This window comes from Quercus suber, unplaced genomic scaffold, assembly GCF_002906115.3.
Source record: "Quercus suber isolate HL8 unplaced genomic scaffold, Cork oak 2.0 scaffold_551, whole genome shotgun sequence".
Lineage (NCBI taxonomy): Eukaryota > Viridiplantae > Streptophyta > Magnoliopsida > Fagales > Fagaceae > Quercus > Quercus suber.
The window spans coordinates 108,416-171,885 of NW_027069999.1; the positions used below are offsets into that span (position 1 = coordinate 108,416).

The window sequence follows — 63,470 nt, forward strand, 5'->3', positions numbered from 1 at the left end:
ACGCACATAACCACACTCATTCATACATAAAATTATACACTACGTGTTTACTTAACCAATCAAATGCTTGGACAAACACTAACTTTACAATTTTTTTTTCTTAAATTTTACTAACTTTATAACAAAAAGTTATTATAATATGATAACAATACACACACATGTAACAAACCATTTCTATTTCCTAATTATTAAATTATATAAATTTATATTATATTTATATTGTACACACAAACATCTACACACATCATAATTTACACAAATAACACTATAATAAAAATTAATGCACACAATCAATATTAGACACACTCACACACATAATATAAATTTATAAAAAAGAGTGGCACAATTCACAAACACTTACTTTTTATTCTTAGACTTTGAAATACTTGTAATAAAGATGTGCAAAATTTAATTCAAAGTGTGCAAAAATATTTTAAAAAATAAATTAAAGTATTAAACTAACAAAGAAAAAATATTATACACACACACACACATACACACACACACACACACGCACACATTATATATATATATATATTTTGAAGTTAGGGGGTCCCCAGAATATAGACTAGCGCCGCCCTTGCGTTAAATAAGAGATACGAAGTTCGAACTTCCTCTATATCAAATACTAATTGGTGTCTTAGTCTGATAACAAGAGTAAACGTTATAGATTGAAAGCCATAGCTTGAAATTCTATAATAATAAAAAAATTGTTTTTCAGCTTCATATATGGGATTATGTGTGACTATGAATGATGGGAGGAACTAGGAATTTAATTGGGTTCCCTGTTTTACTAAAATTGTGAATTTGGTTGTCTAAGAATTATGATAGTGCATTAATCATATGTAGGTAACGTTTGGATATAGCGTCTCACTCTCATGTCTGCGTTTCTACGTTTGTCCATCCTTACTGGGACCCACGTGTACTGTGCAGTTTGTCCATTCGCATAGTTCAACCACTGTGCACTGTGCACGTCTCAACATTTAGTTGCGTAAACAGTTTGTCCATCTTTGTTGGGACCCATGTGTGCACTGTTTAGTCTTATTTTAAAATTATTTGTTACAATCAGTTTTCAACAAAATAAGAGATATTTAAATAGACCTATAGTAGAACCTGGACCTAAGATTTCGCAAAGAACTCAACTTGTCCACTAACATCTAAACGAGGCAAGTCCTTACAATTTGAATTATTGAAAACTCAAACAATATATATCTTTACTGAAAAGGATATCACATGTACAAGCTTGACATATATATATTGCCTGCAACTTGATTTTGATAAGGCACTGTGACAGTGATGATATCTAGCCAAGAAATCAAGAACACTTTCCAATTTTCAAACGTACAAAAAGATGCAAAAATTTATCCAAAGTGACAAAATTGTCTGTTTCTTTTAACCCAAGACATTATCAAAGGCACAGTTTTTATCAAAAAAGACATGAACTCGTACTTACATAAAAAACTGTATCACCAAGTACTGCGAGCTCTTGCGTTTGCTTTGCCATATTTTATGGCTGCAATGTTTTGAGAAAACGAGCAGTACTGTTTATTGCACGGAAATATTTGTTTCTTTCTTTCCCCACGTACAAAATTTCATACACAATTATTACGCAGGTCTGTATATATATATATATAGTACCACGTACTACGTACTATATATATATATATATAATTAAATTAGGAACTGTGTTTACGCGTTTAAAAAAGAAACCGCGTATGATTTTTTTTTTTTCCTATTTGATTGATGATGATTTCAATATAAATTGACCTTGTTCTTGTTCAAGTTCTTTGTGGATGCATATATGTGAGCAACTTCGTGGAAATGCTATATATCTGTTTACACTTCTAGTGTTAACTTCATAGTTCTTTGGGGAAATTACGTAAGAAAAGTCCAATCTTACTCATGCCGATTTGATAGAGTTTAATAAGGTCTAAATCAAATGATATTATATGTGAAGAATTTTTCATATTTAAATTTCTATATATGAAAACTCAAAACCATATATTCATCAAAATGCAGCATTTTTAATTAATTTTCTTTAAAGGGAATTATTGATTGAATTTTTGTATATAAATTTTGTTAACATCTCTTTTTTCAAATCGTAATCATTAATTTTTTAATTTTTTAAATTTGAGGATTTAATATGTTAGTTTTCAAAATAGAGGAAATAAATAGCTACGATTGATAGAGTCTTTAAACTGAAAAAATTTCATGAATTTGGAATTTTAGTTGAAAAAATAAAAAAGACTTAGGGTCTATTTGAGAACTTATTTAGCTGAAACTGAAAACTTTTTGTTGAATGTACTATAGCTGAAATAGTACAGTGAGATTCAAAAATAGTACCAAAAAGTGCAATGAGACTCATGAATAATAGCAAAAATAAACTAAATAGTAAAAAAAGCTGGTCTTTTAAGCCAATGCCAAACGCACATTGGCTTCAAATTAAAAAGCCAGCCTATTTTGCTATTTAGCTTATTTTTGCTAATATTTATGGGCTTCACTGTACTTTTTGATACTATTCATAGACTCCACTGTACTATTTCAACTACATTTTAGTTTTATTTACAGTATTTTCAGTAAAAAAATTTAGTTTCAGCTAAATAAGTTATTTCTAAATAGACACTTTAACATAATATAAACGTTCGTTGGGTTTTTTTTTTTTTTAAATATCCTAATTGTTTTTTTCTCACCTTATAATTTGCCTTGTATCAACATCAATTTATCAATCTATAACGTTCATTCCATCGTAATTATTAAAACAATACATCTTCTCATTATATATGCCTAATTAACGGAAATATATATAGTTTCTTCCCATGTTTTTCCCCTTAAACTCAAAACATTTATAATAGGGCACCAGATATAATTAGGTTTACACACTAAACTGTCGGTTGATTATCTTAATACAAACAACACCCCATATAAACAGTCCACAAAACAAAAATCTGGTGCCGCAATTTAGAGGGGCCACATTGTGAGGAATCTAATAACACTCCAAATCAACTTATATTATAGATATATTTGCTTCATGGGGACCATATCTGTCTATTTTGAAATACATGAATGCACGGTGGTTAAGTAATCTTCTAATAATCATATTGCTATGATTAACGACACAAACTTGCTATCAACGGTACTCTTGTCTTACTTAATGAAATTGATAAGGTCACGTTCACTATATTTTCGAAGGGGGTGTCCTAAATTTGTTTGATATTGTTGCTGTTCAATCCATTTCAGAAAGATTGAGTGTACTCTTTGTTTCTTAGTAGGGAGTAGTCGGTAAGAGAGTATATTATTTTGTTAGAGATTTAGCCCAGCAAGCTTATCTACTTAAGCTTTCAATATAGATAATTTGGTTCTTGACAATTTATATACACAAGTAGTGCATGTGGCTCACAATTGCCTGGACAATAAGAAAACGCATTGGTGTGATGTCAAAAATACTATAAATTTCATTATATAACTGTATATATCACTAATCACAAAAAAGTATGTAATTCAAACATTGATTCATTATGTTATTGAAGTAGTATTTTGTATTAATGAGTCATTTTAGTATTTTCCTTCTGCATTTTGCTTGAACTTCTTGTTTCCTATGAATTATTGATATTTTGTACCAATTTCAAGTAATTAACCAAAGTTGCCACTCTCGAAATCTTTCTAACTGTAGGGACTTTTGGGAATACAGCCTCGTCAGAATTGATGAAACAATTATATACCTAGTCTAGATAGGAGGACAGAAACACACATTAAGGCAGCCATGTCACCAAAAAAACGTGAAGTCTTATATATATATATATATATGTATATTATACACCAAAATGGAAATTTCTCATTCAACATTCTTGCTATGTGCATGTCCATTAGTTTTAGGCCAACATGTTAGCTAGAGATGGCACTGATATATGATGAGGGATCCAAAGCTAGCTTCCAGGAGATTCATGCATTCCATAAGCCCCAATTGAAGGATATAATAATAATATGACCCTTTCAAAGGGTCTGTTTGGATACCGCTTATTTTGCTGAAAACTGAAAATACTGTAGCAAATAATTTTAAAATAAGGCTAAACATTGCACATGTGGGTCCTAGCAAAGATGGACAAACTGTTTATGTAACTAAATGTTGAGACATGCACAGTGCACAATGGCTAAACTGCGTGAATGGACAAACACGTGCATAGTACACAGTGGCTAAACTGCGTGAATGGATAAACTGCACAATGCACAGTGGAAGCGGGTCCCACTTCAAACGCAAAAACGCAGACGTAAGGGTGAGACGCTGTATCCAAACATTACCTAAGTCTAACATAAATTTATACATCTACCAATTGTGTACTAGAATGTAAAAGAGATATGAAGCAAAGATGAAAACGCAGAACATTAGACATACATAAAATACTTTCTACGCTAAAACATGAGAAATTCTATTTCTCTAAGAGAGCGTTTGGTTTGTCGTGATGTTATATTACACCGTAATATTATATTACTGTAATTTTACATTAATATAATTTCAATATAAGAATACAACATTATATTATTTAGGAATATGATAAGATTAAAGTAATGCGATATATTTTGTAATTTTAAATTATGGTAATATTTGAAAAAAATAAAATAAACTAAAAATTTTAATATCACATCATTGTAAATGCTGTATCATCTGTTAGTAAGTCGGTTAAGCATTATATTGATAAGAATAGGTGTAATTATATAGCTGAATTGATCACAGTCCTTTGTCGGGAGAAATAGCCAAAATTCAATACAGAAACACAGGGACTACATGGTCCCATCACCAAAATCAAGACAACAAACAACCCACATCTAACACGCGTGGCCAACTTGTCAAACTCGAAAGATTTACGGTCCACAAAAACTTAAGGAGCTCAAATTGATTACTCATTTCATCTACTATATTATTTTGTATTGTAGTGTCAACGGCTAAAATGGACATTTGTCCCTTTCACCTAAAAAATGTAGTAAAGTGTTTTTATTTTAAAACTATTTAGAAAAATACTTTTGTTTTGAAACTTGACTTTTTAAAAATCGAGTTTTTCTCAATTTGATAAAAATCAAGTAATGTGAGAAATTTTATATGGAACTCAATTTTTTTTTTTTTTTTTTTAAGTTTGATTTCACATAACTCGATTTTTTAAAAATCAAGTTTTTCATTGAAACTTAATTTTTAGAAAATCAAGATTAAAACAGGAGTATTTTGCTAGATAGTTTCAAAACATAAATATTTTATTAGAAAGTTTTGGTGAAAAGGGCAAATGCCCATTTTGGCCGTAGTGCCAACCAATTACCCTTTTGAAATCTACAAGAACTCTACGCATTTATGATCTGGGTATCTTAGAAGCCAATCTTCTGGGGCCTTTGATTAGGCTTTACCTTTCACATGAAACCATGAGAACGAGAAGAAGATAAAAACGAAAAACCTATTGAAAATGTGATGAATGCCAAGTTTATTCCTGCTATAGCTAGCAATGACAAAGAAAGGTACAATAATATTTCAATTGGTCGGTGTTAAATGTTTTTGCACTTTTGCTAGCTGGTGCTGATCATTTACTGTTGTTTATTAATGAGAATCGGTGGTTGGCCGCTACATGATCAGAAACAAAAATTAGATAATTCTGGATAGTAACATAGATCCTAGCTACATAAATTTTTCTATTTTTCTTTTTTAATAGACAGAAACAAGTTCTTCTATCTTTCACAATTAATGCTCATTATTTGCTGCATATATATTATATATATATATAGAGTAATGCTTTTCTGATTGAAACTCCTAAGGGGCATTTGGTTAATTTTGATGTGTCTTTGATATGATGTACATTACGATGATGTGATATTAAAGTTTTTGGTTTATTTCATTTTTTCTAATATTACTATAAATTAAAATTACAAAATATATCAAATCACTTTAATCTCATCACATTCATAAACAATATAATATTGTATTATTCTATTGAGATTATATTAATGTAAGATTACAATAACATAATATTATAGTATAATGTAATATCACGGTGAACCAAATGCCCCCTAAGATTAATGTTAAATCACTTTCGAAATGCTTTTGATGAAATTCAAGTGGATAATCCTATTATCCTAGCTGAGGTTTTAAGTTTTTTCATACAATAAGATTGTGCGAGGACTGCATGTTATTTTGTCCTGAAATCAATATCAATCCGATTCGACTAAATAATATGATACTACATTCAACTTTAAATTTGTGAATTAATAAAATTTTAATATGCAATGTTAAAGATATTTTGGTCTTAGAGGTCTAAAACCTATTGTAAGTTGATGTATGACATTGTACATATATAACAAGCACACTAACTTTAACTTAGTCTTTGGTTAGTCATCTAGGGTTAACCTAGTATGTAAACCATTCGTTAGGTTTATTATAAGAAATAAACTTAAACAATAAATATGTAGCCATCAAGAACTTTTGTTATAGGCCTAATCACATTAAATTCTCTCTCTCTCTCTCTCTCTCTCTCTCTCTCTCTCTCTCTCTCTCATATCACAACAAAAACATGTAAGAAATAAGTCATTTCTCTCATATAGCAAATTTAACATGTAAGAAATAGACCATCTCATTTTAAATGAAAAAAAAAAATAGTATATATCCACATTGTATATATTAGTATATATTCGAATTGTATATACTATATTGGGAGTATAGTGAAAAGGTTGAGTAAAAGATAATTTTTTTAAAAAAGAAAAAAAAAATTGAAGAAAAATGATGATACGGACTCATCCAAATCCATAACATATATATATTTAAATGTCATCTTCTGTTGGTGCACCTAAGTTTTTTTTTCTATCAAGTGCCTATAGACTTCTATGTGTATAAGTCCTAAAATCCAATCAAAAAGTGACATCCGTAGGCAAATTGTGAAAGAGGATAGGGTCCTAGACTCATAGGGACGAATTCACAACAATAACAACCCTTTGAAAAGTCTAAATCCTTGTAGGTTGTGCTTTTCAAGGCACACCCAGAGTCACAGAGACTGCAGAGTCCTGAGAACCTGAAAGATACCTCAATGCTATTAGTGATTGAATGAGTGAATGATTTACCAGGGGGGGGGGAATTAGTCTCTTGCTAGGTTTTGTAAAATGGTTTTGTGGTGTGCATAGGCGTAAAATTTTTTTCTTGCTGGGTTTTGTGATGGTCAAGGTAGATCAATAAAATGAAAGTAGAAGAGAGAGAATGTCACACGCGGGTACACATGTGACTATTTTGTGTAGGGACAGTGGGTGGGCTCCATCATTTTGCCAAAAATTGGAGTTAAAGAGTGAGAGATATAACTTAGATTTGGAACCAAACACAAATTTTAGAGATATTTGAGTTAAAGTGGAAATAGAGATATGAGTTATGGGATATGAGTTTGAGTTAGAGTTTTGAGATATGAGTTTTGAGATACAGGTTATGAGCAAACCAAACATGGCCTAAGCTTTTGGTTAGTTTAGTGTTGTTCCAAGATAACTTGTACAATAAATATAAAATTTACATATTAAATGGGGGGACTTGAGTTACTGATTTATTTTTTGGGTATAAGAGTAAAAACTAGTACAAAACAGATACATTAAAAAAACCAGATACATCAGCAAGCAAACAAAAGGATAAAGGATATAAGTTAGGGATTTTACTATTCTTTGACTAAGAAATTTTTGTTGTCAATATTCATTAAAGTAGAAGAATAGTAACAAAAAACAAAAAAGGTTATGTAATATTATCTGACACCTATAGTATTGTATGATTGTATCAGCTTTAATTATGTGTGAGTGGCAACTCTTGCTCCTTCCAATTGCCAGGCCACTTATGCAACCGACTTAAAAATTAATTATGTGGCAAACCGACTTAAAAATTAATTATGCAGATAAAATTAAAAACTAATTATATCCTTAAATAATATTGGTAAAATAAAGAGCAACTTATGTTCCATTTGATTAGGTGTTTTGAGATATTAAAATAGCATTTTTAAAACCTAAAACTCTATTTTGTAATTACAATTCATAACATTTTTATAAACACTTATTTTAAACTCAAAACACAAATTTCTAACCGCCTATAAAAATGCACCCTTAATGAATATCTATAAATTCCTTGGAAAGTAGTGAGACAAGAGAGAGTTCTGTGCTTCATTATTATAATTATTCTTATTATCATTGGAGCCTTTTATTATTATAACATATGAACTGAAAAAGTAAATGATTTATGTATAATTTAGAGTGTCCAATGCATGCCATCTTATAAAAGTTACTGGATACAAAAGATGGGAATCGATCACAAAGAAAGTATACATATTTGTAAGTTGTGCTGCAATGGAAAATGACAGTCCATGTGTTTTTTGTAATATTCCACCCCTTTTTCACGTTTGACCCACATGTTGCAACGTTCTGACTAATAAATTGGACCATGTGTCCTCCAGTTAGAGAAAAATATATATATATATATATATATATATTTGGTTTTTTTCGGATTTTTTTTTTTTAAATCTGGTCAGTCCTCCAGTTAGAGAAAAATATATATATATATATATATATATATTTGGTTTTTTTCGGATTTTTTTTTTTTAAATCTGGTCCAATAAGAAAATTATATATATGTGTGTATGTGTGTGTGTTTTATATATATAATTTTTTTGGTTTTTTTTTTTTTTCAAATCTGGTCCAATAAGAAAATTCAATCTTTGCTTGGCAACGTCCCTTCCCATTTCTTCCGAAGGTTGAAAAGATTGTCAACTCTTAATAAAACTTGTTCATTTTGATTCAATCTTCAGTTCTTCATCCATTTTTGTCTTCCAAGAGCTTTTAGTAATGCTGCCGACTTAGTTGAACTGTTTTAAAAAAAAAACTCATATTGATGATAATGACTAATCGATGAGAGAGTTGGGCCACTAAACTCTTGTTATGTTCCATCAATAAACCATTTCCCATTTACCACTTGGCCTAAAACTTGATTGCAAGAGAACACATCTTCGAAAAGAAGTTCAAAATTCTTAGCAAGCAATTAAAGAACAATCGATAAACTAAAAGTTTTAGCAAGCAAATTCTTAAATGTGTAACCCTGTTTGTAGCTTACCAACTCATCAATTTGTTCTTTGTGGTCCGCCGTGTTTTTCTCTTTCAAAATTAAAAATTTTTATGGGTACCCCACTGTGATCGGTCACATAATGGCATTGTCTCCATTACATGGATTCGACTAAATTTATTACCATCTTCTAGTCTTCTATCTGCTTTCATTACTCTAGATTACACTTTCGAGTATTGGAGAGAGCTAGCTTCTTCACTCACTACACTATTGCTAACTTTGTGATATCAAAAATTGCTTATTTGCAATGTCCTCATTGGAGCACCTTAATCATATATACCTCATTACATACAAATACCAATATTGTGTACAATTACTTGTGTGAGCCTAAAATGTTCAATAAAGTGTATAATCATTTTGGGATAAGATCATCTCCCATTTGAAGAACTTTTTTTTCTCCTTCTCGCATAAATGGAAGATTTGGTGCCAACAACCCTAACATTAATTCGCACTTCCTAGTGTCCCCAGTGTCCTAGGTTCAACCACCCTCTCCTATCCACAAAATAATTTCATAACTGAAAGACTAAATCACAATTTTGTTGTTCTTTCTTCATGTTTTCATCAAAGTCAGAAGGAGTTAATTAACAACTAAAGAACTTAATTTGGTCCTAGGTTACCAGTGTTTGTCCCTTTCCGACAACACCGGGAAGTCAACAACCAAACTTACAACCAAGCATCAGTGTGGAATCTGTAAACTTTCCCCTGAGATTTTACTTTCACCGCATTCTATAACCAGGATTTAGTTTTCACATATTTTCTAATGGATGGCCTTTTGACATGTTTTTGTTATACACAAGATAAAATTCTATTCTAACCTAATTTAAGTGTATATGTATGTGAAGGTTTTTCATGAAAACTTAAAACCGACTCTTGCTCCCTCCATCCCATAACAACTTTATACTTGTGGAGTGACCATCACGCTAAAGATACATGATGGCGGCCCACTTAGCACTCCAACTCTTTGTCCCTTTGTTATAATAATTATCCTATTCATCTAGCTAGCATATACATTATTTTTCTCACAATATGTGGAGCTAATAAACAATGGCGGAGCCAGGAGTTTAGTCTAGATGGGGCAAAATTAAAAAATAATATTAAAAGTAAAATTAATCTAAAAAATATTAATCAATAATAATAACAAAATAAATAAACAATTGCAAGAAAATATGAATATATTTCATTGTATTAAAATAAATAAACAAAAATAACCAATTCATAGTCATAGCTACTACAAATTTTACAAACTGATGTGGTAAAAATGTGATTAGTGTTACTTAAACAATATAATGAATATATGTTTGAAATTATTTTTTGTTGTTGGTGAGATGCCAATTTGTAAGACATAAGTAGTAAATTTTTTAATATATATAGCATCACTCAATAATAAAATGCCGTGAAAGATATCATGGTGAAAATTGTGAAAATAATGATATTAAATCAAAAAGAAAAAAAATAGTGAAATATGTGGGGGACAGACAAAAATTGCTTATAAGAATAGTGAAATTTGTGAAAAGGTACATGGTTTGGTCTTTAAGAGTAACTTCTTTTTCCCTTCTTTTCCCTGTGTCACTTTCATGTGGGAGTTCTTTTTCTTTTTTCTTTTTTCTTTTTCTTTTTTTCTCTATGTCAGGGAGTAACTAGAGTAGACTACATATGCAAGGATATTTTATGAGTCAGGGGGGCAGGTGCCCCCCCTCGCCCCCCTCTAGCTCCGCCCCTGGTAATAAGATACCTACTCCCTTAATTTATGGGGGGTTAATAATTTTTAATCTTTACATACCAATGTAACTACAGGCATATTGATGTTATTGCCAATTGTTGGGGAATTTAGACTCCGATTAATAGAATTAACAAGTTTTAAATATAAGTTGTTAATTAGATTTATTATGAATAAAACTTGTTAAAATAAACAAATATCAATATCATGTCAAAATCATACAACGGAAAAATAAATAAGACAAAATATGATGACCTAGGAAAACTAATGAAACAAACTAGTTTCACAGTAAAAAACATGAGGGGAAATCTTCTCGAAAAGCAATCCACTGCAGTAAATAGAAGTTTTAGATCTAGTACAAAACCTTTGTCCCTAGACTTTACAATCTCCGTAGATTAACTCACAGCAGAAACCTTCTACTGCTTCAGAACCTTTGAATTCTTCAATATATGAATGCCACCATTTGATGCACGAATCCCGGTACGTGACTAACCAATTGTGCGGATCCCAGTACGCGACTTAATCACTAAATAGAAGAAGATGTTGGCTGCAAAGTTATTCACTTCATCAACAATGAAGAGCAAGAAGCATTTGGTTACAAAACCCTAAGGCGCAAAAGATACAGTAACTTCTTTTAGAGAGAATAAGGCATCGGTCACCTTTTGCACATGTTCTCATTGTATTCTCTTATGTGACAGCCTCTAAAATAAGTTTTATATAAGTTTAAGATTGTGAGAAAAGAAACCCTACACATACATGTCAACATAGGCCGAAAATCAGATCTAAAAATCTGAATTCTCGTAATCTCGATTGATTGAAAGGTGTCGAGTTATAAATTTCGACAAACACAGCTATCGAGGAGCTGTCGAGGGGACAAAAGATTTCTCGATCGATCCACCAGCTGTCGAGAAGGTATCGAGATTGCGATAAGAAGAAGTTGAAAATCTCAATAGATAGTCTAGCTGTCGAGAGGTGTCGAGCATCTATCGAGCTATCTGTCCGCAGGTGTTGAGCTATCTGTTCAGCTTTATTGAACAGCTTTTCTTCACTTGTTTTTTGGTCCAATCTTCATGGTTTTAATACTAGACTTGAACAATATGTTTCTTAAAGGGTAAACTTCTTGGGTATCTCATCATCAGAAGAATCCTCACTGTCATTAGCACTCTTCACAATCACCTTATCAGTTGAAGCAGCAAAGGCCATAATGTGACGACATTCATCCATATATTCATCGGAAGAGTCATTCTTAGTATCACTCCAAGTCGTAACCAACCCTTTATCTTTTGACTCCTTAGTCTTTTTCTTTATAAAGTAGTTTGAACATTCTATCCTCATATGACCAAAACCTTTGCATTCATGGCATTGGATGAGGGGTTTCTCATTCTTACCATTCCTAGAGAATTTAGGTTTCCTAGGAGATTTACCCTTATCATTTTTCCTAAACTGAAGAAGCTTGATAATCTCATTAGTTATGAAGGTTAGATCCTTATCCTCATCTTCACTTTCATCTTCATCTTCAAAGTCCTCAATCTCTTCCTTTATACCCTTGAGAGCCAAGTTTCTACTCTTTCCACATTTTCCCATTAAATCTAATCTCATCTCATAGGTTTGAAGGTTCCTTACAAGCTTAGTCAAAAAAATTTGATCAATGTCCTTCACTTCTTCAATAACAGTGATCTTGGCATGGAATTTTTTAGGTAAGGACCTATGGATTTTCCTAACAATTTTGGATTCTGCTATAGATTCTCCAAGGTTGAATGCCAAATTCATAATATTCTTAAGTTTAGCATAGAACTCATCAAAGGTCTCATCCTCCTTCATCCTTATTTTTTCAAAACTATTAGTGAGTTTTTGAAACTTCACAATCTTTACTGCCTTGGTATCTTCATAGGTGGTCTCAAAAATGATCCATGCTTCCTTGGCAGCTTCTGTGAATGATATTTTCTTGAATTCTTCATTGGTCACCCCACAAAATAAAGCATTCAAGGCCATACTGTTGAAATTTACTGCTATGATTGTTGCATCATCCCAATCCATTGATGTTTTCTTTGGCTTAATCCTTCCAACTTCAACAGTTTGCCATACCTGTTCACTTAGAGCTTGCAAAAAAACTTTCATATGAACTTTCCAAAACGCATATTTAGTTCCATCAAATAAATGTGGAATCAAAAAAGATTGTCCACGATCCATAACAACAGGGGTTAAGGATCACACTCAGGAAATTAATCCAATCAGAGTGTACCCGCTCTGAGACCACTTGTTGAGAAATTTAGACTCCGATTGATAGAATTAACAAGTTTTAAACCCAAGTTGTTAATTAAATTTATTATGAATAAAATTTGTTAAAACAAATAAACAACAATATCATGTCAAAATCATGCAGCGAAAAAATAAATAAGACAAAATATGATGACCCAGGAAAACCAATGAAACAAACTATTTTCACAGTAAAAAACCTGAGGGGAAACCTTCCTGAAAAACAATCCACTATAGTAAAAAGAAGTTTCAGATCTAGTACAAAACTTTTGTCCCTAGACTCTACAATTCTCGTAGATGAACTCACAGCAGAAACCTTTTACCGCTTCAGAGCCTCTGAACTCTTCAATATATGAATGCCACCCTTTGATGCACGAATTCTAATACGTGACTAATCAATTGTGCGGATCTCAGTACGTGACTTAATCACCAACTAGAAGAAGTTGTTGGCTGCAAAGTTCTTCACTTCATCAACAATGAAGATTAAAAAGCACTTGGTTACAAAATCCTAAGGTGCAAAAGATGCAATAGCTTTTTTTAGAGAGAATAAGACATCGGTCACATTCTTTGAAATAAGTTTTATATAGGTCTAGGGTTGTGAGAAAAGAAACCATACACATACATGTCAGCATGGGCCGAAAATCAGATTTGAAAATCTGAATTCTTGTAACCTCGATCGATCGAGAGGTGTCGAGGAGGTATCGAGCTTTAAACTTCAACAGATACAGCTATCAAGAAGCTATCGAAGAGCTATCGAAGGGACAGAAAATTTCTCGATCGATCCACTAGCTGTTGAGAAGGTATCGAGATTGCGATAAGAAGAAGTTGAAAATCTCGATAGATAGCCTAGCTGTCGAGAGGTGTCAAGTAACTATTGAGTTATCTGTCCGCAGGTGTCCAGCTATCTGTCCAGCTTTATTGAACAACTTTTTTTCACTTGTTTCTTCGTCCAATCTTTATGACTTTAATACTAGACTTGAACAACATATTTCTTGAAGTATTAAACACATCCTAGATCTATCCAATTACAAGTAAAATGCGTTTTGTCAAAGGATTGGCCAACTACATATATATTGACATATGTTCCTAACATGAATCACATATGTCCTAACACCAATGTATCGATGATCTTACTTTAGCTTTGGTGACATTTTTTAAGATCTTGGTTTTGTTATTTGACTTCATGTTCAATAGGATATGATTCTGTGATGATTCAATCAAGAAGATTTTTTTGTCTATCGATGCCAATGTTGTTTATTATGCTATGTCGATTATTGGAGAGAATGCTAAGTAACAGCTATAGATGAAAATTTTAATTATATATTGCAAGTTGAGAGAGCTAGCAACTACAAGTTTGCAAAAAAGCTAAAAGGAATTGAGGACTTATCCAGTTACAATAATATCGGGCTATGTCAATGGGAATCAATAAATTAAGATTTAACTCAAGACTTTTAAGATCTTTCGAACAACTTCAAACTTGTCATGAATCTAACAAAGCTTCATAACACATGGAACAGTAATGATTACAAGCAGACTACTTGCTTGCATTGAAAGCTAATACAATAACAAGAGATAAGTCTCCATTGAGTAGTTTGCAATTTGAGTTGAGGGTAAATTCCTTGAAAAAAGATACCTCTAGTTGTATTTAACTTTTAATTGATCTAAGAATACTGTATCACATAATCTTTTGAGAATCCACAATTTTACGCATCATTTTATTTTTGTGGAAAACACATTATTATTTTAATTAAATTTAAATTATATTATATATTTAACTCGTCTATTAGAATTTTGGTGTACCATATTTTCGTCAAATAATGAAATATATAATTTAATATACAAACATCATCATAATTTAATAATAACAAAAATAAATACCAAATTTCATATTGAAAAAAAAAATATTATGTTAAAGTTATCCACGCAATATTGCACGGCTTACCAATTAATCAATTGTACGGCTTACCAATTAAATAACATGTTCAAAAGAAAATGCTAAAATCACAATTTTTGCCACAACTTGCTATGTGATAAGTTGTGAGTATCAAAGTAAAAGTAGTGGGTTCATAACTACTCATATTCAAATCGTGTTTCCTGCCGTCACTTTACACATGTTACATCCCCACACTGCCATATGTATACAGCAGGCTGATTTTTAATTTTAGTTATTATCCAACAGATATCCCAAATTTGATCCCTTCTATCTTTTTTATTTAGTTATTATTTTGATAAGACCCTCCTATCTTTTTAGGCTTAGCAAAAACATAACATAGGAATAATGCTTGTGCCACTTTATGTGGCAAGTTGTGCCACAACTCTTCTATGTGCTACAATTTGTGTCACAACTCGCCTATGTGGGAGTTGTGAGTGATAGAGAAGTGACCTCACATGGACCAACTATCACCTCTCTATCACTTACAACTTGCCACGTGAGTGAGTTGTGATAGGAGTTGTACCACTAGCACAATTCTGAGAGCTTTTGTTCTTTCTACACAAACTTTGATAGGACTATATCGTAAATTTGGGGTTGCCACGCAAGCATACATCCCTACAGATTTCTAGCTTTTCACGGATGTATCATGTTTCTTATCATGACACAGCCATATGATACATCAAAAACCCCTTTAAAAAAAAAAAAAAAAAAAAACATCAAAAACCCTTTGAAATGGACATTTTTGATAATCGCCCTTTGAAATGGACATCGTTTTTTGTAATATACGACTCCCACACCCATCATGTTTTGTTTGTCAATGTTGCTTGGCCTCATGGCCATATTCCAATTTACCACTTCTATTTTCGGAGGGTATGGTGCACCCAATTATCTATCATGGTGTTTTGTCTCTTGTCACCATCTCATGTTAATGTGCGATGTGTTATGGGTTGGTTTTGGAAAAAGCTAGCTACATGTTATGGGGAACATACATGTATACACATTAAATTTTTGCTTGCCTACGTGTCCATTTTAGCTATCCGACATCCATGTATGGTCATTATACCAAATAATATGAATGCTTTGACTTGAATTCAATATCTCTCCCTTTCTCTAAATAGTTGATATGATGGAATATAATTACACTGGAAAAAAATTTAAGTACAGTATTTTAGGTACTGTTCCTTAGGTTTCCTCTTAAAATTCAGCCATTTGACTACTTAATTAAAAAATACACTTTCATCTCATAAGTAAAAATTCACATGACATAAATCTTAAAAGGAGAATCTAAGAAACAGTACTTAAATATTGTATCTAAGTTTTGCCCAATTACACCTCTAATGACAAGTTATGCTAATATTAATCATAGATAATCATTATTATAGATGTTAATGATTACTTGAATAGATGTTACACGATTTTCTTTCTTTAATCGAACATTTTGTTCTCTCTGTTTATATGGCACTTTAGTAGACTAGGACTAGGTACATATATCTAATTCTAGAGTTACGATTTGTCCCCGGTAATATCAAATTATTTGAAAGGATTTAATTGATTATAAATGGTTTGAGAAGAGTACAATTATTGGCCCAATTGAGTAGAACTTTAATAAGAAAACATCCATGAAATTTTCCCTAAATTACATATTTGGAAATGACATTTTACTATCACACGTTTCTCTTTAAAGACACTAATTAAGTGGTAATGTGTTTTACTTGCAATGCAAAATATCATATGGACAAAGTGTTACTTTAAATGTCTACGTCAACTCACAATGTGTTTTACATGTAATTATTCATGTATACTTTTTAACAACATAATTATTGATAATTATTATTATTTTTTACATTGTCATAATATTATTTAAAATATGTTGGGTAATTAAAAATACATGTAAATAATCATTTCAATTACCAACTAGTGGATTTGAGAGGAAGTGTCCTTCAAACCACTTTAACAATGTGTTTGGAAGTTTGGAGAGTGAGGAGAGTAGTCAAGAGCATTGTGGTCAATTGGTTATCCTTTCCTCTTATTTGAATGTTTGAAAAATCAAGTAAGGGGGGTGGGGGAATATATATATCCATCTCATTTATTTAAATGTTAAAAAAAGAAAAATTAAAACTAGAAGGAGAGGAAATAATAAGACATCATATAAAATGAAAAAATATATAATTATTTTTTTCAATATAAAATACTAAAGGAATAGATTAAAAAATTGATATATAGGAATAAAATTGATAATTTAAGAAATTAATATGAAGCAACCTGGCCTCTCTTCCTCTAAATTCCTCCAATTTGGAGGAATTATAAATGAGGGGTTTGAAAGAATATCTCACCCTTTTAAATCCTCTCAAACCTTTTCATGTCCTTTAAAAGAAATCAAATATGGTGAAATAAACCCCCTCCCTCGCCCTCTCTTTTCTTCTACTCTCCTCTCCCTACAAATCCCCACAAACTCCTTTCCCTCTACTTCCCTTATCTAATGATATAGTTAATGACATAATGTTTCAAATACCTCTATAAGAAATTGCTGTCAAACACCTATTTAAGCTATTAATTTTCTAAAAAATAGGATATAGTATACAGATTCACAATATGTTGTCAAATAAAGGGGGAGGAGTGAGGGAGATGGCGTGGGAGGTAAAACACACACACACACACACATATAAAGTCTTACAATTTCTTTTTACGAATTTTCTTATTTTTAAATTTTTACATGATAGTCGCATTATCAATGTTGCAAGCTACCTCTTTTCAAAATTTTAGTTAAATAATTTTTTTCTTGGAATTTCTTTTTGTTTGTAGGGACCTAGTATATTGTCAAGAGGACCAAAGTTTAAGGACAATGTTTCTCTATAAACTTACTTATAGCCTAAGGCTACAAGTCTCATTAAACAAATTAAGATTACTATATATTTTGAAATTTTAACCGTTGAATTGCATGTTCTCTATATTTCTAAAACACATATCAAATTTCATGTCAATTAAATGTTATTTACTAATCAATTCATAAACTTATATTTTTTTTATGTATAATTTCAGATTACAAAAATAAATTTAAACATTTGATTGATAAAATAGTTATTGATCTTGATCTTCTTAAAATTTTGCAAGTATGGAGGATATAAGAAGAGAATGAAATTAAATGGTGGATTTGTCAAAACTCATATCCAATAAAAAAAATATTGCATGGAGTTGTAACTTTAATCTACAACCAAATATGTTGCCAAATTTTGTCCAAAGTTTAATTATATTGGATCTAAAAAAAATTAGAGTTGTCATAAAGTTTTTTTAAGGAAAAAAAAATCATAAATTTTTTAAATTTATACATAATAATAATAATTTTTTTCGGACCAGGGTGGTCTAGTGACCACCCTGAACTCTATGTGGAGCTTCTAGTGGGTAGGGTTCGGGGCTATCACTCAAACTCAAAACCCACAATATTTTGTTAAAGTTATTACTTACCACTAGGTAGATCTATATTTGAGCTTTCCTATTTAAAAAAAAAATGTTATTGGCTTTCTATGTCATTTTTAGTTGTGAAATGTACCTTTATTGCCAATTGGAATCCTATATTGGTATCTTTAGCAAGTATATATTAGGGCAATGACATTTTAGTCTAAAAGTTGTAGTTATCTTTTGTATATATTGATATCTTAAGCAAGTATATATTAAGGCAATGACATTTTAGTCTAAAGTTTGTATTTATCTTTTATAAAAGCAGTGCGATTATGACTACTTCATTGTTTTGGAATGATCCTTCATTATCACTTCTTGATGATGCCTCTATATAGCGTGATTAGCTATTTACTAGTACAAGTTATTCGATGATCATAGAAAGTCAAGCACTTAGCACTTTAGCATCATAACTCCCATAGGTATACCTCTTGAAGCAATTTCCAAGAAAAATGACTTTCGATCAATTTCATTACTTCCGTGCTATACTTTTTTGTTATTTTTAATTTCTGTTATTATGGAGTCTCTTTTTTTTTTTTTTTATTATAGGGAGAAGGGGGTTGATTTGGACATGATTTTTCTTTTACAGGAAAATATTATTTTCATTTGAAACTGATCTATTTCATGCTTTAGATTAAATTTAGAAATTTAAAAGTGTGTTAACTATAATATCATTTGAAATTTTAAATGACATGACAATCTTTACACTATTAGATCTAAATAATAAAATCTTAATTGAGAAATAAATGAAATGGAAATAATCTTATTCCTCTTTAATAATTTGATCACATTCTTTTAGCTTTTCATTTTCTTTCAAAAAGAACTAGTTGAGGAATTTTAATTATAGATAATAGGATTTGAACTTGCAACATTTGTTTCATAATTATTATTATTATTATCATTAGGGTCAAGACCCCCCTTTTATTTGTCTAGAGTCTAGACAAGATTTAATGCAAGGGTGGAGTACATGCAGCTCTGTCCCCCCTCCCATCACCCCCGGCCACCCCACCTTTTTTTTTTTTCTATAGATTAAGCATATTAAATACTTTTCCTAAAAAATAGGAGTTTGACCACTCTCAAAATTTGAGTCAATTCAATAGTCCTCTTAAAAAGTAAGAATTGCCTAATTGGACCAGTGGTTATAGAAATAGGGAACTTTTTTTTTTCTTGGTTTCATTTTTTAGAGTAAAACTTGTTATTGTATGAGTTGAAGTTTTAGATCAATCATGGTTTTCAAGACTCTTTCTTAAAATATTTTTGTTCACTTTTATAGACAACATGGTATATTATATTGTAAATAAAATTTTTAATAACTAAATAGATGATAATATCTTTCTCAAAAAAAAAAAAAAAAGATGATAATATATGAATTTTATTTTATGAAAGATCATAATTGAGCATAATTTTGATTTGAGACATTAAGTTATTTATTTGCTTAGTTTATATGTCTAATATCAAACTAGACAACATTCATTACTCGTTAGAGTTTAAAAAATGATAAATCTCTTCACATTTTACTCACGCACATACACATATATATAGCGTGCGAATATGTATGAGATTTCAATACCATGACTTATCTCCCCAAACAAAAAATCCTAGTTTGATCCTCAAGTCTCAAAGATAAATATATATCGTATATATACTCATATATACATACGTAACATCATATAAAATGTAGCCATATATCACCCACTCCTTCCCGGAAGCATCACAAAGACGACAGAAAACACTCGGGGTTCATGTTTCCGGCTGTTTCGACTAAGCTTACACTAGAAAACAATATAGAGCTAAGTTGCTATCTAACAATTAGTGCATTTACTACAAAATCTCTCTACTTGTATACTCTCCTTGTTCTTTTAGCTAAAAGATAAGGAAGTATAGGATTATGATATCTTCATCATCATCGATCATATAGTCCGATGCAAAGATCCTTAAGGGAGGGACCATCCCTTGATGAGGGCAATGGTTGGGTGCATGCCATGGTTGAGGCCAATGGGACTAGGGGTCCACCATGGTCCACTTGGCTTATGAAGGTGCAAGAGACCGCATGGCACCACCCCCCCAACCCTTTGCCATTGAATTGCCTTGTCCCTTTTGTCTTGTAGAAAGAGAGATAGAGAAAGAAAGTTGATGGATTAAAGAGATAGAAGGCGACACTGATTTAATATGGTGCTGTCCATATCTCTTTTCAGCATGGGCTGTCCCAAAAATGGACTAGGCCAGGGTCTATGTTCTCCCTTTGTTTTTATATGTTTTTTGTTCTTTACATAAATCTCAAGCTATAACCCACCAACATAATATAGACTTTGAAATTTTGTAAGTTGCTTTTCATAGATCTGAAGAGCCAGGAGAATTAGATTGCTAACTTGAGGGATTGCATAAAATTTGGATGAGGACAGAATGAAAAATTCCTTCTTTTTTTTCAAATTGATCTGTCCATGTTATAGAACATTTAAAGCCCAACATTCTGATGAAGTTTGTCAAAAACCTGATCCACATTATAGGATTGTACGATCCTATAATCTTATTTCAGTTATTTGTCCAAAACAATTAGGATCGTATATTCGATCTTATTGAAAAATAAAATTTGGTTTGAGTTCACACAAACTCAAGAACAACGAATGACCCCAATGAATACCAGCTGCCCAAATAGGCCCTAATGAGTATTAAAGTGTCAAAATTACCCCTAGATCAACTTTAAATCTCTCTCCCCCCCCCCCCCATGATTTGCCCAGGACAAGTGTGTGCATATATATATATATAGCCGCGTTTGTAGACCCAGCAGGATATTTTTGTATTTAAAAAAAAAAAAAAAAAAAAAAAAATTGTGGCGTTTTTGGACCTATAGTGGCGTTTGTAAAACGCCAATATACAATGGGTGAGGAATCCGTTCTTGACCTATAGTGGCGTTCACAAACGCTGCTATATCCCCATTAAAAGAAATTTTGATTTACCTATAGTAGCGTTTTAAAAACGCCATTATAGGTTATGGACCTATAGTGGCGTTTACAAACGCTGCTATAGGTAAATTAATTTTTTTTTGTCATTTAGCTATAGATCAACACCCTATAGTGGCGTTTTCGAAACGCTACTATAGCACTTTTTAAAAAACAATTTCAGGTTATATTGGCGTTTTAGGGTAGACCTATATTGGCGTTTGTAAACGCCACTATAGGTATATCTATAGTGGCGTTCTTGTGAAACGCCACTATAGGTATATCTATAGTGGCGTTCTTGTGAAACGCCACTATAGATCTATAATAGCGGTACAATAGTGGCGTTTACAAACGCCACTATAGCTCAAATGGGCCTATAGTGGCGTTTTTTGGACCTGTAGTGGCGTTTCAAAAACGCCACTATAGGCCCAGTTTTTTGTAGTGATTTTGAATACGTTAGGTTAAAACTTAAGTATATTCATTTCATTAGCATAGATAAAGTGATGTATGGTATACAAATTGCATCATATTGATGTAAATCTTTGTTTCTTTTATGGATATATTCATAATTTATGTGATTATTCAACATATAACATCACTATTAATGTATCTTTTGCATTTTTTCTCCCCCAAAAAAATAAATAAATAAATATATATATATATATAGGATCTTATGATCCACACAATCCTATATGTGTAGGATCCCAACTTTGAGAACCTTTCTTCCGACTATATAGTTATGAAAAGTGCTATAGAAGAACAATTTTACTATAAAATGTTTAGAAATTTGTATAATATGTCAATATGATGTAAATAGTAAATGCCTTAAACTTAGATCGATGTAGTAAAAAAATTTAAATTGATTTTTTTTTTCCTCTCCTCTCCTTTGAAAAGTGTATTCCTAGGTAGGGTGGCAATTCGTATTAGCGGGTTGGGTTTGTGTCGTGTCGAGCCATGAGTATTCGGTTATATGCGTTGACCCGAACTTGACTTGTTTAGTAAACGTGTCAGGAATCCTCAACCCGAACACGACCTGTTTATTAAACAGGTCGATCCAACCCGACACGTTTAACTCGTTTAATTAACAAGTCATCTAAAGATTAATACAAATGACTCATTTAATAATCTATTTGATTAATAGGTCATACCAAACCTATATAATTTTTATCAATTCTCATATATCTAAAATTAAAATACAATTACAACTATAAAAATAGTAATAAACATATAAAAACAACCATTAATTAAGCAATAATATCAAAATAACTAATAATTTCATAAGCTAAATAGGTCAAACGGGTCAGATGAGTTCGCATGTTGAATACAAACATGACCCATTTATTAAATGTGTTAGCTTTGTTAATCTGAATATGACCCTAACTCGTTTAACCTCAACCCATGATCTATTTATAAACGGGTTAGTCGTGTCGGGTTCGCGGTCGTGTCAGATTTTGCCACCAGTAGGCTCCTAGCCTCCTTCTCTCTCATTTGAAAAGTGTATTCGAAACAAAAAGGAGAAATAGTAAAAGGAAAAGAGGAGCTGCTTCAACTTTCAGTACACTAACTTTTTTTTTTTTTTTTTTTTTTTCATTTTTGAGCTCTAATCATTGATCCAAACATCTAGTTGTGGGTTGATTTTTTTTTTTCTTTTCCAATTGTCGTGTCAATATAATTATCAAAATGAATTTTAGAAAGTCATTAGAATTTTATGCTTGTGAACTCAGAAGCCAAGGACAAATGACATTGACTAATTGTCCTCAAGTACAACAATTTACATATTATCTTCTTCTTCTTCTTTTTAAGACATTATTGCATGCAAGTTGTCAAGTTTGTCGACTTGGCTATGCACAACTGCTGAAGAGTCAAGATAATTTCTTCAATTCTTTTTAAAGTTTTGATAGATATGATCAGATTTGTACTATAATATCCATTCGATATTTATTCTTTATTATCAAACTAATTCTTTTTTTTTTCTTTTCTTTTTGATAGGTGGGATTCAGTGATGGGTTTTATTTGTTTATTTATTATAATGTTCCTGATAGCCTTTGAATTGAATCCTATTGCAATATAAGCAACTTACATTTTGTCACTAAACTAATTGGAAAATGAAAAAACTGAGAAGGCTGTAAATGCCCTACAACGTACTCCTAGCTAGTGCGCAATCCAACAGTTAAGGGACCAAGGGCCATTACCTGAATAATTGTCTGCTTGAACCTAAATTTGGGTAGCAGCATCACGTGGTGTCTTGGTTGTAATCATAATTTTCCAGAAAAAACATTGCCCGAAAAAGTACAAAACCAAGTTTCTTGGAGAACTACTCAAAAACGTATAGGTAAAAAAGAATTCATTGCCACTTATTCATGAACTCAAGTCTGGCCCATAGTTGTCTCGCTTGCACATGGCTTGGTTTGGTTGCAATGATCTTTATGGCAAGGCCTTTACTCACAAAACAACCTCTTGGACTTCGAGAGTAAAAGGCCAGTCCATCAATACTTTTAGAACCCCCCACAAAAATATCCATCAAAACGTGATTAAAGCCCTGAATCTCTAATTTTTCTGTTGCCAAGAGGGAGAAATTATTAGGTACGGTGTTCCTCTCTAACTCCAATTAATAAGATGCTTTATTTATGCAAATATGACATCATCTGATAATTTTTATTTTTTATTCTTTGTGCTATTAGGAACTCACACATACATTTGCTTTGATGGTATATCTCATTGGTTAGGAGGACATGTTAGTAGTATCCTGGTGTAAATAATAATTTCTTGCCAAGATAGGTGTCTTGTGAAAATTGCCAAATTATCTTATGTATCGTTTAGAATGTGTTGGTACCACCATCAATATTGTATCATTGGCACTAAGAATTTTTTTTAGTGGGTCATTAAGAAACTTAAGTTAAACAAAATTTTATAAGAAAATAATTTGAATATATCGAGTTAACAACACACACAAAAAAAAAAAAATCAAAACAAACACACACTAATACATGAATTTTTATAATTTTTTTTTATGAGTTTTTATATTTTGAAATTGTTATATAATAGTTCATTATTAGTTGTCATTCTTTATTATCAATGTTGGAAGGTGTGGCCATTTTATTTGTTAAGGGTTTTTTTTTTTTTTTTTGATCAGTTTATTTGTTAAATTTGTATAACATTTTTTTTTTTAAATTCGGTTATTATTAACTATTTGTTATTATTTTTATAAAAATATTTTAAACTAAATGACAAAACTCAATCTAGTGATACTGTATTAATTATTGAAACACACAACTATGTCTACACCTATCCATACATAGATAATACACTAATTGTCTATTAAACCAATCACATTTAATTAGTTTAATAGACAATTACTAATTTTACTTTTTTTTTTTCTTGAATTACTAATTTTATAATAAAAATTTATTATAACATAATAAGAATTCACACATGTAACAAACTCTCTATAATTCCTAATTACTAAATTATATAAATTTATATATATTTATACACGCGCAAAGAGATCTAGTCAATGATAAATTTGGTGGGTTAAGACAAAGATCTAGTCAATGACATTTACTTGTTTGAAATATATACTTATATTTAACTTAAATTATTAAGCTACATTATGAAGTAGCTTAATTATAACAATGATTACTAGCTCTAATACTTGGCTTGAAAAAAAAAATAGAATCTCATCAAAAATAAATAAATAAATAAAATGAAACAAAGCATTAAAAAACAAGTTACAAGTTACAACTCACATTTACATTATGTTTTATATCCTTCTCAAAAAAACATTATGTTTTATATGTTATTTTTTAAAAGAAAATAAGTAGGTTTGCTTTCTAATATTAATAAATAAAATTGGAATTAATTTTGTCTTCAATATTTTATCTTAATCTCCCTCAACTACCCGAGAACCAAAACTCTAGCTCAACCATTGTCTTTATTCAACATATGTTAGAATCATTGCAAGAGACAAAAGTTACAATACCCATAACAACATTCAACATGTGATAGAATTCTTGCACAATGCAAACATTATAGTAGTTAAGAACAATATTCATGTACTAGTTTATTTGCAAAATACAAAACTATATGATTAAATATTGTCCCTAACAACATGCTAATTATGATGTACATGAATCTACCAATGTGTGGTTGAATCTTACAACAATCCTTGATTGGTGCAGTTGATTTGTGCAAAGTTCTTCACACTAACATGCTCCAATAAAAATGGTAGTAGCTGAGTACAAGACCTTAGGCACACAAAGTTGTAACAACTTCTCAATATGCCTGTCTCTTCTAAGTGCAGTAGAGATGCAAAATTTAGCATTCTCAAGTAATTTCTTGAACAATTTTCTTCATTCTTCAACATGGATATACAATACACTTTGGACGCTGAAAACTTAGACTCAAAATACATATAAAGTGCATTTTGGAATGGATTTTTCAACACTTACAAATAATGACGATAACACCATGTTAAGCTCCTAAACACATGTAAGTCGAAACTGTATCTTTCATTCTTTTGTCCACTCTAATCTTGGATCATAGCTCTCGATCATTTTAAGAATTTATCAAATCATTCTTTCAGCTATGCCATTTTGATTTACCATTCTAAGGACTTTTAAAGATGACCAATACTATTTGTTTCATAAAATTCTTTAAATTCATTTTATCTAAATTTGCCCTTCTATCGAATCACAAGGTCTTAATTTCATAACTACTATACCTATCTACAACAGTTTAAACTTTTTAAATAATTTTAAAATCCTCATAATTCTATTTTAGAAAAAAAAAATCATCTTTTTGACTAAAATCATCAATGAAGAGAAGAAAATAGTTATTTGTACAAAGCAATGATGGTTTTGGTCCACATACATTGCTATGAATAAGCTACAGTGGCTTGGTTTCTCTCTAAATTCTAAAAGCTATTTCTTGATTGCTTAACAATGATACATCTTCATAAATTTAGTCAGATTTTTAATGGAAGACAATTCTCTCATCATCTTATTTTTTTCACCATAAATTGTAAGTCCAACAAAATTTAAATGTCATCGGCACCTTGATTATCACATTTTTTTTCCATAGTCCCTAACCAACTACAATCCCTCAAGAGAATATCATAGTTTTTTTTTTAAAGTTGGTTGTTAAGACGTTCCTTAAAAGGTGGTTTGCTGTTTAGGTAATGGAAACTATAGTGGTTCTTTAGAGGGAACCGAGCCCTCAGAGATTAAGAGGGAGAATGAGAGAATTTAGAGACTTAGAAGAGAATTCATACTAGCACCTGTCCTAATCCAAATACACATGTGAGCTAATTGAAATAAGTATGTGTGGATTACAATCAACCATATGCCACTAATTGCACATTAACTACATGTTGTTATTGAGTTGATACTGCTGTTGTACTACTTGGTGCTACACTGAGCTTGCTATAACAATTACTCTACAGCAATTGTCCTATCAGTTCATTCTTGACATTTGGCTTAGTCTCAAATAATAGTTTTCAAACTGAGCATATAAATATATAATAGAAATCATAAATAAAATGGTGATCTATATTTTCTAAGAGCATTCACATCTGGAATTTCTATCTTATTATATTTTATCATCTCAAAAGCCTACTTTATCAATTATACAATACCATTTTACAATACACCCAGCATTCTAATTTTTATTTTCCTATTCAACTCATTAAAATAGTATATATACTACTCAATAAAATAATATAATCAAATCTCACGCTCATCCTTTTGTTTATGTTTTCCTCACTGTTTCTCTCTCAACCAGCCATCACCACCACCTTTGCCACAAGAATCCCACCACCTTGAAAAAACCCATCAGATATACCACCACGGCAACAACCCACCCCACCACCACCATGCATAGAAACCCACAAAAAAAAAAAAATCAAAGCAAAAAATCCACACAAATGAAACCCACATCTGCCCCCATGAAACCCACCTTTGCCACCACAACCAGATAAGTATCAAAATGAATTTTAAAAAGTCTTTAGAGTTTTATGCTTGTGAACTCAGAAGCCAAGGACAAATGACATTGACTAATTGTCCTCAACGCAACAATTTACATATATATTAACTTCTTCTTATTCTTCTTCTTCTTTTAGGCATTATTGCATGCAAGTTGTCAAGTTTGTCGACTTGGCTATGCACAAGTACTGAAGAGTCAAGATAATTTCTTCAATTCAAACAACCCACCCCACCACCACCATGCATAGAAACCCACAAAAAAAAAAAAATCAAAGCAAAAAATCCACACAAATGAAACCCACATCTGCCCCCATGAAACCCACCTTTGCCACCACAACCAGATAAGTATCAAAATGAATTTTAAAAAGTCTTTAGAGTTTTATGCTTGTGAACTCAGAAGCCAAGGACAAATGACATTGACTAATTGTCCTCAACGCAACAATTTACATATATATTAACTTCTTCTTATTCTTCTTCTTCTTTTAGGCATTATTGCATGCAAGTTGTCAAGTTTGTCGACTTGGCTATGCACAAGTACTGAAGAGTCAAGATAATTTCTTCAATTCTTTTTCATAGTTTTGATAGATATGATCAGATTTGCACCTATAATATCCATTCAATATTTGTTCTTTATTATCAAAATAATTCTTTTTTTTTTTGTGTGTTTAGGTGGGATTCAGTGATGGGTTTTATTTATTTATTTAATTAATAATGTTTCTGATAGCCTTTGAATTGAATCCTATTGCAATATAAGCAAACTTAATCATTTTGTCACTAAACTAATTAATCAGAAAATGAAAAAACTGAGAAGGCTGATAAATGCCCTACAAGATACTCCTAGCTAGTGCACAATCCAACAGTTAAGGGACCAAGGGCCATTACCTGAATAATTGTCTGCTTTGAACCTAAACTTGGGTAGCAGCATCACGTGGTGTTTGGTTGTAATCATAATTTTTCCTAAAAAAACATTGCCCGGGAAAGTACAAAACCAAGTTTCTTGGAGAACAAAATACTCAAAAACGTGTAGGTAAACAAGAATTCATTGCCACTTATTCATGAATTCAAGTCTGGCCCATAGCTGTCTCGCTTGCACATGGCTTGGTTTGGTTGTAATTATCTTTATGGGCCATGGCCCTTTACTCACAAAACAACTTCTTGGACTTGGAGTGTAAAAAGCCAGTCCATCAATACTTTTAGAACCCCACAAAAATATCCATCAAAACGTGATTAAAGCCTTGAATCTCTAATTTTCTGTTGCCAAGAGGGGTGTACCTGTGAAAATTGTCAAAATTATCTTATGTATCATTTAGAATGTGTGGGTACCACAATCAACATATGTATCATTAGCACTAAGAATTTCTTTTAGTGGGTAGTTAAGAAACTTAAGTTAAGCAAAATTTTATAAGAAAATAATTTGAATATATCGAGTTAACAACACACACATAAAAAATAAAAAAATAAAAAAATAAAAATCAAACAAAACACATGTAAATACATGAATTTTTATAATTTTCTTTTATGAGTTTTTATATTTTGAAATTGTTACATAATAGTTCATTATTAGTTGTCATTCTTTACATCAATGGGGGTAGGTGTGGCCATTTTATATGTTAAGGTTTTTTTTTTTTTTTTTATTTTTTTTTATTCGGTTATCATTAACTATTTGTTATTATTTTTATAAAAATATTTTAAACTAAATGACAAAACTCAACCTAGTGATACTGTATTAATTATTGAAACACACAACTATGTCTGCACCTATCCATACATAAATAATACACTAATTGTCTATTAAACCAATCATAATAATACACTAATTGTCTATTAAACCAATCACATTTGATTGGTTTAATAGACAATTACTAATTTTGAATTACTAATTTTACTTTTTTTTTTCTTGAATTACTAATTTTATAATAAAAATTTATTATAACATGTAACAAACCCTCTATAATTCCTAATTACTAATTATATAAATTTATATATATACACGCGCAAAGATCTAGTCAATGATAAATTTGGTGGGTTAAAACAAAGATCTAGTAAATGACATTTACTTGTTTGAAATATATACTTATATTTAACGTAAATTATTAAGCTACATTATGAAGTAGCTTAATTATAACAATGATTACTAGCTCTAATACTTGGCTTGAAAAAATAAAATGAAACAAAGCATTAAAAAACAAGTTACAACTCACATTTACATTATGCTTTATATCCTTCTCAAAAAAACTGAAAGTTCGAAAATGTGTGAAAACACAAGAGCTATTTAAACCCCCAAATTAAAGTTACAGCTCGATGGATTTTACTCTAACTTAATACTAAGTGCAGAATAGAGTAAATGCGAGCGGATAAACAAACAAGCTACTCTAACCCATAATCATTAAAACATAGCAATAAAATGAAAGGTAAAAGAGTAGGGAAGAAGAATGCAAAGACAAGATAATACGTCGATGTGTTATCGAAGAGGAAACCGAAGAACTAGGCGAAAAACCTCTCCGCCGCCCTCCAAGCGGTAATCGATTCACTAGATAATTAGTTGGGATACATGGATTAACAAAAGACCCTCCAAGCCTAATCTACCCGATGTACCTAAGCCCTCCAAGCTCCTACTCCATCAAGGCTTCTTGGAACCGTCTCTTGTTTAGCTCTCTGAATCCCGCAACAAGTTCCATGTTGCATCCGCCATCCTTGGCATCTTCCAATGCTTCCTAGTAGCACTAAAAACACTCTCAACACTTTGATTGTGTGTGGGTAGTGTTTGGGTAGAAATCTCCTCTCAATAGGTATAACAATAGAAGAGGGAATGAGAAGAGACTACAAAAATTTCTCTCTAAGAATGGGTAGCTCTCTCTAAGAATGGGTAGCTCTCTCTAATAGGTGGGTGTATTGTAGAAACCTCTATTAGGGTTTTTCTCTTTAAATAGCCCTTTTGACATTTGTGAGTAATAAAGGTATATATAGTATGGGTGAAGGGTAAGAAAGCCACTTTTGAAAAACTTCCAGGCAGAATGTTTTGCGGATATCTCTGAGAAGGTCTATCCATGAAATTGACAGTTTGACACGACTCTTCAGCTTCCGGTCATGTGCTTCTTACATGCCCTTTTCGCGGGAACCCTTCTCACGAATTTCTCGCAAGCTAGTCACGAAATGCACTGATCTTCAATTAAGCTTGAGTCTTCACTAACTTAATACTAAACCTAATACAATAAAATCTCACAAAATACAAGGAATAAAATTAAAGCAATTACAACACTTTTTGTCATGGAATAAAGCCAACATAAAACATAGTTGTAAATCACAACTTTACAAAAAATTATATTTTATATTTTATTTTTTAAAAGAAAATAAGTAGGTTTTTTTTCTTCTAATATTAATATATAAAATTGCAATAAATTTTGTCTTCAATATTTTATCTTAATCTCCCTCGACTAACCGAGAACCAAAACTCTAGCTTAACCATTGTCTTTATTCAACATATTTTAGAATCATTGCAAGAGACAAAAGTTACACTACACATAACAGCATTCAACATATGATAGAATTCTTGCACAATACAAACATTATAGTAGTTAAGAACAATATTCAACATGTACTAGTTTATTTGCAAAATACAAAACTATATGATTAGATATTGTTGCTAACAACATGCTAGTTATGATGAGCCTCTAGACCTATGACTTTCCAAGATTTCAAACGGCATAGACGAATAAATTCTTGTTACTTTGGATCTAAGGTGATTAAATCCTTCATCATGATTTCATTTTCCACTTTTGCCTTTTCTATTTCATTCTTTTCTATCTTAAAACGAATCAACTCTCGCCGTTCTTCCAATGCAATATGCATTGCCTCTTGTCGTTCTTCCGCTTCTTTGTGTTTCTCTTCCATTATAATGCGCTCTCTTGCCTTTTTCTCTTCATACATTTGCCACTTTTTTCCCTTTATTTCATCCAATTTGGTGGAAAGACTTGGGGCCATATCATCTTGTCTTTTTCTTTTCTTCAACAGTTCATTTTGGGCCTTCCTACCGAATGTTCTTTCCAATTCTACAAAAGAACTTAATTCATCATTGTCTTCACTGTAAGAGATGATGTTGTTGAGGTTGTTTGCTTTCTTCCCTTCACATTATCTTTGTGCTCCAACCATTTAGCTTCATACCTCAAAATATTCTAGCAATGTTCAAATTGAAATGAGGTCTTGTTGTTGTTTTTATACATTAGTTTTGCATAACTAATCTACAAAATTAACAATTTAAAAATAATAATTATCTTAAAAGCATCAGTATATTGATGTACAACATATACTAGATGTTGACTAGATATACCTTGTCTTGCTCAGTTTTACCACATGAATTCAGTGTTTCAACTTGTGCCAAGCATCCACAAAACTTACTAGTATGTTGTTTAATAACTGACCACCGATGGCGTAAAGAGTTTTCTGAGCGGTTAGATTCAAATTGCTTGTTGTCATGGAAGTACAACCAAATTCGATGCCATAATGTCTTATGTTTTTTGCCATTTGCAAACACTACATCTAAACTAATATTGAACCATGCTAACACTAGCAAATTGTCTTCTTCTACGCTGAAATTCTGTCATCGTTGAGATTTCTTAGTACTTTATTTTCAATGGGTGGTGGAGACTATCTCATTTCAAGAGGGGATGGAGATTGATGGGAATCCACGTCCATATTTGGAGTGTCTAAAAAAAATCATTGTCTAAACCTTATTCCTGATCCTCTAAAAGGGTATTGAAGAAGAGGCCTCATCTTTGTGAGTCCATCACTTTAATTAAAAAAAAAAAAAAAAAAACAAGCAAACAAACAAACTACCTGCAAAGGCATGCATTTATGCAGAGCAAAGTAGGGGTGTAATCGGTTCGGTTTCGGTCGGTTTTCTAAGTGTTGGCCAACCGAAACCAAAATTTTTGATTTGTGAAGTTCTCGACCAAAACCGACCGAAGTAATTAGAAATTAATCGGTTTCGGTGGGTTTTTTCGATTTCCTTATCATTTATTTTCTAAGAAAGCAAACAAAGAAAAAAAATAAAGAAATTGATTCAAAGAAAAGAAACAAAGAACAAACTCAAAATATAAACCCAGCAAACTTAAATCCAAGCAAAAAGAGTGGTAGCACTTCTTCTGATCTCCAATGGCTTCTCATCTAATCTTTAATAAAGAAACCAACCAACACAAGCAACCAAGCACACGGGTTTTTTCAAAACCCTAACTTTATTTGCACATAAAAATTGAAAAAAATAGCATTGATTCAATATTAAACAAGCCCAAAAAAAAAAAAAAAGAGAAATTATGGAGAGAGAGAGAGAGAGAGAGAGAGAGAGAGAGAGAGAGAGAGAGAGAGAGAGAGAGAGAGAGAGAGAGAGAGAGGGTCACCGTGAGAATGAAAAGATTAGGTCAGCATAGGGAGGCCGGCGTGTGGAGACTAGCGTGTGGAGGCCGGCGTAGGAAGGTTGATGTGTGAAGGCAGCATGTGGGGCGATGAGAGTGGAGGGTTGAAGAGTGGAGGCTGTGAGAGTGAAAGTAAAATGTATAGGCGGTGGGTAGGGCTTTTAACTTTTGTTTTTATAGTTAAATTAGATTAAGTTTAATTAGGTTAATTAGATATCTAATTAGTAATTAGTTTAATTATACTTACTTATTCTAAAAATAAAATGAAAACATGGAAAAGGGGAAAGGGCCGGATCATCTTATTCCTATAATTCATTGATTCCTATAAAAAACAAGAAAAGGCCAAATCATATAAAAGAAAAAAAGAAAGGCCCAAATGGTTTTTAAAAAAAATGAAAAGGCCAAATATGCATGGCAGGCCTAAATATGTATAGGAGGCCTGAGGCCCAAATATTATATATTATATATTTAATATAAAATATATTATTGTGATTCGGTTCTGTTTCGGCCGGTTCGGTATATTCAAACCTGCCACTGAAAACCGAACCGAATATTTTCGGTTTTAAAAATTCAAAACCAAACTCGAACCGAAAATTTGGCAATGGTTCGGCTGGTTTTTTTGGTTTGTCAGTTTTGTGCACACCCCTAGAGCAAAGCATGATTATATTTTTTGATGACTAATAGACTCTCATTAAATAAAAACTTGATATACAACAAAACTCCAAACACCAACACAAGATTTAGCTAAATTTTATTAAACCAACAAATATGACATATGCAATATAGCAAAAACAAGCTGAAAGATAAGCTACAAAACCAAACAAGTGTTTGTTTGGTAATAATTTTTTGCTGTGGAGGTTCAATTTACACCTACCACTCTTTATGTATCAACAAAACACAATCAAAATGCAAGGTTCCAAAACACAATCAATTTATTAATAAAACAAAACAAGTTTGGATTACAGGTGACTTTTGTTAGAAGAAAGCCCTAGATAGACCGGAAATTTATTGGAAAAAATTGAGGGATATTTGATAAGTGTTGCATTTTGCTCAAAAAACTCATACCTTCATGGAAAGAGAGAACAAAAATGAGATCACTAGAGGAGGAAATGCAAATGCAGAGAGACCACCACCAACAAAAACCAAGCATCGTTGGTGAGAAATGGAGGGAAGTTGAGAGTGGTTAAGAGAGTGTTTTTGTTTATGAGAATGAATTCACAGTTCTTCCTAAAGATAGAGAGCAACTTTAGCAAAATCCTAAATTGGGGAACAGGTAGCAAGTTTGTTTGTTGTGGAGAGAGGTTTTTTTTTTTTTTTTTTTTTTTTTGGGTTTCTTCCTTTGCTCTCTTACTAAGATCATTGATAGTAGTTTCTCTAAATTTTATCAATATTGTAGGATAAGAACCTATTTTTTCTCTTTTAGCTAATCATCTTTTCTTTTCACCCATATTAGGTTCCTTATTCTAAATCTTGTTTAATTTAAATATTATTTCTTCATTTATTTTTTATTATTCTTCTCACTTTTCAAAACACTTAATTTACTTTATCATAGTTATCAAGACACAAAAATAATTCTATCAAAAAAAAAAAAAGACACAAAAATAATAAACAAATGTTTAGGGAATAAGCTGCGCTCCTTAAAGATAGAGTGCAACTGCAGCTAAAATTCATCTTGGGAGGGAAATGAGTAAGTTGATGCAGGTAGCTTTTTAGGTGTTTTTTTTGATTTTGGTTACCCACATTCCCCCTTACCCTATTTTAGATAACTGCTACCAATATTATAAGGCTCAACATTCACATCAAATTCCCTAGAATTTTCTTCTTGTTTTAAAATAAGAACTTACTTTTCATATTTTAGCTAACCACTTTTCAAAACATTCACATTAAATTCCTTAATCCAAATCACATTTCATTTAAATATTATTTTTAATTTCTCACTTTTGAAAAAACTCATTTTCTTTATTTTAGTTACCAAGATACAAAAAATATATATATTGGTTTGGACTTTGGAGAACCAGTAGGAGCATGATAATGTGAGTATTTTTGGGTTTTTCTTCTCAATTTAGGGTCTCACTCTAAAATAGGAAACCTGTGCTAGGAAGAAAATATGCCGATTTTGAGGGAGAGTAAGAGTTCTTGTTTGTTTGTTTGTTTGTTTTTTTTTTTTTTTTGGATAAACTGGAAGACTTCATTAAAAAAAAATAATAATAATAATAAAAAGTAAGAGTTCTTATGAAGAACAAATTTAAAAAAAGAAAAAAAAGAAAAAAGGTAAGAACAAAGAGTCTTGCATTAGGGAAGAATTAAAAAAAGAAAGAAAGATGTATTTACAAAAAGACATGACAAATGTTATCTTTTTTCTTAGTGGATGGATTATCAATTATGGTTAAAAAAAAATCATAGAAAACTAAGTTAATAAAACTAGGACTCATTTTGATTTTCTCAAAAAAAAAAAAAAAACAAAAACAAAACTATGACTAATGAGTCCGGCTCCCCTCCCGTTTCAAAATCTCATGTTTTCTCCTGTTTTAATATAGATGAAGGACACTTGGCAGACCAGCAATCCAAAGGCCAAAAAAGGCCCCACGTCATTCTCTCATGACCAATTTCGTCAGCGTGGTAAAAGGAGCTTTACACCCGCGCGAAGCACTAGATTGCTCCCTCTTCCTTCTCCTCTCTCTCGCTCGCCTGGCTTTCCAGTCTAGTCTCAGATCCATTGCTTCACAAACAAAACTGCAAAAAAAAAAAGAAAAGAAAAAGAAAAAAATGAAATTAGGTTTTTTTTTTTTTTGCTCTTAATTTTTCCCCAAATTGAACTTGTACATCGAATATCTAATAGCAAAAGATGAGACTTTTGCGGCTTGGGTTGTTACTTGCTTTAGCTTCTGGACTCACCGCCATCCTCATCTACATCACCGGCGTCTCCAATCTCTGTACGTATATTTATTTTATACTTGTGTATTTGTATATTTGTCGTGTTTAATGGGAACGTAATTGTGCTCTGTGTAGACAAGATTCAGCCTTTGGATGAAGAAGATTTCCAAGCCTTGAAAGCTTTGCAGACCCATTTCCACAAGTGTGTGGTGAGTTCCTTTTCTTAATTTGAATTCAACTTTTTTTTTTTATTGGATTGGATTGGATTGAACTGAACTGAACTGAACTGAAATTGTTTAGTAGTATGGTTAGATTGGATTAACTGTGACCACATTGTGAGAATTGCAGTAGCTTGAAACCTTAATGGTTGATTCGGGTATTTGTGAATGTTAGAATAATGGTTAAATGATAAAATTCACCATTTCCTAAAACGGGTTATCTTGAGTTTGAAGCTTGTCTCTACTTATTAAAGAGTCTTGGTCCGCACGCGAGGCGAGGGGGAGTGATTGAATAATGGTTAGGTGATTAAGTTCGCTATTTCCTAACAGCATAAGTTTTTGGAACAAGTGGTTATTTATCAATGAAATTTGAGTTGGGTTTTTAGTTACGATGTCTATGTGAGATACACTAGTTGCGTGTAGGGAAAGTTATGGTTTTTATGAATTTTCATGTACTTGCTGAACTTGATTTTTTTTTTTTTTTGGTGCAGAGTGCAAATGGATTAGGTTTACAAGCTTTGAGTGGTGAAGATTATTGCAAAGTCACAATAAAATTCCCCGGCGACACCATCCCCAAATGGGTAGGTTTCTCTTTGATTTTCGCAATATTTGAGGCTTGTGTTATTGTGATTCTTGAAAATGTATCAATTATGATATGGGGAAATGTGATTTGATTAGTTTCATGCTGCTATTATACTCTGACTTACTTCCTTGGAAATTTTTATATGTGAACAGAAAGATCCTAAAACTGGTGAACTAGAAGGCCTATCCTTTGATTTTAATCTCTGTGAAGCTGTGGCTACATGGGAACAGGTGAGCAGGCTGTTCTGCCTTCCTTTACTATTTAACTGCATACATTAATTTTGAAGGAGACAAAGACATGTTGACATTAGTGAATATTTTTTTTAGCTGACACCATAGTGCAATAATGTTAAATTTGTTTTCTCACTGTCTTGTTTATTGTCAGATTCGTTGTGATCCTTTTATACTTAATTTCTTTGTTAGGATTTCCTTGTATGCTTTACAGTTGATTTGTTATATAGTGAGTTGATTACTCAGGTGCGCAATAGTTCTACAATACTCACCAAGGAGTTCATTGATGCTTTACCAAATGGATGGGAGGATTATGCATGGCGCAGGATCAATAAGGGAGTACTTCTGTAAGTAGTTGTACTAGTGACCGGTACTAGTTATCTTATTCAATATATTGAATCAAAGATGAGAAGAAAATGTAGAAAGGAAATTATCAACTCATCTTATGAAGTATAAGTCCTGACAAGTCAAAAATAATACAGAAGAAAAACTTTTCTAGAAAGTTCTCAAGAGGCTTGGACTTTGTTTAGATTTTTGGTTTTTAGTTTAATATGAAATTGGGTTCTTAAAGGTGCTGGGAAATTCACAGCCATGTGCTAGCTGATGTAGTTCATTTGTCTTTTGCAGCAACCACTGTAAGAATAAAACTCTATGCATGGAGAAACTTTCACTGGTACTTCCTGAAACGCCACCATATCTTCCACGGCAGTTTGGCCGATGTGCTGTTATTGGTAACTCAGGAGATCTTCTGAAAACGAAGTTTGGAAGGGAGATAGATGGTTATGATGTTGTTATCAGAGAAAATGGTGCTCCAATTCAGGTTAAGCTGCTGCAATGTTGATGTTAGAAATTCTGTTCTTTGCTTTATTTAATAAATGTTCTCCCTCTCCTTAGTCTCCTATCATTTGATTTATTGCAGAACTATTCAGACTATGTGGGCAAGAAAAGCACATTCCGTCTTCTTAATAGGGGATCTGCTAAAGCTCTTGATAAAGTTGTGGAGTTAGATGGTATGAGCACCGTAATTTTTTTTTTTTTTTTAACTTGTGAAGCCTGTGACATGTTACTAGAAGTAAACTAAAGATGCGGGTTTTGCAGAAAGAAGGAAGGAGGTCTTGATCGTAAAAACAACAATTCATGACATTATGAACAAAATGATACGGGTTGGTATCTTGTTTTAGTTTTGCTTGTCCCATCAACAAATGAATTTGGTCTTCTTTAATATTTTGCATAAGTCCGATCTTCTCCCCTAGCATTTACTTGTTGCCAAAAATCATCCAAGTGCAAATTTAATTAACTAACTAATTATTCTTGTGATTTTAAAATGTATTAATTTGTAAATTGATTTCCTTAACAATGTCCTAATAGATATCTATGTTCATGCATATATAGCTTTATTATAGGTCCATGCTTTTAATTTCTGGGTTTGAGCCAGAGCAAAAGAGAAAGAAAGAAAAGTTCTATTGCTGAATCTAAACCAATTTTTGAAATTTCTTCTCCCAGTTACTTGTCTTGGCTCATTTGAATTCCCTCTTAAATAGATGGCCACTCAGGCATTTGCTTGATTAGACTATGGCAAATTACTTGCTTTTGGGGATAATTATCTTACTGATTTTTTTTTTTCTTTTTCCTGGGGATGGTTGTTATGCAGGAAGTTCCAATTAAAAATCCTGTATATCTTATGCTAGGTGGATCCTTTGGTTCGGCGGCAAAAGGAACTGGGCTCAAGGCTCTTGAATTTGCTCTCTCTATTTGTGAATCAGTAGATATGTATGGTTTCACTGTGGATCCCGGTTATAAAGAATGGTATAGATTTTATTTATATATTTTCCAGCAGTCAGTAGTTCCAAATAAAGTACTTTTATGTAATCTGATTATGTTTACCTGATCAGAGAGCCTTATAAATACTCTTTCAGGACTAGATATTTCTCCGAATCTCGACAAGGTCATACTCCCTTGCATGGTAGAGCATACTATCAAATGATGGAGTGTTTGGGAGTAAGTCAACAACTTTTCTTTTCTTAATATGCTGATACTATAGTTTTATTAATCTTAACCTCATGAAGATGGTTTTGGGATAAGCTTTCCTTCCTTTTGAGAGAGGAAAGACTACCAATGCTCAATCCCTATTATGGGGGGCTTGATGTTGCAAACTCAAATTACAAGGTCATGGAGCACTGATAGAGGTTTATTTCTTCCATTTATGTGGTGTATGAACATCACCCCCCCCCCCCCCCACCCCCCCCTCTTCCACCCCTATTGTTTTCCTAATTTATAAGGCACTATGCTGGGAAAATGTTGTAATTCAATACTAAAATATAAATCATGGAAATTGTTAATTATCTAGAATTAGATTATCATATCATAAACTTTTCATATTGCAACTTGTATAAACATTTCCATCATTCTTCCTTACGTGAGTGAATTCTTCTCATAGGTTTTTATTTTCTATCATTAAGCATTGTTTGATACATTTTACTTCTGCTTGTTAAGCTTATCAAAATCCATTCTCCAATGCGGGCTGATCCAAACCGTGTTGTAAAATGGGTACCAAGCCGTGGCACAATTAGAGAGGCTAGAATTGCATCAGAGAAATTATTGAAGTGAGTAAGCTTTATTTTATTTTTCTGGTTTTGAAAACATATTAATTTAGAATAGGCAGGTAAAATTGTTTGGCTTGATGTTTAATCATTAATGAATTCTTCTTCTTCTATTTGCTCTCATAATTTCCTTTGCCATTCTTGGTCCTGTTTTTGCTAGCTATGGCCCTCAATTTGATGAGTGGAATATATATCCGATTATCAGTCGGACAACCTTGCAGAAATGGCATGGTTAAGTAATTATGGCATGTTTGTGTATGGAGATATTTTTTGTTTGAAATGGTCTCATCAAGTAGAGAACACTAACAACAGTCAATGATCCCAACCCGATCTGAGATTATTAATGCTCCAGTGAATGAGCTGATTCTTATATTAATAATCAATATAAGAAAGAAGGATTTATTTTTGTTTTTATTTTTTATATTTAAAGATCCATTTCATGGGTAATTACTGACTGATGGAAGATCTCCCTTTCCTTGCCTCCTCTTTATAGCTCAAACCTATGGTTCTGTCAATCTTAACATATTATTCAAAGTCAAATTTTGGTTGTGACATTCCTACTTCCATATCTTTATCATAAACTGTTAATTGAGTCCTTTAGTGCATTATCTTTTTTCTAAGTATCTTGAAAAAAGGGAGAGGGGTGGATAAGGCTTATTAAGCATAATCCAAAAGCTCAGTCCAGGAGTACTCTAGTTCTTTATTTTATTATGAGTAGATCAATTTTCAATATCTTGGAGACCACTTCAGTATTAGTTGAAAACTATTGTCTTGCATGTTTGGTGAATGGTATTTTTATCCTCTTTGTTTATGATTGCCTGCAGGAGGGTTGGAGCAGGGTCTAGTGACCCATTAGCTGCATGTTCAATTACTAAGAAGCAAGTTGAGAGAGAGCCTGTAGCATTGTCAAACCTTAGAAAGGTGGCTAGTGACCATCAAAAATATGTGAAGGGCACAACCATGTACCCTTTGGAGCACAGTCTAGGAGATGGGGTACTTTGCACAGTGCCCGCCAGTTGAATCATATGAGGCTAGCTGAATGCTTTTTGAATTTATTTTCCAAGTTAAAAATTGGATGAAGAAAATGCTGCCAGCAGATCTGAATTGGATTATTCTGGAAGCAGCTAGTAACTGCCAACCCATGGTAAATACTTTTTTAAGGGTGCCGAAGATTTTTCATGTGGCCTTTTATCAAAGTTTGATATTCCCCATGGTCAGATGGCAATTGGAGGTGAAGAATACTTTAGTTTTTCTTCTAAATGCATCACTTTCCAGCGAAAATCATGTTTATAAGATGGTGAGAAATTTTGTAACAGTTATATTTAGTTTCCAAGAAGAAAGAAAGAAAAGTAAAGAGTGCCACTTGTATTCGTTTACATATTTTTTTTGGCTAATCTAGTTTACATTTTATTTTTGGTACTAAATATCCTCTGTCAACAATTTCTTGCAGTCCATCGTGCTGCAATTTTATGGATTGTTTATGCTCTTTGTACTTAATTAGTTCCAAAACAGGGGGAAAAAAAAGGAACTTTTACTCTTTTTTCCCTGGTCCTTATCACTGGTTTCTTATTTTAACTATTATCCAAAATTTTTGCACATAATGGCTCAAATACCTAACCTCCTGGTTTGCTATTGGTTTGTTTGCATCCTGCGTTTCAATGAATTAGATGCGACACGGGCACGGTATGTGTCCAAAATTGACTATATACTAGTCTCAGTATCAGATTCAATATGGTATGTGTCCAAAATTGACTATATACTAGTCTCAGTATCACATTCAATAAATTGGAGTACTAGACGAAAACCTTGTCCAGCTGCTAATACTAAACCTCGTGATATACTAGTAATTGTTTGTTGACTTGCGAACCAATTTCTTTTTTTGGTTATTAGGTTGACTGGTGAAGATACAAGATACAACTGCACATCAAAGAACCTGAGCCTGAACTCTCTATAATCCCCTCCTGTATGAAAGAATAAGACAGCCAAACTCATTATGATGTAAAGAATAAAGATCCCAAATGATCATGGTGTAACTGAAATGAATCCACCTGAATTTCCCATTCATCATCTATTCTTTCCTTAGCTTGTGACTCACAAGGAAGTCATTCACTTCTCTCTCCCTCTCTCCCCTAAGCTAAAAATTATACGATACATTTAAAATAAACTAGTGCATGAAGTCGATGAGTATATGAGAGTTTATGAATTATATCTCAAACTCCTTTTTAAAATAAAGTTATAATATATTATTAAGGTTAAGTGGACAGTAACAAAGGGTTATAATATTCTCATGTGGTATAGTTGGGTTTAATGTTCTGAGATTGAACTCCTAAGACATTATGTTAGTTTGGTTAAGGATGCCAATGGCTCGATTTTAATAGGATCTGAGCGGAAATGAAGTTAGAATTGCTTGAAGAGTGCATATTAATCCATAGTTTATGCATTAATTTGGACACTCTAGTTATTGATTTTCACCATTATATAGACTCTACTATAATCAGGGCTAAAGAGAGCTACCATGAGTGAACTTCTTCCTCAATTTCTTATGTAATGGTGTACATGGATCAAGGTGGGTTTGTATGACTTTTTATCCTGATTCGACCTACTTCGAATGGAAATTTCCAACCCCAATCTAACCAATTTGAACTTGGATTTGAACTACGCTTCCCTGCCTGGATTGACTTTCAGCTGGAGAGTTTGTTAAAGGGTAGTGTGTACTCTTTACTTATATCAACTTGTTTTTTATATGTAAAACGAAACTGGAACTTCAATATGAAACCTCAATTTCTTGTTCCGTCTGTAAACATGATCAAGTAGATTCTATGCAAAGAAATAGGAAATGTAACCAGGAACTTTTTAAATTTAAGTTGGTAAGTAAGTATAAATGTCTTGCTGACTTGCTTCTTTTGTATTGGAGAAAGTATTTATTCTTTGACACAATGGCATGATAATCTTTTGAGTTGGATAAAGTATATCTTCTTTGGCACAATGACATGCTTTGTCGACTTGTTTCTTTTGTGTTGGAGAAAGTATTTATTCTTTGACACAATGGCATGATAATCTTTTGAGTTGGATAAGGTATATCTTCTTTGACACAATGGCATGATAATCCTATATATAGTAGAAGTTATAGGGGAGTTTTATATAAACTTATCCTTAACAAAACTGAAACTAATGATAACTTGGAAACTTCTATAGGCGTGTTTTGAAGTCAAAATTGGATTATTCTTATTGTAAGTATTGATAATTGCTTTTGTAAAATTGTTCATATGTATGTGTTCTTCTATTGGTATTTATAAACCATATATTACTTTGCTTACTTAATATTTATCATATAGATGTTAAATGTACTAATATTTTATTGCACTTGACACTATATATTTGTGAGATATATAACTGCTAAATGGTTTAGTTTATGTTAGTTGATATTAGTCATCAAATTATGTATTTAATGCATCAAATTAACTTTGATTTGATTAGTATTAAGAAAAACTAACACAAGAATTCTGACTCTGATTAGGTAGGTCAATCAAATATTAAATTCTTTTAAAATTTTCGTTATATTAAAGTATACCCATTAAGTAGGAATTTAATGGACATCACCGCATTGAAAAATGTTAAAAACTAGTAAAACTCGAGTCTACTGCTTAACCAGTGCAAGTACACACACACACACACAGACATGTTTTAACTGGAAGCAAAGTGAGGCCCTAGTTCGAAGGATCCGAAGGTTATTAGATCCTCTTTCTTTAAATAAAAATAAAAAATGAACGAAAGAGATGGGAGGAGACCCAAGTCCCAATTGAAACAGGAATAGTACTCAAAAGTGCTTCACTCAAAACAGTACTCTCTCTCTCTCTCTCTCTCTCTCCACCTATTCAGTGCTTCCTAAACCTTTCATTTATAATACTCTCTCTCAATCACTCAAGTCTCTCTCTCTTTCTCTGGAAGAAACACAACCCAAGAAAGAAAGAAGCCCTCTCTCTCTCTCTCTCTCTCTGCATATACAAAAGCACAAACAAACACATTTATAAATTAGTACTATAAAATAATACTACTACATAGTAAACACACACACACACACACACACAAACCCTAGAGAAAGAAACTTGTTGAGAGAGTGGTGGTGGGGATCAAAATCAGATATCTATCTCTCTTTCTCTCTCTCTATCTCTGTCTTTTCTCTTTCTTCAAATTAAAGATAGAGTTTTTATCTCTCCAAATGCCCGAAACACACCCACCAGAGAACCAGCTAAACGGCGTCGTCGGAGGACCCAACACCCCGCTGGTCCTCGCTTCCTCCGATACCACCACCACCACCACCACCACCACCGTTGGATCCAAGCGCCAGCGCAGACCCAGCGTCCGATTAGGCGACATCGGTGGAGACCAACCCTACGATTCCCACGTGCGCCGCACCACACACAATCACACCCACAACAACAGCAACATCAACAACAGCAACAACATCAACAACAGCAACAGCAACAGCAAGCACTGGAAGCTCACTATGAAGGACCCCACAAACTCGAACTCGAATTCCAACTCTAATTCCAACAACCCCATCTCAGGTAAAGCTTCAAAGACTCGAACTTTATTGCATTTAAGCTCTTCTAGTGGTGGTGGTGGTGAATTTCATGATAATTTAGATGTGGATGAGCGTGAGGGGAACTTGGATTCTGTTGCGATTGGGAGCTGGAAGGTTAAAGATTCCAAAAGGCGAGGTCTTTCTGCGAAAAGGGTTCGATCCAATTGGGTTTCCAGGGCTGATGAATGTGGTATTGTTGGTATTGTTGGTGTTGGTGGTGGTGGTGGTGGTGGTAGTGGTGGTACTGGTAATGGAGGAGCTGGTGTTGAAGGTGATGAGAAATACAGTGGGGGTGAAGATATTGATGATGGGTATCGAGAATTCGATGTGGAAAACTCGGAAAGTCCATTGAAAGAGCAAAGCCCAATTCATTCCCTTGAGAATTTGGGTGTGGATGGAAATGAGAGGGAATTGGTTTATAGGAGACCCTTTAGAGGAGGAGGAGTTAGGGAGAACATTGATGGGGTGGAGTTGTCCGGGCCATCGGATAGTGGTGATAGGAATGAGAATGGTGGAGGTGGGAGAAGAGGGAAGTGTGGAGAAGATGGGGTGAGGATTTGGCTTAATGGGTTAGGCTTAAGTAGGTATGCACCGGTGTTCGAAATTCATGAGGTGGATGATGAGGTTTTGCCAATGTTGACACTAGAGGATCTCAAGGATATGGGGATAAATGCGGTCGGGTCAAGAAGGAAGATGTATTGCGCAATTCAGAAGCTTGGGAAGGGGTTTTCATGAGCTTTTTAAATGGAGCTTTTTGCTTGTATTTGTGTGCGTGAGTGTGTGTTGGAGAATGTAGGGGAAATTTCACAGCCATGGCAATGTAAGATGCAATCTAAACCATTTTGAGCCTTTAGTGTATTTGCTCTTTGACTCTTGGGGTAGTATGATTAGGTTATTTTGTTAGTGTTTTTCTTGTTGCACTCTATGCCTTTTTTAATCAAGTGCAATTTTCTGGTATATATTGCCCTGTTGATTTTGTTGTAGTAGTTCTGGTTATTTTTAATAAGTGTGAGACAGCATGTGGAAATATCCAGTGCCAAAGCAAGAAAATTGCTAAATGATTAAGCTAATTTGAAGTTTTTTCTCTCTTTCCTCATTCCTTGTTCTCACAGAGAATGAAATTTATGAAGCTGATGATGAGATATATAAAATGATTTCCCTTGCATGGACATGTGATCTAGCGATTGTAATCTGCTTCTCTCTAGGATGATAGTCCTTAATGTTAAGCTGGAAGTCTATCATTTAATGGTTCTTTTGGTTCTCTTATGTTGATGATTTTGAACTCGAAAACTTGTTGTCAGTTGTTGAACGGGAGAAGATATTTACTTTGTATTGCTTTAAGTAGAGTCAACAATCTTATGCCATCCAAGTTCCTCAGATCTCTGTTCCTCTGTTTTCCTTATCTTTCTTCAGAAGGTCTGCCCTTGGTATCTTGATGTTTTAATACCATACATGAAATCAATTATCTGCAGCTACTATTTTGGCCCCTGGGAAGATCATTATGGTTTAATGATGATTCTCATGAAACAGAGGTTTTATCTTGGTGTAGTAGATAAGTTTTTATTGATTAGAATTTATTTGTCAGAATCACCTATAGAAGTGGTCTGGGCATGAGCTAAACGTTTTAGATGGAGGCACAAGGTGTATTGTGTAGACATCCTTTAATTACCATCTTTTATTGTGATGGAGTCATTTTGTGATGGAGTCATTTTGCGGACTTATAGAAATGGTGGATATCGGTCAATTTTTGTTGGCAGAAGTTGGAAGTTATGCATTAGGTGTAGGTTTATATCTCGACTTGTACTTTATTTGTTAATGCTGCTATGATTGATACAGAAGCTTGTGGAGTATTGGTATGTGTTTAAATGCTTTGAAGTTATGTTTAGGTTGCAGATAAAGCTGGCAAATGAAAGATGGTTGTGGTGGGTTAGGTCAATATCATTTACTAGATATAGGATTCTAGTTCACAGCCTGCTTAAGCTGTGGAGCAGACTGCTTTAAATGATTGCAATTGTAGTTTTCATCCAGGGAGATTTAAGGGGCCGTTTGGTATAGGAGTTTAAACACATGTTTTTAGTTTTTAAACAACGTTATACGTATTTCTACACACTTTTTCACCTTCACGTATTTCCAAAAAATACAAACAACATTACTAGAACAACATTACCAAACGGCTTGGGAGATATATTCAATTTCTCTAGAGGGACATTTTTTCATTTTTACCAAGGTTAATCATTCAGAGATTCGTACGTGTACAAGATGAGAATATATCTCTTTGTCAAATTAAGTAGCCAGACTTGCTCCTCAATTGAATAATTCAGAAATTTGTTGATGTGATGTGGAGTTCAGTGATGCAAGAGTTGCATAACAATTCAGACATCTCACATCAAAATAAAGAAATGACACCCTATCGTATTGGATGAAAAGTTATTTTATGTATCTGATATATATATTTTCTCTCTCATATCATGTGGATCTCACTCAGTTATACTATGAAAGGATAAAGCTATATCATGAGTTGGATATATGCATCCTGCCTCTCAGTGTGTGGATCCCATGGCTGTGGGGAGCACGCTGAGGGGGATGATACATATATTCGGATGTTGTCTGGCTTGGGTCTAGAATCCTGTGCACTGGACTCGATAGGATGCTGCCATGTGTTCAGAAATTGCCATATGGCAGCATTCTATTGGGTTCAATGCACATGACTCACTGGACCCAAGCCTCTCCCATCTGAGCGATGCATATATGAGATGCATGAGATAATTATTGGAGATGATGTATATATGGGATGCATGAGGATTTCCCATTTTATTTGTTTATTGTTTTCCTGATTACAATCTTTCCTTTTTATTTACTTGTTCTTTCATGTCTGATTTGTCATGGTTGCTGCTGCTGGTACCATGTTTGCATCTTTAAGCTTTTCTTAATTTAATTTCATCCAAGGAAAAAAAAAAAAAAAAATACTGAAAAGCCCATGGCTAACCATGTAGAGGATGTGAAGTTGCAGTGACCGGTCACAGTTTTGGAACTAATACGTCCCCAAACCCACTCAAATCAACGGCAAACTTATTATATGTATGTTAATGATGACAGGGTACAATGGCTTTTGTGTGGATTATGGTTTGTGTAAAATGGTGTTTGCCCGTTGTTCACCACTGGTGTTGCTGTGTGAAAGCAATAATGGTTGTTCACTGGCTACAATGGCGGTGGTCAAGGTGAACGGATGTGGTTAAAAAGATGACCAAGAATCGTTTAGAATGAAAATTTGAAATTTCATTCCAACAAAAGGTATTGAGGGTCAACAAGTTACTACATTAATCCCAAACGGCATGCAACTTAACTCTTAGTTTTGATTAGGCGGGCAAATAGGCATTTAATAAAAGTAATAACCAATGTACCTAGCTTATTAATGAACAACTTTATTCACAATGATCTTAAAGACGAGATTTGTACGTCTACCATTAGATTTAAGCACTTATACAAATGTCAACCACTTTGTCAAAATGTGCTCTCCTAGATTTGTGACTTCGGTTATTACAGAAATATCTTTTTTGATAGAGGTCAATCTTGGCCAATTCGAATCCAATTTGATCTTTTTTTCAGAAGAATCGTGTATATCTTTGCCTGCTCGGGAAGAAGATATTAAGTTACAATTCTGTCTTGACAATTTCACAAGATGGCGAACCATCAATGGCCCATCGGATGAAAATCCTAGTTCAGGGTCAAACCTTCATAAATAGTCTGAACCTAATAATTTGGGATTCTATGCCAGGTAAATTACACCTCAAAGGAAGCAAAGCACCCACGAGATTTTACAAGACCATCGAATATGAATCAATGAAAAAGGAGATAATCAAATGTAAAGGATTACACCTTCTCCAAAAATACAAAAAAAATGTAAAGGATTACAGCTCTGCCTGTACATTAAATAACCAAAATCTCAATAAGAACACACATAAGGAAGACTTTGAGAAGACCCCAGATTTGGAATGACTAGACAGCTACAAACTTCCCCACTTTTTCTTTGGATTGAATACAACAATCACTTCACAAAGAATATACTTTATCATCGGTTTGATCAGATCAGATCAGATCCAAAGCTCCGTAAGACTCTTGACAAACTCTACCTAAACTTCAAATTCTTCAATCCACCTTGATCATGCCCTTCTCTTGCTGCTGCTTCTTGGGCTCAGCAGGGAAATATTTAATACCCACTAAGTCACCAACTCGGCCGATAACCTGCCGCCAGAAAGAGAGAGTGCCATTAATGTTAAGTCTCAAGACACCAGAAAAGATGAGTCCTTGACAGCTTTCATAAGTGGAATCCATACAGTGACTAGACTTGAGCAAAGAGATCTTCAAATTGCATGTGAGCTTGCAATTAATCTAATGGCATTGGCTTTGCACCCTGATGCCAACTAATCAGATTCTATTCCTGGGATGGTCCAAACTTCTAACACTAATATTAATGATTCATGGTTCAAGACTGTTCACCTACATGAACTTCTTGTTTAATAAAAAACAAAAGCAAAATTTTTTGCATGCCCAAAAAATAAACAAAAAAAGAAGTTAACAAAAATAATAAGCCATTGCCTCTAATTCAAACACAACTTGGTTTGGTAGATGTAGTGCACTTTTTAGGTTTTGGGGGAGAAGACTGCTAGGAACATGGTGAAAATGGATATAAATAGGAAATGAATTCCATACTGAAAGATTACCTCCAAGGCCTTCACAAGATCTTCCTTGGTATGAGAGGCTGATATGCAAATTCGTGCCCTGGCCAACAGTAATGGGGTAGCTGGAAAAGCAACTGTCACAACAGCCACCTGTGATGCATAATTTATTATTGACACTCAGTCTGAAATATAAAAAAGCTGAATAGAAACAGAGAGAGTACCGAGGAAAAAAGAAACCACAATTTAGAGAATCCCGTCTTAGGGAATTTATTGATGAAAAAGTTTGAAAATGGCAGGCAGACATGCAGATCTTAGTGAAAAACTCACATTCTGCTTGAGACATTCCCGGGAAAAGGCAGGGATTTTTGCTGGATTGTAAAGCATTATAGGCATTACAGGAGAATCATTGTCTCCAAGAACCTCAAAACCCATCTTCTGCAGCTCTGATCTGAAAAAATTGCTGTTTTCACGTATTCGTGCAAGTTTCTGAGCGCCTTCATTACAGAAAAAACATTTCAATCATGAGTAATTGAATGTGAAGTTTAAAACTGAAGTCCTGCAATTAGCAGACCAAAAAATCATATGCAGATAAGGGATAAGAGCCCTTTTATACCTCTACTAGTACCATCCTCTCCAAGAATAACTTTTATGGAAGATATGATTTGTTGTGCAGCTGGAGGAGATATCGATGTTGCATACAGATGAGCTGGACAAGTGTACTTAAGATATTGTATAAGCTCCTGAAAATGACCCAACAAAAAAACTTTGGTTTATTGACTTGTCAATTATATTTTCTCCAATCCCCACATTGGAAACAAAACCAAAGAAAAATGTGAGTGAAAAACCTTGGATCCAGCAATATAACCACCACATGACCCAAAAGATTTTGTAAATGTTCCCATCATGATATCTACATCAGCAGTGTCCACTCCCAAGAGTTCACAGACACCTCTTCCTGATTTTCCAACTGCTCCAATGCTATGAGCCTCGTCCAAGTAGACATATGCCTATAAGAAATACAAGAGAAGTTTATTCAAACACAACTTTTATCATAAGAATGTTGACCTTGACAAGAGACAAGAACAATTTTTTGTAAACAAAATCCAAAAAGGAATAGAAAAATAATGTCCTAGCTTGTCAATCCCATTTCCCCCCCCCCCCACACACACAACAACAATTGTCACACAAATAAGAAAGAAAAAACTTCACAAAAGTCCAAGGTAAATACTTACAACTTAAAGGTTAAGTAAAAAAAATAATGATAGGATAGGAGAAAAAATCAAAGTCAAGTTCTCTTCAAACGTGTAAAACTTTGAATTACTAATCAGTATATGATGTTTAAAGCTCCGGTGTATATAAGTTACCATCTAAAAATATCACCTTATACTTTTTGCATATTGCAACAATCTCAGGAAGCTTGCACAGTTCCCCTTCCATACTGTATATTCCCTCGACAACAACAATAATCTTCTTCCAAGGCCTATGGGTCCTGGGTTGTCCCTCAGCAATTTGCTCTCTCAAAACTTTCTCCAAGTGCGATGGTGCTAAAAAGTGATAGCAAAGAGAATTGTTAAGATGAAAACACTCATACATTTATTTCCAAGGATATGCTCATGGGAAAATCAGAACCATAAGCAACTTACTATTATGTTGGAAAACTCGAACTGTAGCTCCTGAGCCCCGAGCACCATTTACAATTGAGTTGTGGTTTAGCGAATCACTAATTATCAACCCTCCCTGTTGGATGAAAGCAGTTAACAAATACAGCTCCTATTTGAACCTTATACACAGGGTGCTCTTAAATGGTTAAGTGCAAACCTTTCCCATCAGGACTGGAAGAATGGCAGAGTTTGTGACATAGCCCATGCCAAATACTATGGCAGCTGGCTTTTGAACAAAGTTTGCGACACACTCCTCAAGTTCAGTATGCAATGTTGTAGTTCCTGATGGAAAAATGCATTAGTAATTATTGATATACATAACCAGGTACACATTGCAAAGGCATTTGCATACCTCCATCCACACGAGCACTACAAGTACTTGGGGAGAACCTTTTTAAAGACTCGATTGCACGGGGTGTGCAATATTCATCAGATGCAGCAAAACCTAGATAATTGTACGATCCCAAATTGAGACACCTACTTTTCTTTGTGGTTCGCCTGCATGTGATGTCGTTAGTAGATTATTCCGGGTGTGGGGGGGGGGGGGGAACTAGCATCTTAATAAATAGTTCTCAAGAAATTTGTTGACTGCTGTGTTCATTGTAAGATATCAAAAAGTATTAGATGCAAAAGGTTTAAAAACAAAAACCCAACACACACGTGTGTGTAGTAAAATACACTAGGATGCACATAAGCTTTCCAAACACAACAAAAGACTCACTTTAGTGTCTTATTGCTGTCATTGGAATAACGCTCAACCACATCAATCCAAGCATCAGGTGCACTTGCTATGGGTCGTCCAAAACAGTCCTGCAATTTGTAGAATAGAAGGAATATTAAATCCAATATTAATCTCCTCAGATAAAACCTTTAATAACAAGGTAACAAAAACCCACAATTCTTTACAGGAGCTAGTACATCAAGGCCACAGTCATGCAATTGACCCAATCTTGTTGTAGTTCAGAAAAACAGTATCAGATATAATAATTTTTTGATAATTCAATAGTTGGAGGGAAATACCGAGAGATGCCAGTTGAGCTACAAGGCTCTTGACAGTACGAGAGACAATACTGAGAAGGACATACTAAATTTATTAATAACCCAACCCAAGTCTTCCAATTGTATCTAAGAAAAATTAAAACTTGTGAACTACAGCTATCCAACAAGAGATACAAATGCAATCCCCAAATAACCGAATCCGAAATTCCTCAAAGACCTAACTATTCCTTTTAGTTTCAAATTTTCGTAATGCCTAAGCTAAATTATGGTTAATTTACTTCACATTGTACATAACATACACGTAAAGCAGCAAAATTTACACGAATCATTTAAAAATTAACAGTTTTTAATAGCAGTTTCAAATCAAAATTTAAAATTTCTTATGCTTAATCCAAATAAATTTGATTCAATTCACATTGCACAAAAACAAACACGTAAAGAAGCTCGATTTAAACGAATCATTGAGAATCCAAAAAAAAAAAAAATTCATAGTTATTGAAACGAAACAATTCCTAACCTGAATACGAAGATAGAGACGACGAATGTAGAAATCTTCGAGTCCCAAACAGATCGGCGCGTATCCCTAACCACAAAAAACAAAAATCAAAATTCAACATTCAACATTTTCGAAACGTAAAACGAGATAAATCAAATCCGTACACGATTCAAAAAGCAAAAGAGAGAGAGAAACCTGAAGATTGCTAGCGCGGCACCAATCGAAAATTTTTCTGAAGAAGTCACGGAGCTGACCGAAAGCGAAGAGCAAGCCGTAGCTGAAGTAGGTGGTCAACGCGGTCAAATACGGTATCGTTATCATTTTTTCTTTTCTCGCTCGCTCAAAAGCTCTGTACCAATGGCGTCTCTGGATCTGAGGAATTAGATTGGAAAATCTGAGAGAGAACGAGAATGAGAATGAGAGAGAGAGAGAGAGAGAGAGATTGAAGAAAGGATTGGATTTTGTTGACCAATCCTCTCTCTCTCTCTTTTAGATTTTGAATTTTTTAGATTAAATTTTTTTGACTTTTGTTTATAAAATGGTTTTTAAGTTAATTCGGTGTTCTTGGAAAGGTCAAGGAAGGTGGCAGAGGATTTGTTCTTGTCTGTCTATGTGGGTAAGTTAATGGGCTGGGCTGTGAGAGGCCCACTTGAAAATATCAACTTGTTTGATGATGTGGCTGTCTGTGTGGGTCCACTTACACTTTGATCACGTAAGAGCACTCTCAGCAGTGGAGGTATATTGTTATATTGCTAAAATTTAGCTCTTCCAACACTAAAATCGTGCTCCAGCAGTGGAGTTAAATCTAAAAAATTTAGCTCCATTGCTACAATGCACATCTATCTATAGATGTGCACTGTTCATGAAAGCTAAAAAAATATATATTATTTTATTCTACTTTCTGATTAAAATAATGCCACTTGCTCTCTCTTTCACTCCGTGTCTCTCTCTCAACTTTCAGTCCTCTCACGCCACTACCCCCCTGACCCATGCCGCCAACTCATGCCGTCATAGACCTAGCTCTGATCACGGCAACCCTTACCACCACCACCCCCACCACCAACACATTAGTCACAAATCCAACCATACCCACACTTATCAAACCCACTACCACCAATATCAATCACCACCTCCACCACGGCAACCCCCACCATCACCACCACCACCACCCCATTAGTCACAAACCCAATCACACCCACACTCATCAAACCCACCACTACCAGAAAAAGAAAAAAAGAAAAAGAAAAAAAAGCAAACATCGGCAAAACCCACAGCCAAAACATCACTAAAACCCACGGCGGCAGATCGAAAGAGAAAGATGAAAGATTTGGCAGTTTTTGACTTTGACATCGTCAGTGGCTTTGCTAGATATCGGCGGCAGTGGCTTTGACTTCTTCAAGCTTTTTGGGTTTGGTCAGGGGGAGAAGTGCAAAGCATGGATTTGGCGACATGGGTTTTTGGGTTCAATCAGAGGGAAAAGGATCTTGGAGCGGTGACGGCTTGGTTGAGGGAAGGGGAGCAACATGGGAGAAGAAGGCAAGGGAGCTAGGCGGCGTGTTAAGTCTAAAGCAGAAAAGAAAAGGAGAACCAGAAAAGAAAAGGAAGAAAGGCAGCATGTGTGAATGAGAAAGAGTAGAGGGACTTGGCACGTGTGGGTGGGATCAAATTGTATATATATAATTTGGGGTTAAAACAAAATATTATTGTTACACTAGATGAATATTTACTTGCTATTATGATGATTGAGAAATTGTTTTAGTAAAAAAAAAATGTATAAGTATAATTTGGGGTTTAAAAAATCACTTGTTAACACTAGACGATTATTTGCTATCATGTGGCGGTGGCGGTGGCGTTGGCGGTGATAGTGGTACCGTAGCGATTGCGGTGGCGGTGGAAGAATCGGTGGCGGTGGCGGTACTAGTAGCAGTAGCGGCTATGGGTGGTTGTGATTGTTGTTTATTGTAGTGAATATATTATTTTATTGTAGTAGATATATTATTTTATTGTGATGTTTATATTATTTTATTGTGTTGAAAACTAAAATAAATCCACTGCTGCAGCATGTGTATAGGTAAAATAGATAAAGTAACTTTTGGTGGAGCTAAATAGCTAAATTTTTAGCTCTACTGTGAATGCTCTAATGTTCCTTTTAATTTTTCAATTTATTCCTCACCAATTGAATCAAGTATCAGTCACAGTCTCAGTCTCAATCTCAATCTTAATCTTAATCTCAATTGGTATTTCATTTTGCAATACCAACTAAAAGGCTAGAAAGAGATAGGGATGGCAACTGGGTGATGAGGTAGAATTTAGATCAAGGATTTTTGGCTTTTTATTGTTGGACTGGGTTCTGCAGAATAGGTGAGACGGAAGTAGTATGTCATTTAATCTCTAATGAAGTGACGTAGATGTTTATGAAGTTAGAAAAAAGATGAGAGAGAAAGGGGGAGCAACAATGAGAGAGAGAGAGAGAGAGAAGCGTTTTGAAGTTATATACTTGAATATGTATAAAAAAAAATTTTAAGGGTAAAAGAGAGTTTAGAGATATACGATGGTGACTTATTCTAAAATTAAATTCACTTCTTCTAGACTTTATAATTTTATCACTTTCTCTTTTAGTTTTCATTGCTTTTGGTTGACATATAGACTTCTTTGGTTTCAAATGTTATTTTTAGTTATTTGATTTGCTTTTAATCTTCATATCATAGTTTGCTTTTTAAATCGCTTTATACGCAACTTCCCTTGTATTTTAGATTATGCTAGATTAGTTTAAAAAAGAAAAAAAAAATTGGCTAGATTCTTTTGTTTTCTTATTTTTATCCTGTGAGAGACCGCGCCCATGACCCTTTTTTTATGGAATGTTGGGCTAAACCCACGTGAATGGGTAGAGTTGTGTTATTGCCTCTCAAAATAGAGGTTTAATAGTTATATTTTCCCCTTTAGATTAAGGATTTTACAATGGAGTCGCCACTTATTTAATTATTGAGACAAATAAGAAAACCAAAATTGAAAAATTCCTAATTTTATTAATTTTCAATTGAACTTACAATGATCATAGGAAATTACATGGCTTTGGTCCTAGATACAATATAAGATAAAGTACATGGCTTTGTTTCCTAGTTACAATCTAAAAATTGAAAATTACATGGATAAGCATTCGATTTACTAACCCTTGATCTAAGCTTGGTGGCTATGTTACAAGGTGGGAAGGTGTTAGGCATCCACCTTGCCTGATCAAACCGGTTTTCTAGACTATGGTGGCCAATATTCATATTACATCATCCAATATGTTATCCATCAATTTGCATGTTGAATTCATTGCGTGTGCATGTGATAAATTCTAATTCCATTTATTAAGCATTTCATTTGGATTGAAAAATAAATTCTAGTGAATGTGTGTGGATGGTGATATCCAAAATTCAAGGATTTGAAAGAATTATTAAACAAACATATTTTTCATATTTTTGATGTGGATTTAAGATTAAAATCAGTGTTATGCATAAACATGTGATGAATAACCAATAACATGTAAAGAATATATAAGAATAATTAGGAACATTCAAACATATTCAAGTGAATTTAAATGATTACTATCATGTTTTAATCTTAAACTCTCATCATGGCCACATAAAAAAATAATTTAAGAAAATGAATTATACCTTTATGCAAGATCCATATGAATAGAGACTCTGAGGGAGGTTCTAAGGGTGGAGGAAAAGAAGAGTTAGGAGAGGAAGAGTGAGTCTCACTCAATACCTTGAGTCTTAAAAAACCAAGATATGACAAGATTACTCAACTTCTTAGAACTCAAGAGAGGAGAAGAGAGGGGGTTTTTGTGTACCTTGAATGAAGGAGAGGGAGAGTTTATATAGTAATGGTGGGGGAAATATGAATGGAAGTCATTTAATGAGGGTTGATAAAGAATCATGAACCTAGACCTCATTTTAGCAATGAGAGAAATCTGGTACATTAAACGTAGAGATTGGTGGGAGTGAGGAGAAGCAAAATTCGATTTTTCCATAACTACTGTAAAGCCTATAAAGCCAATTTCAAAAAAAATCATATCTTACTCAATTCTAATCAGAATTGTCTCGTTCTTGTGCTCAAATTGAAGCCCCGAATGTNTCTATAAAGCCAATTTCAAAAAAAATCATATCTTACTCAATTCTAATCAGAATTGTCTCGTTCTTGTCTCAAATTGAAGCCCCGAATGTCTAGTTTCTGGAAAAATTAACCTCATTCACAGATTCAAAATATTCTGAGAGATATCAACAAAATGGTGAGTAGAAGTCATTTGTTAAAAAACAATTTTAGCACAATTAACATTAATAGGTCCCAAATTAGCTCTCAATTAAAATTAATAGGCTCCAATCACTCCCATTTTAGACTTAATTAGTTCCAAATTTACCCTAATTAAAAGATAATTGCCCAAATTACTCATTGAATAATTAATATTTAACTATTTAATTAATTAAGTGTGTGTAACTTTACCACAAAATGTAGTCCTAAACAATCAAATTATGACACGTCATTAATCTCAAATTGATTATAATTATAACAAATTAGAATCAATTGTTCATAATTACATATAGTCGAACTCAATTTGTGATGGTGCATCTCGGCCATTAAAACTTGGATGGTCCGATTAGAGCTTATAACTAGTCAATTTGATCATTATAACATCAAGATCATTTTGGTGAAATGAGATTAAGGATCTAGTGATTAGAATCAATATGCATATTTTCAAGGCAAAATTACCCTTTTACCCTCCATATGAGGTTAAATGCAGGTTGCAAAATGGGGTATTAACATGTCTTGAGAATAAAAATAGGTTTGCTTTGGATATTTTGGATTTGTTGTGCTATGCTTTGGATAATTTGATAGTTGAGAGAGTGAGGATTTGAACTCTAGATATACCCATTAAAGATATAAGAAGTGCGAGTTAAACTATAAGACTTTTGACAAATCATATCACTTAATAATTAGTAATTGGGAAAAACAGCTAATAAACAATCATTATTGCTCAAAGTTGCAGTGATATGCATATAGGAATTCTAAAAGGATTATAATAAAAATTATAATGATTCTTTTTTACAATAGCAACAATATGTCTTATAATTATTATTGCAAATATATAAAAAGTAACATAAAATTACTTTAAAAAAAAAAAAAGTCTCAAATGGACAATTAACAGCTAGGAGGATATGACAACAAGATCATCAACAAAAACAACATGATACTGATTCCAAATGTGCAAATAAAGCCAAAGAAAAATTAAAATCCTAATCTGCAGATTGTCTTGACTACATTCTCATTCAACTTATTATGTCACGTACCTTTCTTGTTTGTCTCAGACTCTCTGTCGATTGCCTATATGTATGTAATGGAAGATGAAGGTCTAGCATGAAAGATAAGAGCCAGTCAGGCTAGCCGAAGGAGCTTGCCTATAAACCACGTAAGTGCTTTATATTAGGCTAGTTATTCACATTCATTTTTTTTTTTTGAAACCCTGCAATGAATGTAGGCAAGTCATCCTTGGCTATCAGACATGACTCTTTCATCTTCATACAAGACCTCTCTTCCTCTCAATGAGCTCGATGCTTCAATGCTTCATTCCAAGGCCTATATTTATAGGCATCCAAAAGTGGAGGATAGGTTCGAATAGCTGCCTAATTCGGCTCTCTAGCACCGTGTATTTGGCTTCCCTTATCTCTTTTTAAAAGATTCAACTGTCGATGTACCTATTACAGAATATATTCTCCCATGTACAATGGGCCAACAGTGCCCCATCAATGTTGATCCTAATAGCTACATGTTGTTTGCTGCATGGAGGAGAATGGAATTATGAAACTTGGAAAAAGAGAGAGGGGGTCAAAAAGGTGCAAAAGACTCACTCTTTTACCACCCACCTCGCATTTTGGTGAAGCCACTTGTAATGAATCGGTTCATTTGACCATGTTCATCAAGTCTAATCTACTTATCCGCATCTTTGTACAGTTTTATAATGTTTGTTCCTCCATATCTGTAATCTACTGGTGTTTGTGCACTTACAATATAGTGAATTCCAACGCCTGTTAGACTTTAATAAAATAGGATCTTCTCGATTTGACTTTTATTTTACGGTTAAGATAATTTCTTCACGAAGTGTCACAAACTTCAGAATTTTAAATGACATGACACTAGATAAAGTTTTAAGTTTATAACATTTAATTTGAACCATGAAATCATTCCATTTCAAAATGATCTAATATATAATGTTTCTAGAGGCCATTTTCAGGTCTCTTAATTTGTAACTGAAATGTTAATTCAGATTAGTAGGTTTTGCAGAAGTGGTCCATTACATTTTGTGTTGGGCACCCAACACCTGGTCAACTAGAACCTCTCCAAATCCATCATTTTCAAGCTGCCTCGCTGACATTCTCATAACCCTTAATGGAAGGAACTTGGTTCCTCACCTCAATAATATTCACAAAATCCCTTACCTTAAATACTTTCAATGAAGTCAATATTTAAGGTTAGGTCATGTTAATGGATGACTTTAAGACAATTGTTAATAAACTATAATAAGAAAGTTTTGATACAATTTTTATTGGAAATATAAAAAGTTGTTAACAATATTTATTGTTTTATCATTTTCTCAATAAAATGTTTCTGAAAATGGTTCCTAAACTATTAGACCTTTTATCATTTCCCTTTAAGGTTGAAGGGAATAGAAAATAGTAAAATGGTTAAGATTAAGACACCTATAGACCTTTTATTTGATCCTTTTTCAACGATATCATTTATTCCAATGCTAGGATCAACCAATGTCAAATGCCCACGCAATTAAATGTCAATCAATGCTTTTTAGAGTTTTACCACACCATCAACTCAAAAATTTTGTTCTGTTTGACTTCAGATGTGTCACCCTCACAATATGTCCTCAAATATTGTTGGATTTTCAATCGCAGTGCACTGAGGATTCTATATATGCATTATTCCAATCTTCTTCATTCAAAAAGTAGTCCCTTGAAGACCTATTCTTCTTCACTTGCATTCAACTTTATTTCATTTTGGTTCTCCTATGAGCTGATAAGAAGCATACAGTATATATGACATGGTGATTGTCTAGAATGGCTTTAGTTGGCAACCCCATTTTCTATTTTTTGCATTTAAGAAAACCAAAAAAGCCCTTCATTTATTTTCCTGACTTTCTTGGGTAAGAAACTTCTTGACTTCAATGTTTTTTCCACCCTTTTAAGTGGCAATATCTTCTGGGTAGAGAAGGAATTGTGATAACACTCGATCTGGGCCAGGCTATCAGCAACCTTTTGAAGATTTTAGATCTTAGCAATGTTAATAAATAAATAAAAATAACACAAAAATTTATGTAATTCGGAAACGTACCTACATCTAAGGGAGTGTATTGTTCCAATATTATCGGATATCCCCGAAGGGACTACATCCAAGGGAGTAAGCAGTAGAAAAATTCACTATTAGAAGATAAAGAGGTTTACTTATAAAGAAACCTTAGCCCTATAAATTGAAATTTCTCAAATGTGAAATTACAATGACTTTTCATGGCTCTGCTACTCTCCATAGTCCATACACTTCGTCCATGAAGCCCCTAAACTAGAAACCAGTGTTACTTCTTATTCATAATATAAGCCACTATCTCTATAACACACCAAGTTAGGGAAATAATCATGATTCAACTGCTATTCTCATCATATAGGAATGAAATATGTGAAAATTAGTTTGTCCATAAGAGCACACCATGAATTCTAAGGGCATACAAGTCATGTTTTAGAGAGTTTATTTTTTCATGGCAAGGTTAAGAAATATAAAGGCGAATATAATATCATGTCATTTAACATAATTTGTCATTTCTTATTTAGTAGAAGATAATTTTAAATAACGTGGTATCATGTATACTCTTAAATTTTGAAAATTAACTAAATCAAACCATGAAATGGACCCCTCCATTCTGAGCCAAATTGAGAGGATCCTAATCCTTTTTACTTATAGGCACGTTGGACTGAGCACACTCTGGAAGCAAACTATAAATCATTATAACCATGGGCGAGCCTGTCCCAATGTGAGCTGTGTTGGATTATATGTTAAGCATGTTTCTGTTTCTACCATAAGTATAAAACGTAATTTATGGGAAGGATAGACTTTTCTCTCAAATTGGTTTCGAGTAAATTCCTCCAACTTAATAGAAGGACAATTTATATCACCATCCATCCATATTTGCAATATATATCAACCTTGTCTCAATTCTTCAGGTGTTGTCCTGTATTCCCTTTACATAAATTCAAAGAGTAGTTGCATTGCCACCATGAGATGAATATTCCACGAGGAATGGCTCAGAGAAGAATGTAAAGCAAGTACACAAAATATAATGGTGGAGGCAGAATAAGGATTCCAGAAGTTTTGAACCCAAATCCAAGGTGACAGGAGAAGATTGATTATTGGTTCTTACATATCCCCCTTTGTGCCACTTAGCTCCCTCACCTATTTAAGACAATAAAATTACCTATTTATATGCAAATGTGCAAGCGAGGTGGATAGTTTATTACTAATAAAACATTACAACTTGTATTACATGGCTAAGTTATTACCAAAACACTTTCTTACCCCAGACCAAGTTAAAGCATGAATCAATGCGTTAGTTCTTTGAATGTCTGTCTCACTAGCTAGAGTAACCTTTATCTCAATCCCTCCAAGTCATTGTTTTCACATGGCATTCCCTTAGTATTAGAGTGTGGAATCAAGGAGGCAATATCTTCGAGCTGCCTTGATCCAATATGTTCCTGAAGTCCTAGGCTCTTGGTCAAGAACATATTGTACTTTCCTATTGCTGGTATTTCCAAGAAGCCAAAAGGCATATAAAGTGTGCTTTTAGATTGAATTAGTTGCTAATTTTTCTTATTTTGCTAAAAATGGTTAAAATATATTTGTACCAAAAAAGGCAATGTTTAAAAGATTGAACTGAACAAATAATCTAAATAAGTACTTCTAGAAAAACTAAACCAAATACTCATATAGTTATTATATGAAGAGTCCAGTTAATGTGTGCTATAACCCATTCATTTTTAAAAACATTTTTTCGAAAATTGAAAAAGCTGTCAATACTTCTTCAATTCTCGATAAAATTTTTTTCAAAAATGATTAATTATTGTGTGCTCTTAGGATACACATTAGCAAAATCCTTACATGAAAAGCCATTGCTTGGAAATTCGAAAAATGTTGTCTTTTGAAAGAACGGTAAGTCACAAGCAGAGTCTAGCTAAGCCAGCAGCCACAACCCTTGATGGGTTTCAAATATTGAGCTGAACGAGTCGATGGCCCAGTTAAGTTTTCACTTGGGCTGATTTGAAACTTGGGCTGGAATTTTCAAATACAGCCTCCATAATAATTTCCTATAAAACAGCCGAAAGCTTCCTATTAGTTGATGGGCATTACCCTTGCAGTACCTTTTTATTTATTTATTTATTTTTTTTTAAAGAAAAAGGAAAAGTGAGCTGCAGGTGTAGTTACTGTCCCGAGCCACTTAAACACGAATTTGACATGGTGAGAGACCACTTAAGCAATGGTGGAGCTTGTCACTACTCGAACTCACAACTTTATACTCACAAGGTAATAGAACACAAAAACTTCTTACCACTAAGTCATTTTCTCATTGAGGTGGCTTTGTAATGTTTATTATATGTATAATAATAAATTTTACTTCCAAATCAATTTAAATGAAAAGTCATTTTATTCATAATATATGACAATTCATAAAACCATACACATGAATTTTTAGTCACATGACATATATAATAAATTATGCAACTTTTTAAAATAATTTAATAATTGAGATATGTGATTTGATAGATATTGATGGTTTTAATGAAGACCACATAATGGGTTTTAGGAGGTTGTACTTAATTATGAAAGGGCCTTTCTAAAAAAAAAAAAAATTATGAAAGGGTCAATTAATTAATTCTTTGTATATTTGATACACTAAACCTTTAATTTGTTCCCATAAAAAATAAAAATAAAAACTTTTATTTGTTTTTGTTGATGTCTATTTTTGCAAATTTGTACCCAAAGGCCCATGAAGAAGAAAGCCCAATGAGAAGCAAGGCCCAAAAACCCACCAAGAAGACCGAAGAGCTAGAAATTTCCAAAGAAAGAAGTGCAAGTGAAAGTAATCTACAGCAAAACACAAATCTGCTGCAGAACACAAATCTGCCGCAGAATACAGCTATCGTAGAATACAACTTTCTGGCAGAATGGCTTCGGCAGATGAAGATAAATTGAGTCCAAGACCGTTTTGATCTAGTCAACATTATTTGGCCCACGAATCTGCTACAGAATACAAGTCTGTCGCAGAATACAACTTTACCGCAGAATACAGTTCTCTGGCAGAATGACTTCGACAGATGAAGATAAATTGGGCCTAAGACCTTTTGATCCAATCAACATTATTTAGCCCACAAAGGCCCAAATCCTTTTGTATAAAAAAGATAGGCGTGAAAAACGATATGAAAAATAACGATGAAAAGAAACAAGAAGCAGCAGGAGGTGTCAGCAGCAGGAATCACGTGAAAGAAAGAAAAACTCAAACTAAAGGAAATGACAAACACAACAAGAAACGTATGAAAGACTTGCACCAGGACAAAATATAGCTAATCTGTTACGGCAAAAACAACGTGGGAATGAAAGAAGACAAAAACAGAAGGGCCAGAGTACCACTAACCTGTACCCAGCCAATACAAGGGAGGTGGGCCCACGATCAAAAGGATTCAGAGGGTGTGATTTGGTGGTAGAGGGAAAAGGGGTTTATATTTGGTTTCCTGCCATGACTTCTTTTGGGGAATATATCCTGCTAGGATAGTATCTTGCCTAAAAGAAGTAATAAATGATTGGAACCATCTGATGCATGCCATAGAGTTACGAAGTGAGGTAGCCCAGAGGTAGAGATATATGGCAAGAACAAACAAAAGGAAATTTTGTCGTGAAATGAGTAATGGTACGGCAAACACGTATTGGAACAATGGCAATGGTTGTGGTCGGGGTAACCAATGGGTTAGTGGGTAGTCTTAAAAGGATGCCCACAATAGACTAAAAACAGTTGGTGAAGCCCTAGGGGTAAAAGAGAGAAATCCCATTGAATTAGCTCACTATAAAAGAAGGAGCTAGCCATAGAGGAAGAGAGACTCGATGGGAAGGGGAGACCTACACTTAGAAAGAGAGAGTCACCCAGAGAAAGGGACCCAAGAAAAGAAAAGATCCAAGTGAGAAACACAACCCACGGCAGAAGAGTAGTAAGAAATTTAGACTTAAAAAAAAAAGAACGGAAAGAAAGAAAGAAAGAAAGTGATAAAAAGAAGAGAGAAAACGTGGTAGAAATAGGGACATGCATCCATAGACCATCTTTTCCCTTCCTCTTAGCAAACCCACTCTTTGAAGTTCCTAAAAGTAATAGCTAGTAACCATTTAGGCCTATTCTCCAAAATGCACAGCTTTTATGGCAGAAGCCTATGATAAGATTGTTGAAGTTAGAGTTTGGGTTCCTTTTTGGTTTACTTATTCTATGGGCAGATTCAATACTTGATTTTGATTACAAATATATTTAATTTCTCTCATTATAACTTATATTTGCCGTATTTAGTCATCCTGCTATAGTAAGTTTTTATCACGTCTGCCGCATCAGTTGTCCTGCTGTGGTGTTTTTACTTGATGTACTAGTTATTTTGCTGTAGCATCTTTTTTATTATGTTTACCG

General features: G+C 33.3%; 3 protein-coding genes across 4 annotated transcripts; 2 read left to right on the plus strand and 1 right to left on the minus strand.

The window, feature by feature from the left end:
- The first annotated feature begins 35,451 nt into the window (after nucleotides 1-35,451).
- LOC112019735 (sialyltransferase-like protein 2) lies at nucleotides 35,452-40,850 on the plus strand. 2 transcript variants are annotated; one of them, XM_065764322.1, is made up of 12 exons: nucleotides 35,452-35,720; nucleotides 35,797-35,870; nucleotides 36,371-36,460; nucleotides 36,615-36,692; nucleotides 36,939-37,039; nucleotides 37,320-37,512; nucleotides 37,612-37,702; nucleotides 37,776-37,855; nucleotides 38,344-38,498; nucleotides 38,609-38,690; nucleotides 39,186-39,295; nucleotides 40,117-40,850. In XM_065764322.1, the coding sequence occupies exons 1-12, from the start codon at nucleotides 35,633-35,635 to the stop codon at nucleotides 40,310-40,312; spliced, it is 1,338 nt and encodes a 445-aa protein (XP_065620394.1). In that variant the 5' UTR covers nucleotides 35,452-35,632; the 3' UTR covers nucleotides 40,313-40,850. The 2 variants fall into 2 exon arrangements, with proteins under 2 accessions (XP_065620394.1, XP_023908019.2); XM_024052251.2 differs by having other exon boundaries at nucleotides 35,453-35,720; nucleotides 37,791-37,855.
- Nucleotides 40,851-43,081: 2,231 nt separating this feature from the next.
- Nucleotides 43,082-44,834, plus strand: LOC112019745 (uncharacterized). The gene is made up of 2 exons (XM_024052263.2): nucleotides 43,082-43,860; nucleotides 43,939-44,834. The coding sequence occupies exons 1-2, from the start codon at nucleotides 43,512-43,514 to the stop codon at nucleotides 44,610-44,612; spliced, it is 1,023 nt and encodes a 340-aa protein (XP_023908031.1). The 5' UTR covers nucleotides 43,082-43,511; the 3' UTR covers nucleotides 44,613-44,834.
- A 2,856-nt stretch (nucleotides 44,835-47,690) lies between these two features.
- LOC112019742 (long chain base biosynthesis protein 2a) lies at nucleotides 47,691-52,242 on the minus strand. The gene is made up of 12 exons (XM_024052259.2): nucleotides 51,908-52,242; nucleotides 51,734-51,799; nucleotides 50,939-51,027; nucleotides 50,570-50,715; nucleotides 50,375-50,499; nucleotides 50,200-50,293; nucleotides 49,937-50,100; nucleotides 49,402-49,563; nucleotides 49,170-49,296; nucleotides 48,884-49,050; nucleotides 48,599-48,706; nucleotides 47,691-48,119 (listed from the first exon to the last, which is right to left on the minus strand). Exons 1-12 carry the CDS (start codon nucleotides 52,031-52,033, stop codon nucleotides 48,024-48,026), a joined length of 1,470 nt encoding a protein of 489 aa, XP_023908027.1. The 5' UTR covers nucleotides 52,034-52,242; the 3' UTR covers nucleotides 47,691-48,023.
- Nucleotides 52,243-63,470: the final 11,228 nt, after the last annotated feature.

Bases quoted from the DNA above. Each gene is read 5' to 3' on its own strand.
- LOC112019735 (XM_065764322.1), top strand. From the start codon at position 35,633: ATGAGACTTTTGCGGCTTGGGTTGTTACTTGCTTTAGCTTCTGGACTC. The intron at 35,721-35,796 runs GTACGTATATTT...TGCTCTGTGTAG, and splicing joins CACCGGCGTCTCCAATCTCT to ACAAGATTCAGCCTTTGGAT. The intron at 37,040-37,319 runs GTAAGTAGTTGT...TGTCTTTTGCAG, and splicing joins ATCAATAAGGGAGTACTTCT to CAACCACTGTAAGAATAAAA.
- LOC112019745 (XM_024052263.2), top strand. From the start codon at position 43,512: ATGCCCGAAACACACCCACCAGAGAACCAGCTAAACGGCGTCGTCGGA. The intron at 43,861-43,938 runs GTAAAGCTTCAA...ATGATAATTTAG, and splicing joins TTCCAACAACCCCATCTCAG to ATGTGGATGAGCGTGAGGGG.
- LOC112019742 (XM_024052259.2), bottom strand. From the start codon at position 52,033: ATGATAACGATACCGTATTTGACCGCGTTGACCACCTACTTCAGCTAC. The intron at 50,716-50,938 runs GTGAGTCTTTTG...CATCACATGCAG, and splicing joins GACAGCAATAAGACACTAAA to GCGAACCACAAAGAAAAGTA. The intron at 50,101-50,199 runs GTAAGTTGCTTA...ATCACTTTTTAG, and splicing joins TCGAGTTTTCCAACATAATA to CACCATCGCACTTGGAGAAA.